Source organism: Enhydra lutris, unplaced genomic scaffold (assembly GCF_002288905.1).
Source record: "Enhydra lutris kenyoni isolate GAN:26980312 unplaced genomic scaffold, ASM228890v2 scaffoldscaffold47, whole genome shotgun sequence".
Lineage (NCBI taxonomy): Eukaryota > Metazoa > Chordata > Mammalia > Carnivora > Mustelidae > Enhydra > Enhydra lutris.
In genome coordinates this window covers 8,378,312-8,444,477 of record NW_019154131.1, presented here as the reverse complement: position 1 = coordinate 8,444,477, position 66,166 = coordinate 8,378,312, and the positions used below count along the sequence as shown (strand labels likewise).

At 37.3% G+C, this 66,166-nt stretch overlaps 1 protein-coding gene across 1 annotated transcript; it reads right to left on the bottom strand.

The window, feature by feature from the left end:
- Nucleotides 1–8,623: 8,623 nt before the first annotated feature.
- On the bottom strand, nucleotides 8,624–63,817 carry LOC111156626 (leucine rich adaptor protein 1 like). Its single transcript, XM_022517624.1, has 2 exons — nucleotides 62,707–63,817; nucleotides 8,624–9,369 (listed from the first exon to the last, which is right to left on the bottom strand). Exons 1-2 carry the CDS (start codon nucleotides 63,004–63,006, stop codon nucleotides 8,995–8,997), a joined length of 675 nt encoding a protein of 224 aa, XP_022373332.1. The 5' UTR covers nucleotides 63,007–63,817; the 3' UTR covers nucleotides 8,624–8,994.
- Between the last annotated feature and the right edge of the window lie 2,349 nt (nucleotides 63,818–66,166).

Below are 66,166 nucleotides of genomic sequence, written 5' to 3'. Positions count from 1 at the left end.
GGGGGGGGGGGGGGGGGGGGGAGTGGGCAGTGGGGATATGGACATTGGGGAGGGTATGTGCTATGATGGGTGCTGTGAAATGTGTAAACCTGGCGATTCACAGACCTGTACCCCTGGGGATAAAAATACATTATATGTTTATTAAAAAAATAAATAAATTTAATTAAAAAAATAAATAAATGACTAAAAATATTTAGAAAATTTTTGATATTTTGCCTGTGGTTCAGGTGGTATTTAAAATAGGGAGCATAGGCGCCCGGGTGGCTCAGTGGGTTAAAGCCTCTGCTTTCGGCTCAGGTCATCATCTCAGGGTCCTGGGATCGAGCCCCGCATTGGGCTCTCTGCTCAGTGGGGAGCCTGCTTCCCCCTCTCTCTCTGCCTACCTCTCTGTCTACTTGTGAGCTCTCTCTGTCAAATAAATAAATAAAATCTTTAAAAAAAATAAATAAAAAATAAAGAATTTAAAATAGGGAGCAAAGAAAGCAGTGTTACTGGTTACAAATGCCTTTTGTTGAAACTAACAACTAGAAGTCCTTTTTTTTTTAATTTTCATTTTTTTTCTTCTTATTTTAGAGAGAGAGAGAGAGAGAGTGCACCAGCTGGGGTGGGGGGAGATCATGACCTGAGCTGAAATCAAGAGTCATACTTTTTTTTTTTTTTTAGAATAAACGTTTTATTGAGTTCTTTTTATTTTTTATTTTTTAATATTTTATTTATCTGATAGAGAGAAACTAGGCAGAGAGGCAGGCAGAGAGAGAGGAGGAAGCAGGCTCCCTGTGGAGCAGAGAGCCCGATGCGGGGCTTGATCCCAGGACCCTGGGATCATGACCTGAGCCGAAGGCAGAGGCTTTAACCCACTGAGCCACCCAGGCACCCCAAGAGTCATACATTTAACTGACTGAAACACCCAGGTGCCCCTGTAAGTCCTCTGTAATATCCATTTTGACAATACAGAAAATGTGTATAAAGGTCAAAGACTCCTCAAACAAATGACTGCCAAATGGTAAACACTTCAAGATGATAGATAACTCTGAATGAGCCATAAGTATCATTGAAGAAATAAGCAAATGAAAATTATGATCTTATGGAAATTAAATACCTAGTTTTAAAAGATGGCTGATCTTCCACTTAACCAGTGTACTGGTGAAGAGGTTATTGAGCATACAAGTGATCAATCCATATAATATGTTTCAACTCATCCTTCTAAATGTGTACTTCCCAGGAAGACAGGATTTTCAGGGCTTCCTCCCAGAGTGGAGGCTGCTAGTGGTGTCACTTTAGTTGTTAGGAGCTCAGATAGAGCTATAACATTCATCATATTTATTAATGAGGTCAGAAGGCATAGGAGTTTTGTCCCACATGAATTATCTTAAGACATGATTTGTGAAAATTGTGAGCAAATCTTAACATACTAGCTTTCTTATAATTTAGCCCAGAACTCCTTCTTGCACAGGTATCTACTTTCTTCTTTGGTAAATAACAAAAACACATAATTAGAGCAAAGAAAGAGTTAGGTAGAAGTGGTGCATTAGTGAGGTAACATAAGGTAATATAGTCAGTCACAGGTTTTAAAGATCAGGAGGTATCTTTGATGAGGTTGACTATAGTTGGGGGGGCATTGCACTGCATATCACAGTTGACTCTCCCCCCCCATAATGTATATCCATTTTATATGCAAACTATATTCACCCCATCCAACATTCCCAAATGTCTCAACTCAATAGACATCAACTTTAAGTTCAAAATCTCATTTAAATATCATCACCTCCAAAGTCCCACATTTCTTCATCTAAACAAATCAGGTGAGGGTGAGGCTCTGGGTATAATCCATTCTGAGACACAGTTCCTCTCCATGTTGACATCTGTGAAACACAAGAAACAGGTAATCCGCTCCCAATATACAATGGTGGGATAGGCATAGCAAACAGGAATAGACATATCAGTTCAAAGAGAGAAAAGGGAAGGAAAAAGGGTCAGAGTCCCAAGAAATTTCAAAATGCAGTTGAGACACCAACATTAGTTTTCAAGGTGGGAATAGTCTATAATTTTCAGCTTAGCCTTCTGGGCTTATGACTCATTTCTTTGAAGTTGAATCTCTAACCTTGGAATAATCCTCCTCCCCTCCTTTTTCTTCTTGGGGATAGCATATATTTGCAGCTAAATAATTTTACCAGTCTGCCTTTTCCCTATGGAATTTTGGGGGCCCCACAGCCTTTTTTTCATTATGACCTCTTTATCCCTTTTAGTCTAAATTGGCAATGTTTTTGCTGGCGTAAAATCACTACAAACTTTATGAGTCTCCTATGTATGTCACAAGGATTCACACTGTTAGAAAAGAGGCTCCTTCACAGGCCTTCCTTAGATAAATTCATCTCTATTTTTGGCTTCCACTGAAATTGTTGAGGGGATCAATGAGTCACAGGCTTAATCTTTTCTTTCTTTCTTTCTTTCATTTTTTTTTTAAAGATTTCATTTATTTGTTTGACAGAGAGAGAGGTCACAAGCGGCAGAGATAGGAAGCAGGCTCCCTGCTGAGCAGAGAGCCCAATGCAGGCCTGGATCCCATGACCCTGAGATCACGGCCTGAGCTGAAGGCAGAGGTTTAACCCACTGAGCCACCCAGGCGCCCAGACTTAATCTTTTCAAAGAGACCTCTCTTTGTGACTGAATATGCTGAACTTTTTTCCCTTCTGAGGCATTAGAAGATGGTTGTCCAATCACACTCTTGGCTGTCTTTCCAGAACGCTCTTGACAGTGAATCCTGTGGTTTTAGATCATCTGCAATCTGGTTAGCTGAACATTTCCCATTTCATCAAGACCCAGTTCCTTTTTTATTAAGTTGTTCCCCCTTCTTATCTCTTTCCCCTTGCATTTTATTTTAAGAAGCAAGAAGAAACCAAGTCACATTTTCAACACTTGGAGAATTTCCTCAGAAAAATCCAAGTTCATCACTTACAAATTCTGTGTCCCATATAACTGCAGGACACAGTTTCACTTAACTTTCTGCCACTATATAACAAGAATTCTTTTTCTTCCAGTTTCCAATAATATGTTCCCCATTTCCTTTTGAGCCCTTACCAGCTATGCATTTACTATCCTTTCTACCATTAGTCAGCTTAATGATGATTTAAGTATTCTCTGAAACAATATATGTTTTCTCTACTGTGTTCCTTACTTCCTTCTGAGTCCTTATGAGCAGAGTCATTAAAATCCATCTTTTTCACTAACAGTCTGTTCAGAGAGGTCTAGACTTTTTCTATCATGCTCCTCAGAATGTTCCAGTATCTACGCTTTACTCAATTCCAAATCCACTTCCACTTTTTGGCATTTGTTATAGGAGCATTCCACCTCCAGTTACCAAGATTTGTTATTAATTTCCTATTGCTACCTTAACAAATTACTGCAAATGTGGTTGCTTAAAACACTGATTTATTATCTTACAATTCTGAAGAGCAGTCATTCAAAGTAGGTCTTACTTGGCTGAGATATCAATAGGCCTCTAGGGGATATTTATTCTTTTGCCTTTCTCAGCTTCTAGAAGTGCAAGGTTTCTTTTCTCATGGCTCTTCTACTCTCACAGCCAGAAGTATAACATATTCATACCTTTCCTTCTGAAATTTTTGCCTCACTCTTATAAGGACTCTTATAATTACAATGGGTCCACCCAGATAATCTGGTTCGTCTTTCCATCTTAAGATGCTTAATTTAATCACATCTGTAAAGACCCTTTTATCATGTGAGGCATTCATAGGTTCCAGGGATTAGGATACGGACATCTTTAGGAGGGTGAGGCATTAATTTTTCTACCAGAGAAAGATACTATAAAAATGAATTCCTTGAGAGAAGGATTGAGAGAAGAATTCCTTCTTTCTCCATCATCAGAACCTAGCAGTCATTGCCTGGCACCTAGAAGGCCCTGAGCAAGTGTTTAATAATTGAGGTTGATTGAGAAAAGACGTGTATTTGGTATCTGCTATGTGACAGACACTCTTCTAGGTGCTTAGAGAAAAGTTAGTGAAAAAAGCACAGTTCTAGTTTTTATAGACCTTACATTCTAGTGTGGCGAAGCAGAAAGTATACACCAAAAATACATATTAGGTGATGCTATGAAGAAAAAAAAAAAACAGGATAGAGATAGAATGTGCTAATTGCTATATAAGAAGTCCTCTCAGACAGGGTGCCATTTGACTAAAGACTAAAAAGAACTGGGGAACCAGGATTTATGAATATTTTGTAGAAGAATATTTTAGAATGATGAAATGATATGTGCAAAAATTCTGAATGGATTTTGAGATTGGATTTTGAGATTTTTAAGGAATAGTAAGGGGGCAAATGAGGCTTGCAATGAAAGAAGGAGAGAACAGTACAAGATGAAGTGAGACAGGTAGATGACAGAATGCATAAGATTTTGCAGTATATGGTGAGGATTTGGATTATACTCAGAGGGAGATGGGGGTACATTATAGGGTTGGAACAGAGGCTGGCAAATATCTGACTTATATCTTAAAAGACTAGTCTGGTTGTTATGTTGAATACATAACTGTGGGAAGGTTAATGGAGGAAGCAAGAAGATAAGACAAGTCTACTGGAATAGTCCCAGGGAGAAGTGATGGTGACCGGATTAGTTTGGTAGCAGTGGTAGGGATACAAATTGGAGTTCATTCTGGACACGTTTTTAAGATGGGGTCAAAGATACAGATGCAGTGAAAATAAGGGGCACATCGCATCCCAATGTTCATAGAAGCAATGTCCATAATAGCTAATCTGTGGAAGGAGCTGAGATGTCCTTCAACAGATGAATGGATAAAGAAGATGTGGTTCATATATACAATGGAATATTACTTATCCATCAAAAGGATGAATACCAACATTTGCATAGAAGTGGATGGAACTGGAGTGTATTATGCTAAGTGAAATAAGTCAAGCAGAGAAAGACAATTATCATACAGTTTCACTCATATGTGGAATGTAAGGAATAGCATGGAAGACCACAGGGGAAGGGAGAGAAAACTAAAGGGTGGGAAATCAGAGAGGGAGACAAACCATGAGAGACTCTGGACTCCTGTAAACAAACAGAGGGTTACAGAAGGGAGAGGGGTCGAGGATGGGGTAACTGGGTGATGGGTATTAAAGAAGGCAATTGAGGTGATGAACACTGGGTGTTATACCCAACTAATGAGTTGTTGAACACTACATCAAAAACTAATGATGTTATGTTGGCTAACTAAACATAATAAAAAAAAAGATGGGGCTTGTATGATTTGCATGATAGTTTGGCTATGGTGTGAGAGAAAGAAAGCAATTATCTTTCTTGAATGAGGCTGAGCATCTGATGAGTGAAGGCACCATTTCTGAACCGGAAATTACAAAAAAGGGACAAAATTTTAGTTTTGTATATGTTTAGATTGATGTTCATCAGACATTAAGGCAAAATGCTATGGAGGCAGATAGATACGGGGAGACTGGAGTTCAGGGAAGAAACTGGGGCAAGAGCTATGCTTTTGGGAATCAGTATGTGGATGCCATTTAAAGTTGTAGAACTGGATGAAATACCCAGGGGAATGATTTCAGTTTAAGAGTTTGTACCAGAATTGAGCAAAGGGGTATTCTTGTGTTTGGAGGTCAGGAATGTGAAGATACCAGCAACACAGCATGCTAAATAGCAGGCAAGTAGAGAATGATACGATCCAAGACAGAGTAATGTCCTGGAAGCCAAATGAAGAAAAATTTTTAAGAAAGGAGTAATCCAATGTGTCAGGTGTTGCTGAAGTGTCAGTAAAATAAGGGTCTCAAAAGAGCCATTTTTTAACATGATGAAAGTGATTGTGTTTTGATAGAGTTGGGGATACAAATGTCTGATTGAAGTTATTCATGGAGCTTCAGTGCCTTTATATTCATGCAACGGCAGAGAGTCCCTAATGTATTTCTAGATGTTGACAAATACTTAAAACTTTATGTTGTGTGATTTGGGGCTGACTTGTAGTACAATTACTGGAGTTTTTTGAAGTTTAAGATTTCTAAGTTGGTCAGGATGCCTGGCTGGCTCAGCTTGTAGAGCATGTGACTTTTGATCTTGGCGGTCATGAGTTTGATCCCCATGTTGGTTGTAGAGATTACTTAAAACATTTTTAAAAGGTTTCTAAGTTGATCATCTAGTGTATCTTTATTTGCAATACTCTTAAAATGTATTACCTTTAAACTTTCTAAATTCCTTAACTCCAAATTACCTCCTTTCCACTACAAGACCAATGAGTCCATAAAATGGAGAGATTTATATAACTAAGACAATTTCCTTTTTTTCTGGGAGAGGAACAACTGAGTGCAAGCAGAATAGTTTGAAAGGCACTTTTGCTTTAAATTTTTACCCCATTTCCTCATGGTGCTGACAGAGATCAAATATCAAATGCTCCAGATCAGAGATTAGTAACGGAGATTACTTAGTTGAAAGTGCATTCATTCTTTGGAGACCAATAAATATGTTAGTAATTAATGTTGTTCAACTGCACATTCTCCTCCTCTTAACATTATTGACTTATATATGATGCTAATATCTTAATCATAGACTTCATGTTTGGTATATTTTGCAAAAAAAGACAACTAGGGATATCTGTAAAGCACATAAAACACTGAAACTCATAAGGCCAAAAAAAACCTCAAGTATTCTGCCAATGTTCATTATAGGTTCCTTAAAATACAATGCATAAATGAAAACTTCCAGAGGAGGCTTCTCCCATATTATACTCTCGCTTTTTTTATTTCCTTTTTACAGGTGGGACAGTCATAGTTGGCAAGGGATTGGCAAGTAGCAGGGAAAGCTGATTAGGAAAGGGAGAATATGAAAGAAATTTGCCACATTGAATTTACAACCACAACTGTGATCTGAGGACAGAAATCATCATTCATGTACCTGGCTTGTTCTAGGAAAAAGTAGGGTTTTGATGGGGTGAGAATTTGTCATTGATACCTCTTATACACTTGCTGTCTGCCCACTTTCCTCTTACTTAGGATGTTTCCCCTTGCAGTGCTGTAGACATGTGGTTACATATTTCATTATTCTCTTCTTGAAATTCATCAGTCATGGTTCTAGAGGTGTTTTCTCTGGTTGGTCACAATGCACACTCTTAGATTTTAATGTGGTAAATGATCTGTGCTAAAAATTGCTTGGCTTAATTCTAGGTTAAAATGGAACAAAATAGCCAACCAACCAGCCTTTACTAACTTGAAAGTAAAAATAAGCAGAAAGGGGGGAATGTATTAGTAACAGTTCACAAGTGGCCAATTACCCAATTCATCTATAGGCACAAAACTAACTCTGGACATGTGAATTCAGGAAAGGGCTTGGACAGCTCAATATTGGGAAATGTGGATCCTCACTGATTGGGAGGAAAGTATTGTTGTTTTGTTTTGTTTTGTTTTGTTTTTGTAATGGACTTTCATTTGCTTTTTTTAATCTTTATTATTTGATTTCAATATGTACCAAAGGGAATATTCAGTGTTATTGTTATGAATAAGACAGACCCAAGTTCAAATCCTGGTTTTGAGCCTTACTGGGAGATTTGATACAGCTACCTACATTCCATGTGCCTCAGTCTCCTCAAACACAGAAGGGAGACAATCCTCACATTATGAAATTGTTGTAATGAGGATTATAACATCAATTGATGAAAAAAAAAACTAGTGTAAAATATAGACCCTGTAGATTTTAATTGGAAATTGAATAACATATGTTATGGAAACAAACAATACATTTGACAAGAGTAACAGGTATATCTTAACAAAGGAAATATTAGGGAAACCACTTTTTGAATGTGGACATTTTTCAGTTATAAACAGGAAGACTTTTTGATTCATATTTAAAGTGTTTAGTGCAGAAACATATATCATTTACAAAGAACAGATTGAAATCTCAATAGATTCACTCACTAAGCATCATCAAGGTAAAAGAAATTGTGGAGGATTAATAATACCACATCAAAATGAAATGTTTATTTGCTACATGAGTTATATAGTCAGACATCATTTCAGAATACTAGGAGATTATTTATCTACCCCAGGATGAAAGTATATCATATGAGACTTCATAAATCAATAGTGATTGTACTTTCCATTCCATCCATCTATCCATTCATCCATCCATCCATCAGTATATATGCATTTGTGTGTTTATATGTCATATCAGAATTGTAAACATCTATAAATAAATATTTGTAACAAATATTGTATGTACAAAATCTCAAAATACAATTTAGGAGACCTTAACCTCTAATCACCTATATATACCTAATCTTAATTATTCTTTGAAATTTGGGGAAACTGTATCTATTATTACACAACTAAGCCTCTATCATTTGAGTTAGAATCACTAATGACAACAGTACAATCTAAAGTATGATGTCAAAGTTGAAGTGAGCAGATCGCATACAGTTGTGGCTTCCAAAAAACTGTTGTGTAGAGGTGTGTGACTAACAGTACTGTTGACTTTATACCAGGAAGTTTTTGCCTAGAAATAATGCCTAAGTGTGTTGCAACTATTTTGTTCAACCTACTATTCAATAATGAACCTCAGTATCTTCTGGAAAATGAAACTTTTCATCATTTAAGAATACAAACAACAAAATTAGCTGTTATCAGACTTTGGTTTATTGTAAAATTTAGCAAAGACTTTTTTTTTTTTTTTTTGGTAATTCCTGACCCCTTGCCCTGAAAACAAAAGCAAAAACTTAATTATTGCTTATTCTTTTCCCCCCTACTTTATTTGTGCCACTGTAAAAGGGAGAAAAATCATTGTAATAAATAAAAATAGAGATGCAAGAGAGAAAGATAAATCAGTCCAGATGAGAAATATTAGGAGCAACAGAATTATCATCAAGCAGTTTCAAAATAAGCTTCTTTTAAAAAGGTTGTCATATAAAAAAAATCACACCAAAAATATAGCAGCGGAGAAGGATAAATACGAGTTAATTGCACACCAATCCCATGCAAAAAACTGGGTCATTAGCCAAAGCAGTAGTATTCAGAATCCAGTTTAGGGTGTTTGTGCAGGGCTTGTGAGTCCTCTATTATGGAGCTGTCACTGAATTGGTCCAAGTCTGATGGGGTCTGATGGCCAGGGACATCATCTGCCAAAGTGTCCAGAAAGCTCCCCACGGAGATGCCATCCAGCCCATCGCTGCCATCATGGAGGCTATTGTAGCTGCCACGTAAGGAGGTGCTCTGACTCTCCAATAAACTGCACAGGCTCCCACTCAGACTGCTGCCTCGGCTGGTAATGGTGGCTTTCTCTTCAATCATCCACTTGATGGACTCAATGCTCTCATTGATAACAAGCAACTGGCGCATGAGCCTGACGTCTGTTGCTCTGAGGTTAACCTGAGGGGAAGGCAGAGAGAGCAAAGACATGCCAGTTATTCTACATTTTTGAGAGACTCAAAATTCATCTTCTGCAGGCCATAACTTTACGTGCACAGAATCAAATATAAATTCACTCGATCTCAGGATCTTTTGAAAACTGCTGGCCAATGCCAAAAGTCATAATCAAAGAACTCACTCCCTGCCCGATACATCAGGCTCCAAAGGGGACAGTGAAACTAAAACTCCCACTGCATACCTGACCCTAACTCTGCTGCCTGGAAAAATCATGTTGAAGGTCAGGTTCTCTGTTAACAAGTGTATTCTCTCTCTGGCCAGATTAATAGTTTATCCATGTTAACTTGAGTATATGTATGTAGATGCTATGAGGTGGGGCAAAGAGAAATGTGTAGTAATTAAGGAATTATCGTCATCACCATCATTGTAGCAGCTCCTAGTTTCTGAGTGATGATGTATTGGAAATCATTATGCAAATTCCAACCTTCATTACACTGTAGCATCCTTAGACCAAGGGTATTATTTCTATCCCCATTATACAGGTGAAGAAATGGAAATCCACAGAAGAGTATGGAAGAGGTCTGCACTCTCTAAGACTATATAGAAATATATCTAGTTCTAAATAATGCTTTTATTTTTAATAACTACATTGCTTTAAAAAATTCCTTGAATCCAAAGGATGCTATCACACTACTCTGTTCTACTTTACAAGATGAAACGTTCAGATGTCTTCTTTAGATCTGATTATTTGCCTCAGATATGTCAGGGGAAGGCCCAATCAAATTTGGTATATTAACTCTGAGAAAGTTCTAGAACTCCCTCAGATAACTTCTAGGTGTATAGTCCTTCTGACAGTTCTAAACTACTTCAAAGAAATCTGTCCTCACAGCACAAAGCAGAATTTCTTTGTAGATCCTACCGTTAAACGGGAACGTTTGCTAACATCAAGACTGTGGTGGTTCTGTGGAAGGTGGAGAAAGGTAGGCTGCAAGAACTCTGATTGCCCATGCCCTTGTTGTGAGTGAAGAGATGTGGTTGCTATAAAGATTCTAGCACCTGGACTGGCCATCAGGGATATATTTGGCCACCAGAGGTCACATTCATTATGGTTTAAAATAGATTTCCTTTTTTTTTCTTTTTTTTTTTTTCAGTTGGGGTCTTTAACCTAAGAGGCTGGGCCTTGCTAATTATTTAAGATCCAAGGCTAATTCAGATGTGTGGGTTTCTAGAATTATTAAAGACATTCAGTCATAAGTGACTCAAGCCTTAAGGAAGAAAGGAGCCTATTGTCTTCAAATGTATGCATTCATATTATAAAAATATTTCCTGGTTAGGAGTTAATCCATAACCAAAGGTGAACTTTGGGTTGAGTGAATGTGATGAACAAACATTAGGAGAAGATGGAACTTCCACCAATGACTTCAGAGATGTAACATTACAGGTCATGTATGAATACGCATTAAAAAAGCATAAGGTATGATTTTAAAACTCTCAATTTTGCTAGACTATTACATAAAGGGACTTGAGTGACTTCCTTGTCTTCTCTGAAAAAAGCACCATAAACAAACTGTATACAAGGTAACTGTGAAAATCATTTGTCTCTGACATGTCTGTGGATGGAAAAACGTTAACTTATTACATTTTGAGATGTTTTTCTTTCTGTTACACAGTGCCTCGGTGACACTGTTCTATCAGTGACCTCGCAGTGATGTTGTATTGAGAAAGGAGGCTTTCTGGCAGTCTTTATATTCAAACTTACCCGCATACCCCATGAGCCATCAACATACTGTTCAGGTTACATGTAATACAACAAATATTTATATTCGTCTAGGTCCACTGAGGAGCCTAGAAAATCAATAGGAGCCAAAGTCTTACAAAATTCTTCTGTTAGGCATCTGCAGCTCATAAAACGTGCTGTGCCCATTGTCAGCATGGTGCAATATGAATGGGACCGTTTCCCGTCAGCTTCCCCAAATGAGCCACAGCTGCATTTGTCCACATCCCCGCCCTGTCGCATGGAAATATTCTGGTCCATGCCCAGATATGGGTGTGTTCCCTGTTAGTCTCCTCACTTGAAATACTTCCTCTCTTCCTCTTCCAATCCTCCCCATTCCTAAGGTCCTCTTCTTTCGTTAAGCACTACTTGCTGATTCCAGCCTCTTCTGCTGGTCCATGCAAAAAATGTCTTACAATTGTTACATATCTTAAGGCCTGACCCAAGCATCAATTTTTTTTTTTTTAAACTGGCATAAATTTAGATCTGTGAGAGTTCAGCTCTTAAGGCAGTTATAATGCACATTCCCAATGACTGTGTCACTCTGGGGTTAAAAGATACTCGGGACAAATTTTTTTCCAGCAATTTTCGCCTGAGTTACACAGTGGCTGCATCAAACACAATTTTTTCAATCTTACTGAGCAATGCAAATCAGAGGAACAGACTATGAAGTAACAAAAGCTGCCTTTGACCATGAAATGATTTATTTAGAAAAAATCTTTTTCTTCTGAAGGCAAACATTCACAGGCCATTGAACCGCTGCTGGGGGGTAAAATGACGAAAGTGAGTCAGTTAGAACACGCTGATCTGGCTGATAATGATTACAGACTTAACTTCTAACTCTGTCCTCCTGGCGAGAGAGTAAACATCAGCCCACTGTGGGAGCACCGGGCCAGCCAGTTCACACGGTTGTCTGTCCATTACCTGGCGCGGCCTCACACCACTCTCTCCTGGAACTAAGGTGTGGATATGCTGTTGCCAACGAACCTTGAAAGTCTGAGCAATCCACCACAGAAGGAAATCACAATGTTGCTTCTGTCTCTGGTAGCTGCCCCACCTTTCCTCACTGTTATTCATGTCATTGTTTATGAAGTGGGGCCGTCTGTTAAGGAAACAGTCACCTACCCCTTCAGCGGGAAACTGGTTCTTTCACTTAAGGTCTTGTAAGGTCCATTTCATGGTCCAAGTTTAAGGACATCTCCCTTCTTGGAGAACCCCTTCCTGATCGATATGGTATCCAGTCTCCATGCCTAGTTTAATACTACATTTCTGGGGTTTTGTTTGTTTGTTTCCTTCACAGTATCTATGGCTAGTCAAAATCCTGCTTATTGTTTGTGTATATTTTTGTGTTCCTCATGAGCATGTAAGCAACACAGAATGCAGGGGATTTGGTCTATTCTGTTCACTGCTCTGCATACAAGACCTGCAAGAGTCCTTGGCACATAGTAGGTGCTCAATTCGTAGTTCTTCAAGGGCTGAATGATTGTTTCAGATTGTACCATCTGTCAAGAATACCCCTCCCTTGGGTTTTGCTATGGGTCAGTGATATCTGGCTTGAGTGGAAGGAGAGAGGCGGTTCTGGAAAGAGCATTTCAGCACTGAAACGTTCCCAGCATGCAACTCCATTCTTACTCATTTACAGGATTCAAACATCCTATTGCTAGCTTAAATGTACAGATTATTGAGATAGTATCTCTGAAAGGAAATGGACTTCAAGGTGCGAATCATACTCCAAACATTATTTTGTTTGTTCCGAGGTGATACCTGGTGTCGGTCTTGGCAGAGACAGGGATCTGTAAACACTTGATGAAATGAGTTAAACAAAGGGAACAAACAGGACATTGACAAAAAAAGAAAGAGAAAGGAAAGAGCAGGGAAGGGAAGAAAAAAGAGAGGAAAATTAAAGAGAACAAAGGAGGAAAGAAGGAAAGAAGGAAGGAAAGGAAAGAAAGAAGAAAGAACGAACGAACAAACGAGCAAGAGAGGAAGGAAGGAAGGAAGGAAAGAAGAAAATGTTTGCACCATTGATCCAAGGAGATGTGAATGTTCTTTCTTTTCCTTCACCACCCCTGCCCCCACTCTGGCCCTTGCAGTATTGTGATGTGTTTCATCTTAATACTTAACTGAGGTCTCTCATGCTTTAGGATTAGTAACAGGTTTCCAGACTAGGTGAATGCTGAAATTTCCTATCATTTTTAGACAAGTAGTGGACTGGGTCTATGGTAGAAATTAAAACAAGGGATCCTGAAAGAACAAATATTCTTAATAATAAATTTTCCCAGATCTGTGTTTTCTTCCTGGCTATCATTTTAATGTTGAAAGAAGACAAAAATTACAAATTAGCATAATGGAATCCAAGAAGGAGAAAAGGTGGTCAAATTTTCAATTAATCAGGGAGTTGCTGAACAAGTCAACTTCTTTTGTGGCGCTGTCCCAGGAACACGGTATAGGGTTCTAGTCTGACACTATCACTCTCTGCCTGTGACGTCTGGGCAAAATGGCTTGGCACATGGGATCTCAGCCTCTGTATCCAAGAAGACAAATGACGAGGTTTTATTCTCAGCTCCAGTGAGCCAAAGGTCTCCACAGGCCTCCGTGGAGGCTCATTTCTGCCAGTATTGAAGAGTTAATATGACTGAGGAACCACCTACTCTTCTGTCTGCTTTTCATATCGAGGATTTATTTAAGATGTTACTTGATACAAAGAATCTGCAGATCAGATTGGCTCAGAATTTCCCTCCATTTTGACATATTCTCTGGTTCTTTTGTCATTCAATCCAAGCATTTGATTACTAAATTGTCTCTGCTTTGAAGAAACCATGAGGGCTGGGGCGCCTGGGTGGCTCAGTGGGTTAAAGCCGCTGCCTTCGGCTCAGGTAATGATCTCAGGATCCTGGGATCGAGCCCCGCATCGGGCTCTCTGCTCGGTGGGGAGCCTGCTTCCTCCTCTCTCTCTCTGCCTGCCTCTCTGCCTACTTGTGTTCTCTGTCGGATAAATAAATAAAATCTTTAAAAAGAAAAAAAAAAAAGAAACCATGAGGGCCATGGAGGAGACAGAACAATCAGTTTTGCTACTCAACAGGTCCAGCAAAATCTTTAGCTAGTAAAAACTCATGGCCAAAGCCAGCACCTTGAGCTCTTTGTGGATTTTAATCTCCTTATCAGAAATTGTGTGGTAATGGTAATATTTAATTTTGGCTCTTGCTATTTGAGTTAAAAAAAATCTTATTTGTGTTCTGCTCCAGGATAAACATACATACCATCTTTCATATGCCTACTTATTAACAGAAACATGTACGTGAGCTGTGGAACGTATCTTCCAAATAGGAGCAGTGTTCACTCTATGTTGGTATATAGGAAGTTTGGATAGCACCATGTACTCCTGTCTCTCATAAACCTCTCCTCCACCATTTTTATCCTTTTAAGAGAATCAACTAGTCAGATACAAGCAGGCCATCTCCTAGTTATTATGTACTTCTAATATAAAATCCACAATATCCATGACCTAAATTCCAAATGTCCAGCAAGCTGTAATATGAATTAGAAGGGAGAAAGACTACTTTACAAATCCATAATCATGTACATGAAGAAAAGACACCAGATTAGATTTGCCTTTTATTTATTCATTTTTTAAAGATTTTACTTGTCAGAAAGAGAGGGAGAGAGAACATGAGCAGAGGGAGAAGCAGGCTCCTTGCTGAGCAAGGAGCCCAATGTTGTACTCGATCCCACCATCCTGGGATCATGACCTAAGCCATGCTTAACTGACTGAGCCACCCAGGCACCCCTAGATTTGCCTTTTGATGTGAGACTCTAATCCTAGTTCCTAATTCAGAGCAACAAATTATTCAGATTTGTAATTGATGGAAGGCCTTTTTTCTAACCATATTTATCTCTAAATTTACAGATAAATTAACATCTTTTTATATCTTATTAAAAGGCTGCTATAATTGCGCTTGGAATATTATTTTTCTAGCTGTTTATCCCAGTTTCTTTGTGTGTTCCCTCTGCAAAACCGAATCGAGTCCAAATCTTCCTCTCCAAATTCACCACATTCTCAGTCTGATGATCACAGAAGGTTTTCTGCCTACCTATCCTTAAAATTTCCAGGAGTCTTATTAAGAGCTGTATTTATAAAGCATTTGTCTAACTTTATTCTTAGAGGATCTCTAAGGATATTATTGTCTCTTTGCAGCCCAAGAAGACATTGTACAACATGTCCACCCACTGCTCTTGGTTGCAAATGCTTCCGGAGAGCAGCCTGTGGCCCTTGACAAGGGCTGTTCTGCCAGAGCTTGTCTCTGTTTCCTCAGGCAGCTAAAAATTTACAACAAAATTTCTTTCTAACTGGGCAACAGAGGATCCCATTTTTCTATCAGTCAGCTCTGTCTCCCTCCATTTGTGTTGTTTATATGTGGAACTGAACAATAACTAAAACAGTTCTCTTTTCCCAAAACCTTACAGATAGAAGAATGATTTCCCCCAAGACCAAGCTCCATACGTAAAAACACTGTCATCAGCACAGCTAGCTGATATTTTGATAAATTAGAAAGCTGCATCTGGTTTATTTGAAAGGGGCACAGGTGACTCCCCTTAATCTTAAACATAAACTCCTGCCATCAGGCCTCCTCCTGAGTTCTGTGCAGTTTCTGCTGATCAGTCCTCTGATCGCCAAAATACGACCCGGGAGATTTTCAGTCCCATCCTATCAGGTGCTAGTCCAATCAGTACTCAGATGCCTGTGATGTCAATTTCTCATCTACACTCTAATATGGTGAAAGCTGTTTCCCTGAGTGCTCCCAACATGTATATGCAAAGTGTCACTGGATCATGAAAGACACTATAAATGACCTGAGCAGAAATTCATTTGGGAAGACTGAAAACAAACAAACAAACAAACATGGACTTCAGACGTTTGTAGCAGAGCCGCTTACAGGAACGAACAAAGACTCAACAAGAAGTATTTCCACTGGATTATAGTGAATGTTCTCTTTGCATGTGTGTTTTTCTAATTTAGAACTTAAGGTGGGATTTTTATATGGGAGATGAAGATATGATGTGCTCCTCCGTGATTGCAGTGGCTGGGCTTACACTGGGAAGGAAGGAAGATGCATGGTGGCATGCTGCTAAATGTTTAACAACCGGTTCCCTGGGAAAACTACACACGCATCCACACACATACATGCAGTAGGAATCGTGCTGCTAGAATAGATGGATAGCACACACTTACAAATCACACTAAAACATGTTACCTTTTATTATACATTTTAATAACTCATTGATTCTCAAGGAATGCCCTTTGTTCATTTTTGCTTAATTTTTTTTTAACATTTATTTATTTATTTGAGAGAGAGAGAGAGAAAGCACACCTGCACCGGGGGAAGGGACAGAGGAAGAGAGAGAGAAAGCTCAGGGGCTTGATCCCACCACCCTGAGATCACGACCTGAGCTGAAATCCAGAGTCAGACTGTTAACCAACTGAGCCAGCCAGGCGCCCCATGACACACTTTTAAATTTAATCTGCAATATCGACATTTTCTCCATCACTGTCTTAAGACAGTTAAACAGATAAAAATCAAGTTCTGATTTATGGTGTTTCCTAATTTCTGTGCTGTCAATACTCCTACCATGGCTAATCTCAAGCTGCCAATGTGATGCCACCAAATCTGAGTTTGAGGAGAAATGCTCAATTGCACATCATTATGTAATATCGTCAGCCTAGGGGTACAGCACATATTTTAAATAACCTCAAGAAAATTATTAATAGTAAAATATAGTAAAATAGTTAAAAAGTGATGAGTTTTGAGCATTTATAACCTTTTTTTTCATATAACTTCTTAATTTGTAGATTACTATGCATAATTTAAGGGTTTTTGAGATATGATTGACATACAACATTGTGTTCATTTTAGGCGTACAATATGATGACTGATATGTACATATTGTGAAATAACTACCACAATAAGTTATCATTCATCACCTTGCATAGTTACAAGTTTTTTTTTTTTTTTTCTTGTGATGAGAACTTTTTTTAAAGATTTTATTGTTAAATAATTTTTACACCTGACATGGGGCTTGAACTCACAAACCCGAGATCAAGAGTCATCTACCTTACTGACTGGGCCAGCCAGGTGCCCCATGATGAGAAGTTTTAAGATCTATTCTCTTAACCACTTTCAAATATACAATACAGTATTGTTAATTGTTGGCTTCAGCCACCATGCTGTGCATGACATCCCCAGAACGTATTTATCTTGTAAATGGAAGTTTGTATCTTTTGGCCACTTTCACCCATTGCACCTATCCCCCACCCTCCCCCTCTGGCAACCACAAAACTTCTCTGCATCTGAGATTTCTGGTTTTTTTAGATTCCACATACCAATGAGATCATACGGTGTTTGTCTATTTCACTTAGTGTAATGTCCTCAAGGATCATCCATGTTGTCCCAAATGGCAGAATTTCCCTCTTTTTATGGCTGAACATTATTCCATTGTGTATATATACACCACATCTTCCCTACCCATTCATCCAGGGATAGACAGTTAGATTGTTTCCATGCCTCGGCTCTTGTAAATAATGCTGCAGTGAACATAAAAAGTGCAGATATCTTTTAGACTTAGTGATTTTGTCTCCTTCAGATATATATCCAGAAGTGAGATTGCTGGATTGTATGGTAGTTTATTTTTAATTTTAATTTTTAAGGAAACTTCATATTGTTTTCCATAGTGGCGGCACCAGTTTGCATTCCCACCAAGAGTGCACAGGGTTCCCTTTTCTCTACATCCTTGCCAGCACTCATTTATTTTCTTTTTGATAATAGCCATCCTACAAGGTGTGAGGTAGTATTTCATTATGGTTTTCATTTGCAATTCTCTGATGATTAGTGATATTGAGCATGTTTTCATATACCTATTCATATACCTGTTGATATGAAAAGGTTACTCCTCTACTCATCTTTTAAAAATCAGATTTTTTTTTGCCACTGACTTGAAGGTACAGAAAGAGTAAGGGCTTTACCTAACCTGCTTCATTTTATGATAAGTAGATTAGAGAGTTTAATTTCTCCCCAAGGGCTTTTATTTTTCTATACAGGATTAAAAACTCAGTGTAATTTTGTCCTTTCCACTAAACATAACTTGAGGGAAATTTAACTATTTATACCAAAATTATAAAAAAGTGTTTCCCATGGCAAGATTTCAAATTGAATGTAGATTATTATTTTTTAAAGATCTATTTATTTGAGAGACCAAGAGAGAGCATGGCAAGGAGGGGTAGAAGGAGAAGGAGAGAGAAACTCAAGCAAATTCCATACAGAGTACAGACTTTCATGCAGGGCTTGATCTCGGGACCCTGAGATCACGACCTGAGCCAAAACCAAGACTCAGAGGCTTAACCAACTGTGCCAGACAGGCACCCAGAATATAGATTATTATTTAAGTATTACTGAGACATGAAATATACTTGGAAAGAGGATTGTGATGTATCTAAAACTCACTTAAGCATTTGCATTTTTATATTATAATTTTTAACGGATATATTTCTAACATATGCTGCATACTTCTCTATCTTGATAAAGAGAACCACATAGAACCATGCTGAATCAAGTAGTAAACAGCCACCATTATAAACAGCATTGTAAATGCAAAGTTATTCAGCAACGTGATTAAGGGATTTGGGGAAATAGGGCTGTAAACTTTTTTTTTTTTTTTAACTTAGTTTCAAACATCCACTCTCACCCAGATATTTAATCCTCTCTATCAGGGGTTTCTTGGTGCTGGTATTCAATCTGTTCCTCACAGTCCGTATACCCCATTTCTTCCTCAGGCTCCCTACTCTCTTTCCAATCTGTCTATAGTAGTATTTCAGAAACTTTCACTTTTTCCTCTTCCTGGGGAGGGGAGAACTGAGTTGTGAGGAAAACTGATCCCACCTTGGGAAGGAGCATCAGTGGGTAAGTAACTTTCAGCGAGGAAGCCACCGCTGTGGCAGAAGAAAGAGCATGGGCCTTGCTCCAGAGTGCAGGGCTTCTCCACCTTCAAGTGCACACCAGTCACCTCAGAGTCTCATTAAAATTCAGGTTCTGTCCACTTGTTCCAGGATTCTGCACTTCGAGCATGTCTCCAGAGGATGCCTGGGGAACCTGGAAGCCTTCCAGAAGCCCCCTCCTGGTGTCTACATCCCTGTGTAGTTCCCTGACTTTGAGCGTTCACTGGGCCTATTAACTTGTTTCTAAGGAACGGAATAGAACAAGCATGATGGCATGTCTCTTCTGAGAAAAGATTACAAAAAGGTCAGGTTTCCAACCTGGGTATATGCTCCCACTGGCTCTGAGGAGAACCACCTGCTGGGCTGTGAACTGTCCTATTGTGAGATCTCCATGATAAGGAACTCGTATCACTGGACAAAAGCTAGCAAGGCTGAGGCCTGCCAACTGCTTACTAGCTCTGTGAGTGAGGCTGGAAGCATATCATTCCTGAATTGAGCCTTGAGATGACCTCATCCCCTACAACAAGCTGGTTGCAGACTTGTGAGGAGAGCCTGAGCCAGAGACACTCAGTTAATCTGCGTCCAGGATTCTGACTCACAGAAGCTGTGTCGTAAAATGTCTGTTGTTTACATTGTTAAGTTTCGGGGTATTTGTTATTCAGCATGAACAACTAATACACCAGTGCTGGTATATGGACACTTGATGGAGAAAGGGCCTACAGATCCGTCTAATTGTGGATGATTTTGGGTGACGGATGCTGGACCACCGTCTCCATGGAATCTACTCTACTGACTCACTGTTTTACAGTTTGGGGGGAAAAAAAAAAGTAAAAAAACAGAGTAATTAAATATTTAGTGATAGAGACAGAAAATGCTCAAGGAAGTTAAGGTCTTCAAGAGAGGGCCATCTACATCCCCCACAGGACAACCTTTTTTCCCCCTTACTTAGAAAGAGAAACAACATTTCACACCTCTGGTATCTGACACATGATGCTTTCAGTGGAGGTCACATATAAACATATTCCCTATAACTTGAGGGTCATAAAAAGGAGGGTATACAATGATAAAATAATCAACTAAACTTAGGTAATAGCTTTCAGATATAATTTTAAGAGTTTAGAATACAGTAAGAGATTAATGAAGCTGACATCACTGAATTTTCAATTCTGAGAATTCTACCAAATTGTAATCTTGCTTTTCATAATTCTCCATTTAAATTGAAGAATTCCCTTTAATTTGGCCTCCCCAGGGGAGAGCAGGGAGGAAATTAGGGTAGGGATTAAAATTGCTTTTATTCAGAGTCTCCTATAGCCAGTTAACCCATTTTCTTTAGAAAGAATCTTCTGGGGGCACATGGATGGCTCAATTGGTTAAATGTCTGCCTTCAGTTCAGGTCATGATCTCAGGGTCCTGGGGCGGAGTCTGCATCAGGCTCCCTACTCAGCAGAGACTCTGCTTTTCCCTCTCCTTCTGCCCTTCTCCCCAACTGATGCTTAAGCTCTTTCTTTTTCTCTCTCTCTCTCTCAAATAAATAAAGATCTTAAAAAAGTGATTAAAAAAAAAAATAGTCCTCTGTAGAAAGGTCCTTTTGTGTAGGAAACATAAGTGAGGCACTGGCATTTTGATGCAATCATTCATTTTTACCTAATGTTGATAATTTGGTAATGTTGGAAATATTTCACTTCGTGATGCTGAAGATCATTCTGTTTTGTATATGATGCCCAAACACCGACTATTTTCATCTGGGAAAGTTTGGGTGGGGCTTTCCAGATGACACTAGTTAGAGTAGTGATCTCACATCCTGAAGAGTGGCCAGTGAGAAACACCTGCTACATTTCAACACTTGCTGATAATACATGGACTGTCTTGTCCAGTGATTTATTTTGTCTCATTTATTTTGTTTCATTAGTTTTAAGAATTAGACACATCTGCCATTTATTGAATGCCTTGTAGGTGCCATGGCCTTACACATTAACTTGTCTAATAAATTTAATGGCATTGTTACAACAAATATGTGATGAGGCTGATTATTCTCATTATGGTTCCAGTCTGACCTGTAAAGTGCTTGGAAATTACCACTCCTATCTTCACAATAAGAAAAAAAAAGCTGAACCCACTGAAAACCAACAACTCTTCTTAGATTCCTCAGACAACTGAGGTCATGGGGCAAACTGCTGCCACTGGGAGATTAACAGGTAGATGCAGAGACTTACGGCTTACTGAGATCATAAGTCCGGAATCAGAGGGCCCCAGGTGGAGCTGATACCAGCTGATAACAGTTTAAACTCTAACTGATGAATTGCTGGAGGTTCAGTGTAGAGTAGATTGAGAGTTAAAAACTCCAAGTGGTCCAGTTTCAGGGAGACCCCTACACGTTTAGGAGTATCAGCTTCAGGAACCCCACCAGGTTCTCACTGTCCTCAAGGCTCCTGGCAGGGAGAGGGGACAAGATACCATTCTGAAATATGCCCATAGCCCTCTGTTCTTCTTAACAAGGCCTGTCCTCAAGGCAAACTATTTTACCAGAGCCTAATGTACTACAAGCAGAGCCCAAGCTTGTGGGGGAAGGGAAACACCCAACTCAAGCTCATTAATTGAGACCTAATCATGAACCACAGAAGGCTTCTCCTTCCCCACAACTTACCACCATGTCAACAGGGCTCCTGGGTTCTAACAGAGGAATTCAGCTAAAAGTATCACAGACTTCAGACTCTCCTTTGGGAGTCTCTAGGAAAACCCAAAGATAACAGAATGGACACAAACAAAGACCTAGAGGAAATTTTAGTCTCTGACACATACTGCTACAGCAAACAATAAACAGTCTAATTCCTAGTCAGATAAATGTAACACCTTGCACTGAAAACCTACCTATTCTGGTTCCTTTACATCATAGTCACCTTTCAACAAAGAATTACAAGGCATGCTACAAAGCAAAAACAAAGTCTGAAGAGACAAAGAGAGTATCAGAACCAGACTCAGATATGATACAGGTTTTGGAATTATTAGATTGGGAATTTAAAATAACTACGATTAATATACTAAGAGGTCTACAGAAAAAAACTGGACATCATGCAAGAACAGGTGGGTTTAAGCAGAGAAATGAAAACTTGAAGAATCAAAGGGAAATGCTTGAAATCAAAAACACTGCAATGTAAGTCAAGAAAGTCTTTGATATATTTATCAGTAGACTGTACATAGCCAAAGAGTCAGTAAACTTGAAGATATATAAACAGTTTGAATGGGTCTTCAAAGATATGCTGAATCATAGCCAAAACATTATTTAATTATCTGTGGGGATATACCTTGTGCGACCTGCAATTTACTACTACTTTGGCTCAGACTCATGAAGTTATTAGCTGACTTGTAGATTTGTATCTGGAAGACATGAAAATAACTTCTCTCCAGTTGAAAAAAATTCAAAGGTTATGGTTTTATTGTCCTACTGGACATTAAACAATTTGTCTCTAACTCAACAAAATGATTTCATATGTCTTTTCTGAGAAAATAGATGAAACATTCCCATAATTCTTCTGAGCCAGTTGATATCATCTTGCTGGTTCTTTCATTAAATGAGCTAACTAAATCTCCAACATGTGCTCCCTCTATGTTTATATGAGAACCATGTTTAAAAAATTCCTTGAAAATTATACTTTGATAGATTTGGAGGCTGAGTGGCTTACCTGTTAGAACTAGTTAAATGAAGTTGCCTAATTGACTCCAGACTCTCTTTTCTTCTGATTTTGTACTTTCTATTCTGGTTTGTTTGCTTTGTTGTTGCTGTTGTTTCAGATTCTTAGCCAATAGTTAAGTGTTTTCTTTAACTTACTGTTTAAGTCATATCCATTTCCACAAGGGGATACTGAATCCTCATGTATAAAATGTGTGCCAACAGCCAATTCCAGGGACTGGTGGATATTGAGCCACCTAGGTCAGTCAAAGGCACATAATCTGTAAATTATTCCCCATTTGGGACAGTACTAATGGGCAATTTGATTTCATGATGGGATCATTAGGTGATCTCTATTAGGATGATGTGAATCTATTCTCTGTTGGATGAGAGACAACATGGAATACGGTTAGTTGGTCTATATTTTTTGTCTATTGGTGTGCTCAAATCTATGTAGAAGATATTCCATTTCCACTGAATAGAAAGATAACCCTTTGAGAATGTGTGTTCTGTGTTTTCTAAAATGTGCTCTGTGCCTGAGGTGGTAGAACTGAAGCTTCAAATTCTGTGGAAGGCTGTGCATTTAACAGAAAAAACATTTTATTGTTCATTGATAAGAAAAGAATATATTTTCCCATTTCTAGAGTATATTGATAATTTTAAAGTCCATTAAGAAAACAGAGATTTTTCTAAATATAGAGGCTAATAAATACTTGCAAAAATTTAATATTCCAAGAATTTCAGGGAAATAAAGAAACAACTCTGATACACTGAATGTACTGACCTTTTTAAGGGAAACAAACAAACAAAAACATTTCTCATAGATAATGCTAACTCAGAAGCATGTTTACAGCAGAACCCAAGTGAATCTTTAGACAGTAACTGCTTTGGTAATTTTAGTTTATAAATAGCTAAATTTCTTTTCCTTGCTTTGTCAGTATGGAGAACAAACATATATAGTTGACTCCTGAACAATGTGGGGACTTGGGGGTGCTGACTCCTGCACAGTCAAAAATTCATGTATACATTTTGATTCCCCAAAAACTTAACTATGCATTGCCTACTACTGAGCAGAAACCTTATTGATAACACAACACACATTTTATATATGTATTATATACTGTATTCTTACAATAATGTCAACTAGAAAAAAGAAAATGTTATTAGGAAAATTGTAAGGAAGACAAAATATATTTCTGTATGGTACTATAAAAAATCTGCATATTAAATGGGCCTCCACAGTCCCAACTTGTGTTGTTCAAGGGTCAACTATAATTTAATTTTATTTTTTGAGATTTGTATTATTTTCTAGTGAAAGAGACTAGGTTAATATTAACTTTCTAAATCTGTTGTACTAGTTTATTGATGAGATAAGCTAATGTTTCTTCCATACATTGTTTAAGATTAAGAAAATATTGTGTATTTTCTATGTGGAATTAGAATTCTTAAATTTTTTTTTTTTTTTTTTTTTGAGAGAGAGAGAGGGAATGGATGCAACAAGGGAGGGAAGGTGCAGAGGAAAAGGGAGAAGGAGAATCTCAAGTAGGCTCCAGGCCCACCATGGAGCCTGATGTGCGGCTCAACCTCACAACCCTTGATCATCAAGGGTCAGACATTTAACTGACAAGTCACCCAGGCACCCCTAGAATTCTTAATATTTTTAATTCAACTGTAATTTTGTTCCTTCCATGTCAGCTTGAACATAATTTGCAAGATATTTACTAATTTTAGAACTTAGACTAGTATTAAGTTAATCAAAATCTTAATATCTGTATAATTTATAAGGAAGACAGAAAATGAAAGCTGGGTCACCAATTCTTATGAGTATCTGCTTTTTATTTTAACAATAATAAAGTGGCTATATTTCTGGGTCATTTTAACTAACATTAATTTCACGATCCTACAAAGGTGTGAAAGGTTATGTTTTTTGCTGTGGAGATTTTATAATATAGTTGTGTAAGCTTTGCTGGTCTGCTAAAATGCTTTTATATGGCAGGGAGTGATCACTCCCTAGTTTTTCTCTGAAGGATTAGTAAATTTGATGGAAAATTATGGCTTATATGGTTGGTTGAGACTAGGAATAATCATGGCAAAAGACTATAACTAAAATGTGTTTTTATCAAAGAGGGGAATATTTTTGTTGTCAAAATTGTTTGTTCCAGAATGTGAGAGGAGATAGTGAAGAATAGAACTTACCTTGATATAGAAAACTGATGTAAAATACTAAATAAATAAATAACCTCTTTATTTGTCCTGAATTATATCTTCTACAAAGAATAATTGTGAAAAGCAGTAAAAAGTGTAAAAATGTTGGTAAACTTTGCTGAGTTTTGAATGGATTTATTAGAAGATAAATTTTTGAAAGAGCTTGTGAATAAACTACTCCTAAACATATTAATGCAAAGCTAAAACTAATTTTGAGTTTTTTCCCCTCTGTTGGAATGAAAAATTAATATGAAAGAATTTATTTTGCTCTTACCAAGAAATAGTAAGATATTATTCTTCTATGAAATCTGCTCAGATAGTAGAGATTCCTTATCTAACCTGAAAAATTTCTGTGCTTTGTATTGACTTTGGCACATCCTTGATCTGAAAAACAAGGGAATAATTTAGAATTGTTCTGTATTCTTATTCCAAACTATAACCATTTATTGTTTCTAGGCACATGTGATAGTGTTCAATCAAATAACTTAACTTAATCTGTTCTAATAAAACTTAAACCCTTTTAATTTTGCCTTCCCAAAAGAGGAATCTAAATTCAAAGGGAAAAATTTGAGATGTCTTTTATATTCAAGCTATTCTTGGGGGTCTTTCTAGGGGCCCCTGGGCAATTGCTTTAGTTGAAGCCTGCTGGACAACAGCCATAGTAAGTGAGTAGGTGTGCCTGGGTTCCAGTCAAAGTTTCATAAAAACAGATAAGCTAAATTCAGGCAGTAGGTTGTCAAGCTTCCAGTATTACAGGTATTAAAAAACATGAAGACCATTCCTGGTGAATTTAACTCAGCATATCTTTCCTAATGGACTATTTGCCTTCTGCTCCTCTGTTTCTTTCTTTATCTACCTTTTCCATCTTGATGGTTCTCATTAAGAGTTAAATAAATTTTAGCCATATGCTTGTTTTATATTTGTGTGAGTTATGTCTTATTTTTTTTACTGAAAAATGTACTTAGAAAGAATCAAATAACAAAGCCACAGAGAGAAATCTTGTTAGAACTGGCATAAATGGGCCCAAAATAGTATAGATAATGCAGATAAATGTGAAGGAACTTAAAAAGTTCCTTTTTAAGGAGGAAGGTTTCTAATCAACTTCCATCCCTAGGTTTTCAACTCCTTTTTACTTTTATTAAATCACTTATATCCTATTTATTAGGGAAAAAGTTACCCTTATTGCATAAGAGAACACTCATACCCTGAAGTTGATACTTCAAATTAGACTAAATAATCTGTTTTTTCAGTGTCAACCAAGGTGAATTTTATGAAGAAGGAATGGATTTGGTCTTTATTTCCTATGGATTTATCTCTCTGATTACCTTTGATTCAGTATGCACCAAATATTGTGATGATCTAGTGCTCATAATCTTACTGAGCTATTTACATTTTATTTTCTATAATTAGTTTAATGATATCTCAGGTACAACAGATTACTAGTAATTAAATTTATATATTTCTAACTTCAGTATTTCAGAAATTTCAGGACTGAAGCTGTCCCTTTGCATGATACCACTTTGAAAAATTGTTTATTTTAAATGAGATTAGTTACAGTCATGGATATAATGTTGTCTAAAATGTCATTTTCATTTTTCCAATATAGTTTTCTCCTAGAATTTTACTCTAATGTGGATGATTTCATCTAGATATATAAGACATTGTTCTCCTTTGAATGTGATGTAAATTGTCCTATTTATATATACACTGAACCATTTTCAGCAAAAATAATATACAAAAAAAATTTAAAAGAGAGATGATGGCTGATTTGTTTTTTATTCACAACTATGATGCCCTCTGACTCAACTACCCATTGATGGCATGTGTTAGTAAGAATGGCAAGGATGACTAAAACTTCTGTTTAAGTCTTTGTTCCTTAAGAATCTGTGATTTGTAACAAGTCAACTAACCTTCCCATGTCTCCATTTTCCCATTAGATGAGAATATTGGAGATATTTTAAAATTCCTTCCAACCCCAGAATGTCCTGATTCTCCAATATAGCACTTTTTTTTTTTTTCTTTTTAAAGTGGGCTCCATGACCATCATGGAGCCCAACATGGGGCTTGAACTCAACACCTGAGCTGAAATCAAGTCAGACACTTAACAGACTGAGCCACCTATGTGCCCCTCCAATACAGTGTATGATAAGTGTACAGTTTTCATGGAAAGGTGAAGTCTCCTCCATTTGCCCAACAGCATTCTATTAGAATGATCTCAGAGTTTGAGTCTGGGAAGTAGCTGCATTGGTAGAAAGAATTTACATATCAACAAGTGGATTTTTCAAGATAGAGAATTTTTCAAGATATGGGAGAAATAAACACATCTGTGGTGATGGAATACAAAGATAGGCAACAAAGACATGGTAAGCATGAACTCCAGTGCAGAGGGTCTGTCCTGCCCATTAATTCTAATTTCTAACTGGTTTTCAGTACATGGCAAATCGACAAACATGTTTAATGAGAAAACTTATGAAAGGGAAAATAACAGGGACATATAATAATGCATATAATAATGTAGCAGAGAATAAGCATGGATTAATTTGTTTTGGGGATGACATGCCAGTTAGGTAATAATAAAAAAAAAAAAAGATAGTTTGGATATAGAGAGATGGGTATGGGTGGGCTATACCAAGATGGATGTTATAGTCTGAACTTGTGAGGGGAAAAAATAAGGAAAGATCTAGAGATGTAAAAATTCATTTTATGCTCAGGAAGTGGCAAACTTATGAGAAGGACTGAGGGTCTAGAATGTGGTGGGAAGTGAAGGTGGAGAGGTAATTGGGAGGCACATCCTGGCTAGTATGGTGAGCCAGGATAAGTCTGGGAAATGCTGTCTTAGTCCGTTCCATAGTCTTGAACAGAAGTTCTTGATGAGACTGACACCTCACTGCTGAGATGTGGGTACTGACACTGAGCCACCCTCCAAAGAGCTTAAAGCAGGATTTCCTTTTTAAATTATATCTTTGTAGCAGTTTAAAGAAGTTAATGCAGTAAAAGTTTCATAAAATTATAGATGATTTGAGACTCTCATGCTTCCTTTTAGGAAAAAAGAATTGACTCCTGCTCCATTCTAAGGAACAAGAATACAGATGTCTAAGAAATACTTCCAATAACTCCTAATTCACTACACCAGGAGCAAGTTTCTTTAACAGCTTTAGCCATCATTAATATACATAACCACCTTTAAAATAATATCCTGATGCTACTTCAGAGAGATGTAGTTAAACTCAATTAGTTATAGACTGTGGAGAGATTAGATGTTCTTGGATCAAAGATATTCTTGGATGAAATATGCTATGTGGTACTACTGTGTGATTATTATAATTAGGATATCACATCTCAGTTTATGCAACTCCTGGGAAGAATATATGTATATATATATATATATATATATATATATATTTTTTACCAAGAATAAGAATGTGATTCTTATTATGTAAAAGCCCTAAATATTTTCATTTCCTTTCACACCTTAAGTTTCCCAATTAATTTTATGCCTAAATAAAAATTAGTGGTACCTGTTTGTTTTAGCTTGTAAAGAGACACTTTTTCCATTGTAAAATTTACAAAGAATCAGCCATTCAGATGATTTTTTTAAATCATTATTTTAATTTATTTTCAGCATAATAGTATTCATTGTTTTTGTACCACACCCAGTGCTCCATGCATTCGTGCCCTAATACCCACCACCTGGTTCCCAGCCATTCAGATGATTTTAACAGATTGTTGCTCACATATTGTTTATACTACTTAATAGAAAGATTTCACCTACATGCTTTCTCTAAAATCAACTAAAGAACAGTAGATTTTGTTTTATTTTATATACTTTTCCCCCCTTTGGGCATGTTTGAGAATTTCTTTGCTATATCCTTATGAAGTTCCAAATGACACACTGTAGGAAAATTGCGTCCTAGACATATCGATACCCTATAAAGAACATGGGTTTGATCTTTAAAGACAAGGGATAAAATATAATTCTTCCCTTAATTAGCTCCTGTATTCTGATCAGTTGGGCATATAACTTAATATTCCTCTACATCAATTTTTGAATCCACAAAATAATGTTTATTATACACTTAATTAGGAGGGTAATATGGTTGGAAGAACTATATGAGATACACATGTAGCATAAAGCCTAGCTCAATGGTGATCAATAAAGTTCGGTCTACCCCTGAATTTGATAGCAATAAAAACACCTACATCAGAAAAGGAAAAAGTTCTCAAATCAACAACCTAATTTTATACCTCAAGGAACTAGAAAAAGAAAGATAAATCAATGTTACAGAAAGAGGGCATTTGAAAAAAGATTAGAAGAGAAATATATGAAATAGAAAATAGAAAATAAAATCAATGAACTAACAGTTGGTTTCCTGAAAAGATAAAAAAAAAAAAAGTGACAAACTCTTGGCTAGACTAAGGAAAAAAAAGAAAAAAACCCCTTAAATATAAAAAATCAGAAATTAAAGAAGAGACATTATAACTGATGCCACAGAAATAAAAAAGGATTATAAAAGACTACTGTGAATAATTATATGCCAACAAATTGGATAATCTACATGGAAAGGGTAAATTTCTAGAAACATAAAACCCACCAAGACTGGATCATAAAGAAATAAAAAAATGTAAATAGACCTATGATGGCATTTAGGATAGGCTGCCCCCCAACACGGCGCCTTGATATATTGAAAATTTTAAGCTGAAGAAGTTAGTTTGAGAAAACAGCAGAAGCAGGAAGGTCACTCTGCTCACTTTCCTTCATTCTTCTCCTTTAACAGGTCATAAACTTTCATGTGAGAGGTGCCCTCCCTGTCTCCAGGAAAGCATTCTTACCTTCAAAGACAAGGGAATGCTGAGAAGAATCTGAACAAACAGGACTTGCTAAGTTTCCCCAGCTTATTACACTTAGGTCATACCCTTTGACCTGTCATATTTCTCCATGACTGTCCACTCTTCATCAAACCTAACATAAAAAGACTCCGGTTTAGCCATTTCTTCAGCTCTTCCCATTTCTTTATGTAGGCTCCCATGTCATGAAAAGCTTATGCTAAATAAATTTGTATGCTTTATTCCTGTTAATATGTTTTGTTCATATAATTTTCAGATACAGCTGGGGATCCTAAGAGTGTTGATGAGAACTTTTTCTTCCCCTATAACTAGGACTAGTTAGTAGAAAAATTGAACCAGCGATCAGAAACCTCCCTAAAACAAGACAGTCCAGGATGAAATGGCTTCACTGAAGAATTATCCCAAACATTTAAAGAAAGATTAAAACAATCCTTTTCAACTCTTCCAAAAAATAGAAGAGGAGGGGATACTTCCAAAGTCATTTTATGAGGCATCATTACCCTGACACTGAAATTAAAGATGCTACAGGGAAATAAAATTATAAACTACAAATTCTGATTACTGATGCAAAAATCCTCAACTAAATACTATCAAACAGATTCAAAAACACATTTAAAAGGACCAAGTAGGAATTATTCCCAGAATGCAAGGATAGTTCCACATAGGAAAACCAATTAAATATACCACATTACAGACTGAAGGTCAAAAACACATGATCATCTCAATTGATGCAGAAAAGGCATTGGACAAAATTCAGCACTCTTTCATGATAAAAACATTCAACAAACTTGGAATAGATGAAAATTACCTCAATGTAATAAAGGCTATAAATGAAAAGCCCACCTCATAACAGTAAAAAGCTGAAAGTTTTCCCTTTGTGATTAAGAACAATGGGAGGATGCGTTCTGTATCACCATTTCAGTGCAGTTCTGAAGGTTCTAACCAGAGAAAATAAAAGCCAACTAAATTGGAAAAGAAGAAGTAAAATATCTCTACTCACAGATGATATAATCTTACATGTAGAAAATCTTAAAAATTCTACAAAAACAAAATCCTGTAAGAACTAATCAATAAATTCAGCAAAGTCAAAAGATATAAAATCAACATGCAAAAATCAGTTGCATTTTTATACAGTAACAATGAACAATCTTAAAGGAAATTAGAAAACAACTCCATTTATAGTGGCATCAAATAGAATAAAATACTTAAGAATAAACTTAACCAGAGAGGTAAAAGACTTGTACACTGAAAACTATAAAATGTTGGAAGAAATTGAAGAAAAAACATACAAATGAAAAGCCAGTCTGTGCTTATGAATTGCAAGACTTAGTAATGTTAAAATATACATTATTTTATATACAGAAAATCCTAAGGCCTCAACTAAAAAACTATTAGATATAATCAATGACTTCAGAAAGTTGGGGGATACAAAATTAACATACAATATCAGTAGCAATTCAATATACTACTGACAAAATTCTGAAAAAGAAATAAAGAAATAAATCCCATTTACAACAGTATTAAAAACAGTACTTAGGAATAAACTTAACTAAGGAGATAAATGATCACTGTACTGGAAACTATAAGACATTGGTGAAAGAAATCAAAGAAAACAAGTAAATGGAAAGACACGCTGTGTTTATGGAACAAAAGAATTAATATTGTTAAAATACCAATATCACCAAAAGCCATCTATAGATTTAATGCAATCTTTTTTAAATTTAATGCAATCTTTATCAAGATTTCAATGGCAGTTTTTACAGAAATATAAAAAACATTCCTAAAATTTATATAGAACCACAAAAGACCCCCAAAAGCCAAAGAAATCCTGAGAAAGGAGAGCAAAGCAGAAAGTATCTCACTTCCTGATTTTTAAGCTATATTATAAAACTGTAGTAACCAAACAGTATAGTACCGGCATAAAAACAGACAAATAGATCAATGGAACAGAACTGAGGGCCCAGAAATAAACCCAAGCATGTAGAGTCAATTAATATTTGACAAGGGAGCCAAGAATACTCATGGAGAAAAGACAATCTTCTCAATAAATGGGGTTGTTATATTGGATATTCACATATAAAAAGAATGAAATTGGATCTGCCCCTATCTTATACCACTATAGAAATTAACTTGAAATGGATTAAAGTCTTAAACATAAGACCTGAAAACATGAGACTCCTAGAAGAAAAAGAAAGAAGAAAAACAAAGAAAAAAATCTCCTTGACAGAGGTCTTGTTAATGAGTTATTGGCTCTGACACTTCAGGCACAAGCAACAAAATAAAAAACAGAAAGTGAGACTAAATGAAACTAAAAAACTTCTGCACAGCAGAAGACATCAACAAAGACAATCTATGGAATGGGAAAAAATATTTGCAAACCATATTACCTGATAAGGGGTTAATACCAAACATATAAAGAACTCATATAACTCATTAGCAAATAAAGTAAAATGACCCAATTTAAAAAAAAAATGGACAAAAGATCTGAAGAGACATTCCCCCCCCCAAAAAAAGTGAAACAAGCTCATGAGTAGGTGATAAACATCACCAGTCATTATGAAAAGCAAATTAAAACTACAGTGAGCTATCACTTCACATCTGGCTATCTGGAATAGGCATTATCAAAAAGGTAAGAGAAAACAAATGCTGGTGTGGATGGAGAGAAAAGGAAACCCTTGTTCCCTATTCGAGAATGCAAATCAGTAGAGCCACTATGGAAAATAGTACGGAGGATCCTTGAAAAATTGAAAATAGAACTACCATATGATCCAGCAATTCCTCTCTTGGAAATATATCCAAAATAATTAATACACTAACTCAAAAGATATTTGACCCCCATGTTCTCAGCTGTATTACTTAAAATCGCCAAGACTTGGAAACAACCTAAGTGTCCACTAATGGATGAGTGGATATATATATACAGTGGAATATCATTCAGCCATAAACAAACAAACAAAACACCAGGGAAATCCTGCCATTTGTAACAATGTGGATGGACCTTAAGGGCATTATGCTAAGTGAAATAAATCAGAAAGAGAAAAGAAAAATAAATACGGTTGTCTTATTTCTTTGTGGAATCTTTTTTTTTTTAAGATTTTATTTATTTATTTGACAGACAGAGATCACAAGTAGGCAGGGATGCAGACAGAGAGAGAGAGGAGGAAGCAGGCTCCCCGCTGAACAGAGAGCCCGATGCAGGGGTCCATCCCAGGACCCTGGGATCATGACCTGAGCCGAAGGCAGAGGCTCCAACCCACTGAGCCACTCAGGCACCCCTTCTTTGTGGAATCTTAAACAAACAAACAAAAATCTCCAAACTCACAGAAAAAGAGATCAGAGTTATGGTTACCAGAGCTGGAGGGTGGTGGGAGGGGGAACTGGAGGAAGGTGGCCCAAAGGTGGTACAAACCTCTAGTCATAAGATAAATAAATACTAGAGATATAATGTATAAGCTGATGACTACAGTGAACACTGCTGTATAATATATAGAAAGTTGTTAGAAAAAATCCTAAGAGTTCTTATCACAAGAAGAAAATGTTTTTCCTTTTTTCCTTCCTCCTTCCTTTTCTCTATTTTTGTATCTGTATGAGAAGATGGTTATTAGCTGAACCTACTGTGCTAAATCATTTCATATTATGTGAATTAAACAATTGTGCTGTATGCCTTATACAGTGACATATGTCAATTATTTCTCAACAACACAACAAAAAAATACAAGGTAAAAATAAATAAATAACCTAAATTTAAAAAAAAATGCCCACCACATTAGAGGATTCTGAAACTCACTGTGATTAAGCAGGACAATGAAACTGACTGAACTGGTTTCTAGTTAGGTTGTTCCTTGTTCAAAAAGATTATTTATATGTCGGATTCTGCTTAGAAAACCTGCACAATACACATTAGTTAAGTCATTTTTATTTTCTCTTTTCTCCTTTCTTTCTTTTTCTTTTTCTTTCTTTCTTTCTTTCTTTCTTTCTTTCTTTCATCTTTTCTTCCTTCCTTTCTTCCTTTCTTTTTATTCTGAGAGAGTGAGCATGAGTGGTGAGTGTTGGGGAGGTGCTAGGGAGGGACAGAGGGAAAAGGAGAGAGAGAATAGGAAGCAGGCTCCATCCTGGATGTGGCTCAATCTCATGACCCTGAGATGGTGACCTGAAGAGCCGAAATCAAGAGTTGGATGGTTAACTGAGCCACCAGCTGACCCATTTATTTTCATCTCTTAATGATAATGCTATTTTAATCTAAATATCTGCTATCATTGATATCCTATCTATTGCATTCAGAATTAAATGTATATATGACAAACTAAACTGATGAATTCATATATGATTAATGCCATTCAGTTAAAAAAAAAAAAAATATATATATATATATGCCCTAAAGACAGGCATAAGAATCTCAGGTTGTTAGTGCTAAAAGATACTATAGTTAATAATTCTATGAGACAGACATGCAAACTAAAGATTGATGACTTGTCCCAAATTTATCACTATTTAGTGGAAAAAAGAGAACTGACACCTTGATTGTTTGGTTCCAATTCACTAATATTTCCACAAATCCAGAGTTGAGAAATATTATATTATAATCTGATCAGTGATTTTATATTGCATCAGCCTTTAAAATTACATAACCACTTTCTGATGATAGTTTAGGACTAACTAAAAATAAATCATCTTTAAGAAAGAAAGAAAAGAAAGAATTCAACAACTTGGTTTAAATAGGCACTGACTTGAATAAGCATCCATGAACAATTCTAACCTGTTATATTTGATGTCGTATTTTCTTGAATGTAAATTCAATACATATTTTAAAATCAAGGATCGCTCCTCACATTTTTATTAAAGAAATGGAGCTCTAGATGTATTACAATTACCTAAAAGTTAGACACCTATTCAAAAACGGTAGCTCGGAATAAATATACGTTGCTGATTCCTATTTTTATCTTCTTGTATTCACTTACATCTGAAAATCACTGCTGCCAGATTAAATGGTTTGCAAATAAACCATTCTCTTGTAGTAAAAATTAGCATAAATTCAAAGTTAATTCATCACTTCTAGCACTGAAGGACCACAAATGAGGGTGATAAAAGCAGATGCCTGGCATATGGCAACAGATGGGTCACAACATTTAAAAAGAGCTACTGGGAATAGGATGGTTCACTGTTCTCAATCCTTATCCCAGAAGGTAAGAAGGATGGGGAAGGAAATAATCAAAACAATTTGGACTTCATTAGGTCCTAATTTTCCTGTGGTTTTTAAGTGTCCCATTATAAAATACAGGACTTGCAATTTGCTAATAAGTTTATGCCATAGTACTGTCTATAATAACCATGTAGAAAAATCCATAATAGAAAGAGTCAAGCAAATATAGAAGGAACCTGGCAAAATACGGCTGGTAGTGGCAAGAATTATTGGAGCAGATGGTACATGATGAATTCATCAGGATATGTCCCAACACTCAGTTTCATAATCATACCAGGTTTTTTTTTTTTTTTTACTATTTTTGCTCACATGACACTTTATCCTAACATTACACCAAAAATTTCATGTGTGAATAATTTACAATTTTATAAGCATGCATGCTTTTCATTACAAGTCAGAAATAAGAATGATGCTTAGGATAAGACTTTGATATTCCTTTATCCTTTTGGAGTTGGTTTCATAAATACAATTCATGAACTCCAATGATAAAAAGGAAAAAAAAGTATATTCATTCAGGTTATCAAAGTAGTAGATGGATTTTAATGGATATGGTTGTTTGCCATATAAGTAGCAAAGATGATGCCACGTCATATTTTCCTTTGAGTGTGAATTTTCTAAATAAGGCTACGTTTGGATTAGATTTGAAATCTATTAAAGAAAATATATAATTCTCATTCAAACAAAATCCCTAAGGAATTTTCTTAAATTAATATAACACTCAAAACCTCATCCTAAATTGTCATACAGAGAAAAAGATGTTATCACAATAAAAGCTTAAACTTTCACTCAAACCATCATTAGAATTTGAGATTATTTTCTACTAATTAAAATCCTCATGGATGCAGCTTAAAGATATAATTTATGTTGTATCTAGGCTCCTCTAAAAGTCGTGAAAAAAAAAAAAAAAGAGCTGTTTTCTTTCCCCACTGTCTATCTCCTCATTCAGAAACGTAATTTTTGCAATCAGCTGAAACTTGGCATGGGTGCCTCCTAACACTCTGTATGTGCTGCTTTTATAAATTAATCAGAGTGTGATTCCCATTGCCACTCTTCAGTAGTAGCAATAGCATCTTTTCAGGCTAGTTTTGCCATTACCAGAATTCATTGCTCAGGAAGTAGGATAAAGAGCAGGTATGGGTAGTATTTTGAATTCTGGGAAATAAGCATAGTACCCTTAAGTAAACCCTCTGGTTGGCGGCATAAATAGGAAAAGTCCCAGGAGCAATGTATTTCAAGGTAGTGTAGGTTTTTATTGTTGATAATGCATTTGTTATTTTGAATATTTTCTTATTATTTTTGTAATCCCAAATAGAAATTTAAACCCATTAGTTTGTTAACTTCCATAGTGACAGCAAAGAATACCAACAATAATAACATAAATGATAAGAACCAGCCTTAAATAAAGCACTAGTTTCAGATACTACAATAAGTATTTTATATGTATTTTTCCAGTTAGTCTTCATAAAAACTCTAAATGGCAAATATTATTATCAAATTGCAACCCAGAGAGGATCTATAATTTCCCAGTGTCACACAATCAGAAAATGATGGAGCTAGGATTCAGATTTAAATGTCTCTAGCTCTGAAGCCCACATGTTTACCTGCTTCCTTTTCCATATCAAGAGCTCAAAAACCCAGCATTCTTTCACCTCTTAAAAAAAAAAAAAACAAACTACTCAAATATTCAGTGTGACAAACGAAAAAGAGATCAGGAGTTGGAAAATCATGTCGCAAAAGGAAAGACACTTATTCCCCCAACCTAAGAATTATTAAAGAAATAACCTTACATACTATAACATCATAACAAAAATATAAGAAACAAGGTATCCAATATTAAGGAAATGCACATAAAAGAGAATATTTTTATGCAGTGCAAATTAGGTTTAGGAAAATCATATAGGAAAAGATTTATGACACAAGGTCAAGCAAAATTATACTACAAAAAGATATAAAGTATATGTTATAACTTCAATAATGTAAAGAAAAAATTACAGAAGAAAAATACTTGAATAAAATAAGATTAAATAAGTTATAATAATAGCCTCAGAGTGATAGAATCATGGTTTTTGCCCCCCCTCCTTATATTTTGTGTACTTTCTAAAATACCACTTAGGAGCGTATATTACATTTTAATCAGAAAAACCAGGGGTGCCTGGGTGGCTCAGTGGGTTGGTCACGATCTCAGGGTTCTGGGATCGAGCCCTGCATTGGGCTCTCTGCTCAGCCAGGAGGCTGCTTCCCCCCGCCGTTCTCTGCCTACCTCTCTACTTATTTGTGATCTCTCTCTCTGTCAAATAAATAAATAAAATCTTTTTAAAAAATAAAAGAAAAACCATTAATTACAAAATAATTCAAATAGTCGTAAACAAAATTTATATAAATAACCAATCATGGATAAATGTCATTTGGATGATTAAAATGTTTAATTGTGGGGGAGGAGTCAAGATGGCGGAGAAGTAGCAGGCTGAGACTACTTCAGGTAGCGGGAGATCAGCTAGATAGCTTATCTAAAGATTGCAAACACCTACAAATCCAACGGGAGATCGAAGAGAAGAAGAACAGCAATTCTAGAAACAGAAAATCAACCACTTTCTGAAAGGTAGGACGGGCAGAGAAGTGAATCCAAAGCGACGGGAAGATAGACCGCGGGGGGAGGGGCCGGCTCCCGGCAAGTGGCGGAGCAACAGAGCACAAAATCGGGACTTTTAAAAGTCTGTTCCGCTGAGGGACATCGCTCCAGAGGCTTAACCGGGGTGAAGCCCACGCAGGGTCAGCGTGGCCTCAGGTCCCACAGGGTCACAGAAGGATCGGGGGTATCTGAGTGTCGCAGAGCTTACAGGTATTAGAACAGGGAAGCCGGCTACAGAGACAGAGCCGAGGAGTAAGCTCTAAGCTCGGGGTAACCTTGAACCGGTCGCAGGCTCGGTCAGCTCGGAGCGCGGCCGGAGACAGGGTGACGGGAGTAAATCGGCGCTGTTCTCTGAGGGCGCACTGAGGAGTGGGGCCCCGGGCTCTCGGCTCCTCCAGGCCGGAGACCGGGAGGCCGCCATCTTCATTCCCGCCCTCCGGAACTCTACGGAAAGCGCTCAGGGAACAAAAGCTCCCAAAAGTGAACCCGAGCGGATTACTCAGCCAGGCCCCTGGCAAGGGCGGTGCAACTCCGCCTGGGGCAAAGACACTTGAGAATCACTACAACAGGCCCCTCCCCCAGATGATCAACAAGAAGCCCAGCCAGGACCAAGTTCACCTACCAAGGAGTGCAGTTTCAATACCAAGGAGAGCAGCGTAATTCCAAAGGAGGAGAAAGCAAAGCACGGAACTCATGGCTTTCTCCCCATGATTCTTTAGCCTTATAGTTAATTTTTTTTTCTTTTTCAATTTATTTTTCATCTTCTGCTAAATTTTTTTAACTTTTACCCTCTTCTTTTTTAACGTTTTTTAACTAGTTTATCTAATATATATATATATATTTTCTTTTCTATATTTTTTCTTTATTGGTTTTCTTTTTTTAATTGTTTCTTTCTCTTTTTTTTTTTCTTCTTCTTTCTGAACCTCTTTTTATCCCCTGTCTCCCCCCTCACGATTTGGGTTCTCTTCTGATTTGGCTAAAGCATATTTTCCTGGGGTTGTTGCCACCTTTTAGTATTTTACTTGCTCCTTCATCTACTCTTATCTGGACAAAATGACAAGGCGGAAAAATTCACCACAAAAAAAAGAACAAGAGGCAGTACCAAAGGCTAGGGACCTAATCAATACAGACATTGGTAAATGTCAGATCTAGAGTTCAGAATGACGATTCTCAAGGTTCTAGCCGGGCTCGAAAAAGGCATGGAAGATATTAGAGAAACGCTCTCGGGAGATATAAAAGCCCTTTCTGGAGAATAAGAGAACTAAAATCTAACCAAGTTGAAATCAAAAAAGCTATTAATGAGGTCCAATCAAAAATGGAGGCTCTCACTGCTAGGATAAATGAGGCAGAAGAAAGGATTAGCGATATAGAAGACCAAATGACAGAGAATAAAGAAGCTGAGCAAAAGAGGGACAAACAGCTACTGGTCCATGAGGGGAGAATTCGAGAGATAAGTGACACCATAAGATGAAACAACATTAAAATAATTGGGATTCTAGAAGAAGAGGAAACAGAGAGGGGAGCAGAAGGTATACTGGAGAGAATTATTGGGGAGAATTTCCCCAATATGGCAAAGGGAACAAGCATCAAAATCCAGGAGGTTCAGAGAACCCCCCTCAAAATCAATAAGAATAGGTCCACACCCCGTCACCTAATAGTAAAATTTACAAGTCTTAGTGACAAAGAGAAGGTCCTGAAAGCAGCCCGGGAAAAGAAGTCTGTAACGTACAAGGGTAAAAATATTAGATTGGCAGCAGACTTATCCACAGAGGCCTGGCAGGCCAGAAAGAGCTGGCATGATATATTCAGAGTACTAAACGAGAAAAACATGCAGCCAAGAATACTATATCCAGCTAGGCTATCATTGAAAATAGAAGGAGAGATTAAAAGCTTCCAGGACAAACAAAAACTGAAAGAATTTGCAAATACCAAACCAGCTCTACAGGAAATATTGAAAGGGGTCCTCTAAGCAAAGAGAGACCCTAAAAGTAGTAGATCAGAAAGAAACAGACAATATACAATAACAGTCACCTTACAGGCAATACAATGGCACTAAATTCATATCTCTCAATACTTACCCTGAATGTTAATGGGCTAAATGCCCCAATCAAAAGACACAGGGTATCAGAATGGATAAAAAAACAAAACCCATCTATATGTTGCCTACAAGAAACTCATCTTAAACCTGAAGACACCTCCAGATTTAAAGTGAGGGGGTGGAAAAGAATTTACCATGCTAATGGATATCAGAAAAAAGCAGGAGTGGCAATCCTTAGATCAATTAGATTTTAAGCCAAAGACTATAATAAGAGATGAGGAAGGACACTATATCATACTCAAAGGAACTGTCCAGCAAGAAGATCTAACAATTTTAAATATCTATGCCCCTAACATGGGAGCAGCCAACTATATAAACCAATTAATAACAAAATCAAAGAAACACATCAACAATAATACAATAATAGTAGGGGACTTTAACACTCCCCTCACTGAAATGGACAGATCATCCAAGCAAAAGATCAACAAGGAAATCAAGGCCGTAAATGACACACTGGACCAGATGGACATCACAGATATATTCAGAACATTTCATCCCAAAGCCACAGAATACACATTCTTCTCTAGTGCACATGGAACATTCTCCAGAATAGATCACATTCTTGGTCCTAAATCAGGTCTCAACCGTTATCAAAAGATTGGAATTATTCCCTGCATATTTTCAGACCACAATGCTCTGAAGCTAGAACTCAATCACAAGAGGAAATTTGGAAAGAACCCAAATACATGGAGACTAAACAGCATCCTTCTAAAGAATGAATGGGTCAACCAGGAAATTAAAGAAGAGTTGACAAAATTCATGGAAACAAATGATAATGAAAACACAAAGGTTCAAAATCTGTGGGACACAACAAAGGCAGTCCTGAGAGGAAAATATATAGCGGTACAAGCCTTTCTCAAGAAACAAGAAAGGTCTCAGGTACACAACCTAACCCTACACCTAAAAGAACTAGAGAAAGAACAAGAAAGAAACCCTAAACCCAGCAGGAGAAGAGAAATCATAAAGATCAGAGCAGAAATCAATGAAATAGAAACCCAAAAAAACAATAGAACAAATCAACGAAACTAGGAGCTGGTTCTTTGAAAGAATTAATAAGATCGATAAACGCCTGGCCAGACTTATCAAAAAGAAAAGAGAAAGGACCCAAATAAATAAAATCATGATTGAAAGAGGAGCGATCACAATCAACACCAAAGAAATACAGACAATTATAAGAACATACTATGAGCAACTCTACGCCAACAAATTTGACAATCTGGAAGAAATGGATGCATTCCTAGAGACCTATAAACTACCACAACTGAATCAGGAAGAAATAGAAAGCCTGAACAGACCCATAACCAGTAAGGAGATTGAAACAGTCATCAAAAATCTCCAAACAAACAAAAGCCCAGGGCCAGATGGCTTCCCGGGGGAATTCTACCAAACATTTAAAGAAGAACTAATTCCTATTCTCCTGAAACTGTTCCAAAAAATAGAAATGGAAGGAAAACTTCCAAACTCATTTTATGAGGCCAGCATCACCTTGATCCCAAAACCAGACAAGGATCCCATCAAAAAAGAGAACTACAGACCAATATCCTTGATGAACACAGATGCGAAAATTCTCGCCAAAATACTAGCCAATAGGATTCAACAGTACATTAAAAGGATTATTCACCACGACCAAGTGGGATTTATTCCAGGGCTGCAAGGTTGGTTCAACATCCGCAAATCAATCAATGTGATACAACACATTAATAAAAGAAAGAACAAGAACCATACGATACTCTCAATAGATGCTGAAAAAGCATTTGACAAAGTACAGCATCCCTTCCTGATCAAAACTCTTCAAAGTGTAGGGATAGAGGGCACATACCTCAATATTATCAAAGCCATCTATGAAAAACCCACCGCAAATATCATTCTCAATGGAGAAAAACTGAAAGCTTTTCCGCTAAGGTCAGGAACACGGCAGGGATGTCCATTATCACCACTGCTATTCAACATAGTACTAGAAGTCCTAGCCTCAGCAATCAGACAACAAAAGGAAATTAAAGGCATCCAAATTGGCAAAGAAGAAGTCAAACTATCACTCTTCGCAGATGATATGATTCTATATGTGGAAAACCCAAAAGACTCCACTCCAAAACTGCTAGAACTTGTACAGGAATTCAGTAAAGTGTCAGGATATAAAATCAATGCCCAGAAATCAGTTGCATTTCTCTACACCAACAACAAGACAGAAGAAAGAGAAATTAAGGAGTCCATCCCATTTAAAATTGCACCCAAAAGTATAAGATACCTAGGAATAAATCTAACCAAAGAGACTAAGAATCTATACACAGAAAACTATAAAGTACTGATGAAAGAAATTGAGGAAGACACAAAGAAATGGAAAAATGTTCCATGCTCCTGGATTGGAAGAATAAATATTGTGAAAATGTCTATGCTACCTAAAGCAATCTACACATTTAATGCAATTCCTATCAAAGTACCATCCATTTTTTTCAAAGAAATGGAGCAAATAATCCTAAAATTTATATGGAACCAGAAAAGACCTCGAATAGCCAAAGGAATATTGAAAAAGAAAGCCAAAGTTGGTGGCATCACAATTCCGGACTTCAAGCTCTATTACAAAGCTGTCATCATCAAGACAGCATGGTACTGGCACAAAAACAGACACATAGATCAATGGAACAGAATAGAGAGCCCAGAAATAGACCCTCAACTCTATGGTCAACTAATCTTCGACAAAGCAGGAAAGAATGTCCAATGGAAAAAAAGACAGCCTCTTCAATAAATGGTGTTGGGAATACTGGACAGCCACATGCAGAAAAATTAAATTGGATCATTTCCTTACACCACACAAGAAAATAGACACAAAATGGATGAAGGATCTCAATGTGAGAAAGGAATCCATCAAAATCCTTGAGGAGAACACAGGCAGCAACCTCTTCGACCTCAGCCGCAGCAACAGCTTCCTAGGAACATCGCCAAAGGCAAGGGAAGCAAGGGCAAAAATGAACTATTGGGATTTCATCAAGATCAAAAGCTTTTGCACAGCAAAGGAAACAGTTAACAAAACCAAAAGACAACTGACAGAATGGGAGAAGATATTTGCAAATGACATATCGGATAAAGGGCTAGTGTCCAAAATCTATAAAGAACTTAGCAAACTCAACACCCAAAGAACAAATAATCCAATCAAGAAATGGGCAGAGGACATGAACAGACATTTCTGCAAAGAAGACATCCAGATGGCCAACAGACACATGAAAAAGTGCTCCATATCACTCGGCATCAGGGAAATACAAATCAAAACCACAATGAGATACCACCTCACACCAGTCAGAATGGCTAAAATTAACAAGTCAGGAAATGACAGATGCTGGTGAGGATGCGGAGAAAGGGGAACCCTCCTACACTGTTGGTGGGAATGCAAGCTGGTGCAACCACTCTGGAAAACAGCATGGAGGTCCCTCAAAATGTTGAAAATAGAACTACCCCATGACCCAGCAATTGCACTGCTGGGTATTTACCCTAAAGATACAAACGTAGTGATCTGAAGGGGCACGTGCACCCGAATGTTTATAGCAGCAATGTCTACAATAGCCAAACTATGGAAAGAACCTTGATGTCCATCAACAGACGAATGGATAAAGAAGATGTGGTATATATATACACAATGGAATACTATGCAGCCATCAAAAGAAATGAAATCTTGCCATTTGCGATGACGTGGATGGAACTAGAGGGTATCATGCTTAGCGAAATAAGTCAATTGGAGAAAGACAACTATCATATGATCTCCCTGATATGAGGGAGAGGAGATGCAACATGGGGGGTTAAGGGGGTAGGAGAAGAGTAAATGAAACAAGATGGGATTGGGAGGGAGACAAACCATAAGTGACTCTTAATCTCACAAAACAAACTGAGGGTTAATGGGGGGAGGGGGGGTTGGGAGAGGGGGGGTGGGATTATGGACATTGGGGAGGGTAAGTGCTATGGTGAGTGCTGTGAAGTGTGTAAACCTGGCGATTCACAGACCTGTACCCCTGGGGATAAAAATATATTATATGTTTATAAAAAATAAAATTAAAAAAAAAAAGTTTAATTTTTTTTATTTAGAAAATGTCACCATACTAATAAAGGCAACTTAAATTATTGAGGGCATATTTTATAATCAACAATATCTATGGAATTATGGAATTATATCTGATAGGAAGAAAACATTGTTGAAATATTAATATCTTGCATAAGTGTAATCTCTTGTTTCTTGTTCCAAAAATACTTTTATAAACTTTATTCTATTGCAAACTTTCATTCTTCGGTAATCAGTGAGCTTTCAGTGTGCTTTCCTGTTTATACGTGTCTCAAAAATACAACATACTTTAAGGATCCCATAATATAAAACACATGGCAACTGTTTAGTTCTCAAGAAAAAACTGTAAGAAAAATGTTAAGCGTACAAAAATATAACAGCTTTCATTACATAACTTCCCTAAAATAATAACTACAATTGGTCCTTACTGCTTATCAAACCATATTCAAATTTCTCAGCTTAGTATTCTCATTAATTGGGATTATTTTACCTCTTCAGTCTTATTTTCATTAACTACAATATAACCCTCTAACTACTTCAATCATTCTCATTATGGTTTCCTAGGCAATAAATGCTTACAGTACCCCCAAAATTGCTGAAGCCATTAACTCTACCTACTGTTTCCCCCTCTCTAATCACTTCTCTGAAGGTCATTTCCTAGATAGTTTTATTAATTTATTCCTCCAATACTGAGCTCTTACACTCTGCTAAATTCTAGAGAGGATATATGTTGACATGATTCTACTTAGGAGAGATCAAACAGTCTAGTGAGGGATATAAAAGAGTAAACAATAAAAAATGAAAACAAAATACTATATTATCAATGGGTGGCTTGAAGGATATCAAGGTAGAGCTAACTGGATGAGATGTGAGGCATAAAGGTGGGAAAGGAAGAAAGATATAGGCAAAAGGAACAGCATGAATAAATGTTGAGAGTCAGTCATACAAGACACATCTGAAATGGGACTGGGTTTGTACATCAAGATGTAGAAGAATAGTTCCTAGGCACAGCATGAAATGGTTATGATATAATTTGTTTCTTATAAAAATTACCTTTTATTAAGGTTATGGACTTCAGGATTAAACTACAATTTTCAATACCATGGGGTTAAATGTTACTGTTTTAGTAGTAACCTCATGCCTTACTTACCTGATGGGTTTGTCAATAACCTGAAATCCACGTCTTCAGCTTCATATGTATTTCTTTGGGAGTTTATATAAGAATGGGATATAGATGATTCTTAAAATTATGTTTTGCATTGACTTGATTCCTTTGAAAGAAATATCTCTTTCTTTCACAGGAAAAATGAAGGACGGTGCCTCAGGGGAGCACTGTCCAGGGTGAACATGTACAGTCAAATAGTGTGCGGCTGAGAGTTTCCATCTGTCTCTAAAAGTGAGGATTTTATATTTATTCATCATCAGTATTTAATTCAGGCAAACAAATTTTTGACAGGGGAAAATCTAATTTCATGTGTAAGGTCAAGAGATGACAAATAGATCCTTATTAGACTCATTTTCAAGTGTGTGAATCAATGTGACACTCTTAGTGGACACTTAACTTATTTATTCTCAAAAGAGAACATTTGAGGAGCACTGAATTTTGCTAACATTGGGTTATTTCCATATAGAGGATACGTTTTTCAAGTTATTTGATCCTGTTGCACAAAATCAACTCAGTGATGTTAAAAAAAAAAGTAAGTATTTTTCTCCTTAAAGAATTTTGGGTGAAATCCAAATAGAATCATATTGTCTCAAGACTGAAAGCAAACAAAAATAACCTAACACTTAATGTTATGAAATTGCTGAGCATTCTCAGTAATGATGCCTGGACTTTTAAAGTTTGGAATTAAAGTTGAACTGGAAATGCATTTCCCCTTTTAATAGTGGCCGCTCCATGGTACTCTGGACAACCAGTTTGGAAAGTGGGAAATCAGGCCTTGTCTTGATCTACTGTAAATCACTCAGTCTCTGTATCTCCATTTCCAACTCAGCACTGTAAGCACTTGACAGTGCTCCTAGGAGATCTAATTAATGGTTAGGGTTTTGAATAAAACAATATACAGACTCCAACAATAATCATTTCAACCCACTTGCTTACTAATGCCAATAAGGGGGGCACCTGGGTGGCTCAGTGGGTTAAGCCTCTGCCTTCCGCCAGGGTTATGATCTCAGGGTCCTGGGATCGAGCCCCACATCAGGCTCTCTGCTCAGCAAGAAGCCTGCTTCCCCCTCTCTCTCTGCCTGCCTCTCTGCCTACTTGTGATCTCTGTCTGTCAAATAAATAAATAAAATATTAAAAAAAAAAAACTAATGCCAATAAAGTAAGATGGTTATGCTATGATTATTTTCAAGGCTCCAACATAGAAAATAGTATCCACCTATGAGTACAGCCTTGTTATTTATTTACTGATGACTAATAGCCATATTCTGAACCCATTTTATTTTTTAGTTAAGTCAGAAATGTTTGGGCAGCTCCTTATGCTGTTACAGCCCTTCAAAGCATGCTGATTTTCCATGTTTGGTGCCTAGTAAAGATAACGGTTCACTAAAAAGATTGCTTTGTATCATGACTGGAAGGAACACTGTTTGAGGACGCTTTTTCAAAACTGTGTCTTTAGGTGAACCATGAGAGACTATGGACTCTGAAAAACAATCTGAAGGGTTTGAAGAGGCGGGGGAGTGGGAGGTTGGGGGAACCAGGTGGTGGGTATTAGAGAGGGCACGGATTGCATGGAGCACTGGGTGTGGTGCATAAACAATGAATACTGTTATGCTGAAAATAAATTAAAAAAAAAAGATTTAAAAAAATTAAAAAAAAACTGTGTCTTTTATTTTTTTATTTTTTGGACAAAACTGTTGTCTTTTATAGTCTATATCAGTAGAACACATGACAATCATTAAGATCTTCTCAAAATTCCTGATCCTATCATATGTGAATCCATTTAAGATTTCAATTTCAACAGAGTAGAAGTAGTCAGTTGCTTCTATAAAATTAATCTCTAAATCCCACTTATGTTAATTATGACGTGGTTGGAAAAGGAGGGCAATTAAAAAGTACTGCCATTGAGTAACCAAACAAGTTCAAACACTGTCTAGTCTTGAGTCTGTATGTCTAGCAGGACATATAGGATGTTCATCAGTCTAAATCTCCTCCAAAGTATGGATCAAGATCATAGGCAGCAAATACTCATGCTGATAAAAATCAAATTGATTAACAATCCAAAGAAATGATACCAAGATGGACATCTAAGAAAATAGTTTTATATTGTATTAGGCATACTGTGTAGAGAATCCAGATTTTATTTCCCCATGGTACTAGACTAACCTTCTACCAGGATGCTTGTTGGTACACATAGTGGTAACTTACACAATTTCCTAGGCTACTGGTGGATGGTGATAAGAGGAAGGGGAACCAGACAGAGTGGGGGGAATTTCAAGGTCCATTTCTAAGTCCTTAACTTTGTTCCTTAATAACATGTAATCTGGATTCATCATCATGAGTCCAATGTATATCAAAATAATCCTTGTCACATACTAGTTCATTTTCCGCCCCTGACAAAAACACACTTACAGAGAAGACGATAAATCTCTTACTTATCCTGACTTTTTTCTCCCATATTTACTCTGGCATTCCCAAACTAATTTTCAAATTTCCAAATAAGGAATAATTGAAACAAGTATTACATTACAAAGAAAATACAAAAATGAATTTTAAAAATGAAGTAAATAAACTTAAAGTGAAGAAGTAGAATAGGAAGTTAAAATTCTATTTCGTTTCATCAGGGTTTTCTGGGACATAGTTCCTGGCAAATTCTCAACACAGCCACACTGTTGATTCAACATATGGATTTTACTACTAAATATAATCCCCAAAAGGAGTTTTTCTGAGTTTTTTAAACTAAATTTACATAATAATTGTATAGCTTGATTCATTACTTCTTTGACGGAGTAACTATAGTAGATCAGGCAGGAGCCTATTATTAATAGTCACATTTATTGGGCAAGTCCTATATTCCAGAAATATTACTATAAGCACTATTGAAACATATATAGCAAATGCTTATTCATGTGTTATTACTGTACCCTCATAACCCCAGGACTGAGGATAGCATATATGCAAATGCTTTGTAAACAATGGTGTACAGTACGAGATAATGACTCACAGGAGAAATATCTCCTTAGACAAAAATGCCCAAATATTATTATTTTCTCCTTTGTCCTTATCTTTTTCTTTACTTAACAACAACAACAACAACAAAACAAAGAAACAAAATTGGCTCTCAAATCTTTACTTGCAGTTTAAATAGAAGGCAATAGTATTGAAACTGTCTCCGACATTTAAAACATATTTACTGAATGCCACCTATGGTCCCAAATCTTCTACTTATTATTTCATATTTTCATATGGTTCCAGAGCTCTGGCTGAAAGACGATTTTGTGAGAAGAGGATTTCTAGCATTAAGCCAATGGGGAAGTGAGAAATTGAGGGCATGCTCTTCTAATTGCTCCCACTATGCTTCAGGTAAAGCCACTCCTATTATCTAACTGAGTGCTAGCCTCAGGCAGGTTTCCGACTGATATGGAGTGGCCACTTACAGCACTGTTGAAAAATATTCTTAGGACATGTCTGAACTCAGCAGTGATGTAAGTTATTATGACTGCACTGTATGTAGGAGGGAGGAAGGATTCCACTTACGTCTCACAACTGTTCTTGATTTTGAGAAATGGTCACTGAAGTATTTAGAAGTAAAGTAATATCATTTCTGCAACTTTTAAATTAAGAATGCTTAAGAATATGTGTGTGGGGAGATAGCAAGGAAGGGAGGGGAAGAAAGAGGGGAGGAAGAGAGTGAATGAAAAGACATTTAAAATATTAACGTGTGGGAGAATCTGGGTGAGGGGTATATAGTGATTTTTGTAGCTTTTATGCGAAGTCTACAATATTTTAAAATAAAAAGTTTTTAAAAACCGCTTGCCACATATTTGGAGCTCCTCCTGCGGATGATATAAATAAGAAAGACCAAGCTTAAAAGCAACAAAAGTCCATGTGGTGTAGCTTCTTGGAAGGTGGTAAAACGAATACCCTTGGGGAGAGTTTTTTTTTTTTTTTAATTTTGAAATGTTTTATTTATTTAAGATAGAAAGTGAGTGAGAGCACAAGCAGGGGTGGAAAGGAGAGGCAAAGGAAAAGGGAGCAGACACCCCACTGAGCAGGGAGCCAGCCACCACCAGGCTCCATCCTAGAACCTAAGATCATGACCTGAGGGGAAGGCAGATGCTTAACCAACTGAGCCACTTAGATGCCCCAAGGGGAGAGTATTTTAAAAGTTCTTGTATAGGGGCACCTGGGTGGCTCAGTGGGTTAAGGCCTCTGCCTTCAGCTCAGGTCATGATCTCAGGGTCCTGGGATCGAGCCCTGCATCAGGCTCTCTGCTCAACGGGGAGCCTGCTTCCTCCTCTCTCTCTCTCTCTCTGCCTGCCTCTTTGCCTACTTGTGATCTGTCTGTCAAATAAATAAATAAAATCTTAAAAAAAAAAAAGTTCTTGTATGAACACAACAATCCAGAAGGAAACCCATCCAGCTGCTTATTTAGTAGCAATGCCAGAATATTTGGCGGCCATTTTTTTAAAAGATTTTATTTATTTATTTGACACAAAGACAGAGATCACAAGTAGGCAGAGAGAAAGGCAGAGAAAGGGGAGAGGCAGGCTCTCCGCTGAGCAGAAAGCCCAATGTGGGGCTCGATTCCAGGACCCTGGGATCATGACCTGAGCTGAAGGCAGAGGCCTTAACCCACTGAGCCACCCAGGCACCCCAATTCTAGTTCCAAATTAAAAACAGAAAAATGGGTTGGTTCCTTGAAATTCCTTACAATTCTAGAATCTTATAAGGATACTTAAGAAACCTAGTCTTCCTCATCCTGTTCATCCATATTATCCATCTGGACAGTACCAATTGGGATAACTATCTTAAACACCTCAGATACCAGTCACATTGTACTCATAAGTTTTCAAGTCTATATGAAGGGCTGTGCCAAAATAGAGAGTTAATGCCCTAGTGATTAATGCTATCCATGTACTAAATTAGGCTGCCAAATTCAATGATTATTATTTTCAATTATAAATAAATTATTATTTTCAATATGGCATAGAACTATATATCAATACAGTATGCATACAATACGATACTACAATGTTACAATATATATATTTTTTTCTTTTAAGTTCTTCCTTTCCACTCTAAGACTTCAAAATCTCATTCCAGAGCAGGAAAAGAGGATGACAAAACCTAAAATATGTATGTTCTTTGTTAACTTATGAGAGAAGAAAAACAACTCTTTTTCTCTTTTTATTTTTATGTTCTGCTGGCACTCCTGGGAACAATGTTTCCTGAGACTGATACCTAAAGACAGAATGGGTCCTGCAACCAAGAAATTTTGCTGTCCCACCTCTAAGCAGACAGAAAGTCTTTTTTTTTTTTTTTTTTTATTTTTTTTTTTTTTAATTTTTGTTTTTTTTTTTTTTTTTTTAACCAAGAACCTACATTCCATGTGACTGGGTTTGATGGGTGGGATGCAGAGGAGGGACTGAGGTTCTATGTTCCAGTCCAAAAATGAAATGTTGCTAGCGCATTCCAAACACAAAAATTAGAAGCAGGCCTAAAGTGTACTTTAATTCACACATTTAACAAATGGAGTTTCTAAATAATTGGCTGGGCATTAGGGAAATACAAGCATTGATTAGTCAGAGCCTCTGTTCACATGGTGATTATTGTGGGGGCGGGGGCAGAAATGACAGTGAACAATAGTACTAACCAAGTTATACTTGGTTATGTAGACTAAAGTTAGGAAAGTGACAAAGTCATATATATAGAATTTTGTCAAGACTTTCACCCTTGGAAATCTTTAGTCCCAGAGACTTACAAGTATTTTTTATAGCTTTATTTTAAATAATAGTGCTTTTTCTTACAGAAAAATTTTTGTCAATGCACAATATTTAGTCTACCATTAAATCATTAAGTTTTATAGTGTACCTAAAATCACTGATCTAAGTGATTAATTATGTTCTACTTGGTAGCTCCCTGTGTATTATTCCCTTACAATTTTATCATCAGATTTGTAAATGGTAGAAGACTAGAGTATGCTTCCAGGTTCTTGCTTGTGGTTCCTGTGAAATCTTAAAAGAGTCTTTGTCTGTAATCAATTTTTCCTCAGCCTTTTCTGCATTCTGGGCAAGGACTAATTTGCTCTTTCAAAACCTATGTGAACATCTATCTGAGTGCTAATATATTCTACCCACCTGTTTCTGGCAAAAAGCATAAAATTCCTGTAAGCTCATATGAAGAGACTGCAGAATTCTTTGCAAATATATCTGAAAGGAGCTGTCAATTCCATTACCTTCTTTTTTTTAATTCAATTTTTTATTTTTTTAATTTCTTTTCAGTGTACAGAATCCATTACCTTCTTAACACGGAGTTGCCCATAATTAACATCAGCCACTATGACCCAAATCCTGAGGAGTCAGCTGGTTACTAATTCACCTTACTCTGCAGAGAGGATGTTCCAGAATTTGAAGTGGCCAGTTCTTACATGGGCACTGATCATTCTGGGTATTATTTCTGTGCAGAGATGACTAATGCCAAACTTAGCAACTCAGATATGCAAGATAAGGTATTTTACTATTGCCATGTCCCTTCTTCTATGAAATAGAAAAAAAGGAAGAAAAAAAAATGAGTAGCAGGAAAAATTCTAGTCTCATTGTTTCCTAAAAGCATCAAAGAACTAAGTCATTAATCAAATGGAAGGACACAAAAAATCAATGTTTAATAAGTCCCTACTATTTAGCAGGCAGAATCCCAACTAGTTTACATATATTAAATTCATTATGTGCTTAAAGACACATAGCTCATAAAAGGAAGATCTGTGATTCCTTGAATTTAGCTTTACCTTATTCCAAAGCCCATACTCTTTGACTTTTAGTTTTTAAAAAGTTCTATCTACCTATAATTTTTCTTATCAACATACAATATATACTTTGTGCAGAGAAACTGGATAAAATCAAAGATCTTGACAGAGAAAGAGAAAAAGCCAACCATACCTTACCATTATATGATACCACTGTTAACACTGTAGGGCCTTTTATTTCAGCCTTTTGTTCTGTATGTGAATATATCCATAAACATTTTCTCTCTTTCATAAATATTTTTGCAATATAATTTTAAAGCTACATAAAGTTCTATCATTTGCATATAAATAACCTGCCATTATTTGTCATTCAGATTATTCCAGTTTTTTCAGTCATACATAATGCCAAATATATAAACTTAAATTATATTTTTATGCAAATTCATTATTGTTTCCTTGGGGTAGATGTCTATATTTAACCTAAGTATTACTGGCAACAGAACTGCTATGCCAAGAAGAATCTTTTTTCTTCGTCTTCTTTTAAGATGCCATCAAGTTTACCTCTCTAAAGTTTCCTTCAACATCCCTTTCTCTCCAACCTCACCAATGCTCTGCATTGCTGTTCTTTTTTCATTTTGCAAGGAAGGCAAGAAAGTCATTTATTTTAGCCACATACATACAAACCTATGAGAAATCCACTGGCCTTCTGTTGTACTTCATACCTGATGGAGCGTTCACCTTTTAAATAATAAATCCATGGCTTGTAGGCACACATGCTGGAGCATCTCTCCCCATGGTGAATGATTATAGAGTATGTCTTTTGATGAACAACTAGAATTGCCAATTAACAAATATAAATGAATAGATGTGCCTGAAAACAGAATGGTCTGTCTTGGGATCCAGTGAAGGATGCACCACTGAGGAAATTTAAGCAAAGAATGCATGATCAACTAGCTAGGAAGACATTTGGTATTGGTCTAGATGATCTCTGAAGTTTCTTTCCATCCTAGGATTCTGTGATGCTCTTTTCTATTTCTAGAGATTATTGACTTTGTCTCTACCTCACCAACAGCTATCTTTTTATACAAGTAGAGTGACTCTGACTTCTGTCTTTGCCAGCAATCTGTCCAAAGTAACAGCACTGTAAATTGTGCTTTGAAGCAGTGTACATATCATATATATTGTATATATACATCATATATAATACATATATATATACATATATGTATATATGCATGTTTATATATCAAGGCTATATGTAGAAAACTAGCAGCAACATGAGCTCCTAAGTCTCAATTTTAAAATTATACATATATATACCTTTCCAAATTTATGTCTATAATTATAGCTAAAGGTATAAAAGAAACTATAGGTATGCTCACATATGTTCAGAAATTTTTTGGGATATATAAAATATTATTCACAGTAGTTATCTTTAGGAAGTGAAAATTGGCAAAAGAGAGGTAGATCTCTGAATTTAGCAGCTTGAAAGTTGTACTTCATCACCACAAGGAGAGAAATTTCCTTCTCAACTTTGATATCAAGCTTTGTTTAGTTGACACTAAAACAACAATGGTGTAGACAAGTTTTGCAACAGAAAAAAATCATGTTCAAATAACAGCCTGTGCCAGAAATCAGTGTTGTAACAGACATAGCTCACTATTGGGATGTTGGCATTAAAACATTTTTATGAATTTACTAGTGATGGGTATTAATACAACAATAATTTTATTCTGTTCATTCTGCTCATCAAATACATGGGAAGTCAAAGACCTAATTCTAGTCCACTTCAGGTGCCCTAATTTAAGATACAAAGGGAAAAAAAGGACATCCATAATTTTAATTACAAGTAGATAATGCTAATAATTTTTTAGTTCACACATGACAAGCCATATTATCTAGGAAAAAGATTTTAATTAAAATTTTTTCTACGAAAGCAATGCTATGCTGTTAGTGGAGGGGTCAGGACATGCCTGGGAATGTGCTGTGTCACCTAGAACTCCAAAATGAAGGAAATGATTATCCTCTGAAAATCTGAAATCAATCATAAGACATCAGAGATCAGGTTGAGAATTCACCCCTAAAAACAGTCCAATATAACTATCTCCTGATTGAAAGGATTAACATTTTGAATAATAAAATGTATCAGAATAGGTTGACCCAACCAAAGCAGTTAAAAGAGGGCGCCGTCCCAAAGTGCTGGGTCCAGCAGAGCCAGGACACGCTCAAATTCTCATCTCAGTCCTGCCCTGATTCCTTGTTTCCCCAATCTTCTAGCTTCCTACTGCATGGACTCCCTGAGAGAGGATTTATTACTCAGAGATATATTACAGTCTTAGTTTTATACATTACTTCTTGTAAGAGTTGACTTGAAAGATATTGAATATTTCTTTAATTGAAAGCTCACATGTTCTGATTATGTCTAATCTTGAGGAACAGAAGCTGTTTTGTTGTCACGAGCATTCCAAAATCTGAAAAAGAAAATCTATGATGTTTGTGAGCCATGAAGACTGAAGGCACACTAAATCTGTGAGATGATATTCTGCCTTCCCCCTGTGGCATGGGTCACCTTGTACCATGTTAGCCTTTTGGTCTAACTTTTAGAATTTTTATTTATATTATTACCAGGAAAAAACCCTTCAATTAGAAGATTATGTTAAAGTGGCATGTGACTGAGGAGGAGCGTATTCCAATTTGAAGAATCGGTAATTTCTTGAATTGAAGAATGGTCTGATTAAGTCCAATTTCTACGAACAGAATTTACTTTCTAAAAGAACCGTTTAAAGTTGGACAGTCTCTTATTACGAAAAGTGAAATAATCACCTTTTCTTTTTAATTAGTAACCAATTAGACTGCATATAGTAGATGTGACAGAATAAGATAAAAATTGACGAGGTAAACATTTCTCAAGGTATATCAGGAGCCTGTTTACATGACCCAACATCTTGTAGTGCCTACGTCATGAGTTGGTGAAGAGGGAAAAAGAAATAATACATGAAAACTGTTCAGAATACTAACTGGCATACTGTAGACATTCAACAATTGTCAGGTAACAAATAAAATACTATTATGTAAAATAAGGAAATTGAAATCCAAACGTGCCAAATTTACATAAATGTGTATATGCCATATATAGGCCAGCAGAGATGCTGCAAAGATACAGCAAAAGACCATGATAGGATTCACACCAAACTGTCAGCAAATGATTCCTTTGAGGTATGGAGTAATAAGGAGCAGGTGAGATGTCAGGGGTAGGTGAAGGGGGACTTCTGTTTTTCTTTGTATAATAGGTCTACATTTCTGGAAGTTTTATAGTAAGAAATCATATATTTAACTTCCAAAAAGAAAATAATGTTTTTAAAGGAATACCAAAAGATCCATTGGTAGGTGTGATGAAATTACTGTAAAAATGTTCATTCATAATAACTGGTCATGCTCTGTGGTATGTCCATATAGGATAGTTTGGGGGTGAATTGGATCCAACTATATAGCCAGGCTCAGGGAATTTGTTTGAATGAATGTTTGGGAAACCACTTATAGCAACTTAGTCAAATTATCTAACTCCTATAAGCCATAGTTTTCTTATCTGTAAAATGAAGATAATAATAACTATGTATAAAAATCTAGCTTGATGTTTAATTGCTTTAAAAATGAGTTATTCAGATTTTATTTTTAATGCTCAGACTGAGATATTTGAAACATATGTTTGAAAATTTAACCTTTTTTGTGAATTCTATAAATACAATTTATATTGGGCTCAATTTGGATCAATGTGTTTCAACCACATCATCAGGGAAGTCCCAGCCTAGTGCTGTACAACTGATATCACTACTGAAAAACAGAATAATAGAGCTCCTGTTAGAAGAACAGCAACTTGAAGGTGTTGTTCAAATGGATACAAGATGGTGTCAGATTCCCAGTGTCCTAGTTCTATGAGTTATCTAAAATCCAAGCTTATCCAGAAGAGCATTTCTCAGGGAACAAAATGCTACCAGTTGCAAGCCTGTAAAACTTGGGATCATGAACACTATTGAGCTTCACTACTGTGTTCTCAGCCTTGAGCTGGTCTGGGCAGAGAATCCTTCACCAGCAGCTTTTGTGAAGTGGGAAGAAATATTTATGAAGATCTTGAAGACAGTGGCAAAAAACAAAGGGTACAGTTGCTGGGGACCAAGTGACTTTTGGATATGTTCATCCACATCTTTTTTTTTTTTTTTAAGATTTTATTTATTTATTTGACAGAGATCACAAGTAGGCAGAGAGGTAGGCAGAGAGAGGGGGGAAGCAGGCTTCCTGCTGAGCAGAAAGCCCGATGTGGGGCTCAATCCCAGGAGCCTGGGATCATGACCTGAGCCGAAGGCAGAGGCTTTAACCCACTGAACCACTCAGGTTCCCCTGTTCCTCCACATCTTAAGTGTTCCTAAGACAGAGACTGTCTTTAGATCCTTTTCCTCCCCAAAATAGTAAATGAACATACAATTTAACATGTTTAACATTTTGAAAATCTGGAAGAGCAGATACATACATTTAATCTTGGGTGTCAATATGTGCATCAAGATATTCTAAAGCTTGAGAAGTAATCGTACAATCATGATCTAGAGCTCAGATCTGACTTCAACCTTGCTCATTCCCCTTACTGTGTAGATAGTTTGAGCATTAATGATAGTCTGCAATGCTTTATCTATAAAGGAAATATTACAATTATATTTAGTTAAAGTATTATAAGGTTTTAGTGGGGCAATGCATATAAGTGTTTAACTAACATAGCGTTTTTCCCATAGAAAGCTTTCATTGTAAGAAGCTAAATACTAGTCTCAGTTTGCAGACTTTTTAGGCTCAACCAAAAATTTGGTTCCACAGATCTTTAATCTAGGCTCCTATACACAGCAGAATGCTCAGCCCATAGTATCTGCTTCATAAATGCGAAATCTAAAATCAAAATCAAGATTTCCAGTTATAATGAAGCTAGGCAAAGCCCATGATTTTTTTTTTTTTTTTTTTTACCTTTGTACAGAAACATGGTTTCGGTGGAACAGGTAATGACATGGGAGGTGCCATGATAGCCAAGTAGAGGAAATGCTTAAATTTGAATCAGTCACAAAACCACACTGCCCATCTGTGGCTAATTGTGTAGGAGCCACAGAACAGCCATATCATTGACATAATACCTCTTATTGCCATTGTCCTTACTATTTCTGAATGCCCACGTAATAGTTGATTTTCTTATATAATTTCACTGAACTTCTACAATGCCTTAATAGAGTTGCTTTTTTCCCTATATTGACAAGAAAGCTAAGTCCTACAGTGGTTATATAATGTCCTCAATGCCAGACAGTGGGGAGTGAAGAAAGAGGGACACTGAAAGCCAGGCAGGTCTCCTGTCAGGGAAGGTGGGCTAAGAGTCTCCATAGGGAGGGGTTACAGGGACTTAGCAACCTGCTGGGCCCTGATGGATTGTATCTTGACTTGCTCTAGATTTGACTGGGACCTCTCTGTGTAGCTTCAAACCCATGAAGGCTCCACCAGACCAGAAGTCTGCCCCTTGAGTAGTGACAAATAACCTTTAAAGAAGAACAAAAGGAATATCCTTCCAAGAAAAACAACAACAAAAAAGTAACACGTTTTCAGGGACCCCAGAGACTCTAGCCATAAATCCCAGTTTCAGAATTAGTATTAAAAAACAAACAAACAAAACCCCCTAAAGTCTTAACACGTGACAAATCCGTTTAAATGTAAAGTTATTAACTACAAAATAGAAGGTTAAACATACGGTTTTTTGTGCTGTCATGGAAATGAACATAATCAGTCTTTAAAAATCTCTTAAGATTCGTGGTCTCTCAAGGTCAGGCAGCATGGTTGTGCAACTTGACTGGAATGGGAGGGAATTCTTTTTGGTGAGGAAGTGTTCTTCAAGTATGTACCAATAATTCAACATACATTCCTAGGTACAGGGCGGGAGTCCATCAGGCTTTGGAAATGTCACTGATTTCGAGTTACGTGTAAATTCTCTGAACTGTGTCTCTGTTCCTAGCAAAATGACATTACTTCCTTTGTGGGCACTGCTGCCAATTCTTGAGCCACGGTGTAAGGAAACCTGTTTCAACAAGATTTTTGTCAGATTTAATAAGCATAAGTGTGTGTAATAACAAAAGAAACCATCATTAGGAGTCAGTTTCCTCATCTCCTGATGTCTTTATCCCTAATATTAAGCCCATCATTATCAGCACTTTTAAGGCCTTGTCTAGGGCGCTGTCAAAAATTTCCTCAACTATACCTGTTTGTCTCACCACTGGGATATCTGATCTCTGCTATGGTATTGTGGACCTGCTGACATGTTAGTTTGTAATCTTTCTTTGGCCAAATTATATTCCCATTTTCTCTTTTTCACTATCTCGTGAACTTATCAAGGAAGGTACTTTCTACTTTACGGCTTCTCAATTATATACCTAAGGGTTTTTCTTAGATTTTTGTCTAACTTTAAAAAAATCGTTAAATGATAAAACAGTAAAAATATTATTGAAACTATCTAGTTATGAAAAAAACGACTGAATTATAGAACAAGTGATAGAAATCTCCTAGCCTATTCTAAAATATATGCAAAGCAATTGTGAAGTTAATTTAATGAAATTATTTTTTGAGGGAACTTAAAATAACTTTTATTTTTATTACAAAGTCAGCGAGCCATTTCATACAGGGGCAAAATATAGAAAAGATCAGTAAAAGAAACAACCAAAAACCAAGTATAAATCTACCACTCATAAAAAACTGTGACATTCTGCTAGTATTATATACATATTCATCTGAGGGAATGTGTGTTTATGTCTTGTCCTGGGAATTGGCTAGAAAACTTTTTTAAAGCGAGAGTTGAGGAACTGGGTGGAGTATTTGAATGTTTTAATTAAGTAAGTGAGTAAGAAAGGATGAGTAATTAGCTTGAGATTGTTTATTCTATTAGATATATTACACAGCTGCTGTGCAAACAATTGCCAAAACATGAAAGTCAGAACATAGTATTCCATAGTAGTTTTCATAATGGCACTGTATTACCTAAAGATTAGTAATCTGACATTATACAGAACTGACTGGAACCAGAATGTGGCATCAACAGGTAGTGTATACTTCCTGTGAAACTACTCTTTGACATTTTCAACAGTGATTATCCGGGGAGGCAAACTAGAGAGGGTGCATTAGACCCTTCAATTCCAGATTTTGATTCTTTAGTGACTGCCTCTGTCTTAGGCAAATTTGAAATTTCTTTCAAAGAAAAATTGATGAAAAGAATTTTCACAGATGTATTGATATAACAGTAAAACTTTTTGAATATTTTGTAAAAGTGCAATGTAAAATTATTACTAAACAGTAAAACCCAGGTTTTGACAGAGATTATTTACATTTATTAGAAAAAAACATTTTGGATATCATGAGATATTTAGAAAACTTAGAGTAGGATTTCACAAGCAATGCTGAAAGTCCTATTCTTAAGAACATTTGTAAAAGGAGACTTTGCATGGATGAAAACTATTGGGAACATGGAATAAAAAGACTGACTTTTTAAAGTAGTCATTTTGTAGTATATTACCAAGGTCTGGAGATAGATCTGGCACATAGCAGGCATGCAATAAATCACTAATTATTGAATGAACCTCTATCTAAAACAAACCCCTCGGATGCATCCTGAGGACTTCTTTTCTTCGTCCATTAGTACTCTAGGGGGTTCTGAGCTATCACAGATCTATATGCAGACTGGAATGAGGGGGAAAGTACAGTACATGGAGTCAGATAAGAGTTCAAGTTGTGATTCTGTTCACTAATTAGCTGTGTGACCTTGGCCTTCTATGCCACAATGATCTCATTTGCAAAACATGGATGAAAATACTTCCTCTTTCCCAGTATGACTTTAGACTCGAATGATGACGATTATTAAAACACTCTGAACAGAAAAGTAGTGAACACATATTGGACAGACTTTGCACAAGAGGCCTGACATAGCTTTCCAATTTCATTATAAATTTCCTATGTATATCTCTGTGTTTGTTTATCATATCATCAAATTTCCTCATCTCTAAATTCAAAACAAAAATGCTTACATACTGGGAAAATCTGCCTCCTCCCCCAGACATTCTGATCATTACCTTAAATTAACCTCCTGTACCAAATGCATGCCTGCAAATTTTCCTAATATTTTGTCTCCCACAAACTTTACTGTCTATGGTGCTATTTATGCTGTTAATAAGGGGGTCTGGCAACAGAAACTGTTTCTCCCCCCTCTTCAATCTCTTTCAACTTGCCTTTTTTACAACTGCATCTCTCAGACCTCTAAGAGCAGCAATTGTAACATCACAAATAAGAATGAAGGGAATTCTTCATGAACATATAAATGGAAATGAGAGACGATGATGAAATCATGTGTATGTAAAGAAGTCAGTGTTAAGACTGTCTCCCAGCAGGTCTATGCAATGTTGTGTCAATGATATACACATCCATCTCACAGGAAAGGAAGGGAGGCTTAATTCCTGCAAGTCTCTAGAAAGGTCTGTGCCTGGCTCAGGTGTTTCTTGGGAAGAAGTTCCGAGGGCAGGCCCAAAGCTAGGGAATTCCAGACAATCTAGAAGAATAATCTGTGAACAACTAAGAGTAATAAACATGAAATGTGGGGTCATGCATAATACAGAGGAGGTTAACTCAGTGCCCACAGTACAGGGCAGAAAAGAACACAAAAATCACAATGAAGTCATATTCCACTCTGGTTCTCTAACTTCTCTACATGGGGATCTGAGAAGGAGACAGGAAGAACTGCAGAACTGCCTCTGTTCAGTGTTTATAAGAAAACTGCCAAGTCTACATAAAAACAAATCTGTTGCTTCCCAGTTACGCTGAAGCTAGGGGTTTTAACACCCAAAAGAGTTGGGTAAAATTGGGTAAATGGGTCTCACTGACAGGGGAATATACCTGTCTCAATCTCTTCTCTAAAGTCCCATGGCTAATGTTCTTACTTTCTTCCTGGAGACCTTTAGTGAAGCACAAAGTTGTAACACAAAACATCTGTCCTGGCATAAATTCTCCTGTAGCTACTGATGCTTCACGTAGAAGATAGAACAAACAGTCAATTTAGCAGTTTGCTGCTGCTGTTGTTGGGGTTTCTGTTTGCTGTTTAAAAATGTATTTATTAATATACCTTAATCACACACCTTAATATACCTTTATTAATATACCTTAATCATACATAGCAAGACCTGACTGAGGGAAACAGTCTATGATATTTTCATTAAGAAAAACAGATAAGTCTGGAAAGTGTCCTTAGTTGAAAATAACCAGATTCTTCCCCCCGCCCATGGAGTTCTTCAACACACTTGGCTTGATGTACTACAAATAATAAAAGGCAAATGAGTGCAAGAGATTTGAGAGCCTTAAACAGACAAACTCCTTGCCTTTTTAATTCTGTATTTTCAGCACCCATAGTAAATGCTTAATAAGTACATTTTTGAATAATATAACCTGTGTGCATTTAGACAGTGAAACATGAATACAATAATAAAATAATTTGCATTATACATGATGCATGAATACACACACAAATGCACATGTGCGTACACATATACAGACCTACACGTATAGAGATGTGTGTGTGTGTGTGTGTGTAATTTGCTTCCAACGTCTGAACATTCCAAGAACATTTCTTCCTTCCAAGTAGGAAGAAATAGATCCTTGAGATAGAAAACCAAAGTCCTTAGGTAGACCAACTTTAAAGATCTTGAGATATGTTTCTTAGAGTGATATCCTGGGACCTTTATGTAGATAATACTAAAAATTCTGAACACAGGACGTGATCTCTGAAGACTGGCTTTTTACACTTATATATGCCAAGATTACTTTATGCTGTGGAATTTACTACCTCCTGAGTGTTCCAAATGCAGAGGAACTAGGGAAACACCTCTGGTTATTTCTTTTTAGTGCAAAGCCCTAGTAGACAGAATCTTTGATGTAGAAAAACCTTGCCGTCCTCTGGGTTGACTGAGACCACTGTTGTAACTTTCCTCCACTCCAGGCCAGTGGAAAATGCTGTTGCTTTGTGGTTAGTTTCTTCAAAGGATTTAGGAAGGAATTATTTCCTCCCACCAGTTCATTGTACAAATAAACTGAGGTTCACAGAGGCCAAGTGACTTGCCCCAGAACTCATGGCCAGTAAATAAGTTTTTCCGTTTAAGTACATCCGGAATAAGAAGGAGTCTCAGTCCCTGTATTAGTCTCATTGTCCCACTCTTAAGGTAATGTTTACCAGCGACACAGAAAACAATTGCAGATTGAGGACTGAGGGGGGTAAGGGTAGGAAGTGGTCATTAGCAAATCCCTGGGCCCGGGGATCACCTGCTCGCTGGGACCAAAAGAGTGAAACAAGCTATTCCTAAGGACGAGTGGGCCATTGTTTTCAGAACCAGCTGTGGAGAATCAGCTTAACAGTGGCCTTGGAACAGCTGCGGCTGCGGCACCAAGGGGCGGGGGCGGTAGTGGTGGAAGAATGAGCTAGGAAGGATCCTTGGCAGAGACCCGGCCTCGCCACCCCTTGGCAAACCAGGAAGTATTTCTGCTTAAGTGCAAAGGACCGAGCCACCTTTTGAACCGAAAGTGTGAACGGCACACAGCAGGCCCCAGACGGGCTTGGCGACTGCAAACCCTCGGTGGGCAGGCTGCCCGGAAGGCTGCGGACTGGCAGCTAAATGGTCAGAGTCTGAAGCACCGAGTCGGCGCTATCGAAAGTACACAGAGCAAAACAGGTTCTGCTATCTTGGCAAACCCTGACCGAGCAAAGTCCCGGGTAAACAAGCCTCCAGACGCGCGCCCCCTGCGCGCTTCCCTACGCCGCATTTCCCACGCGCCCTGCACTCAGCTCCGCAGCCTCAGCCGCCCTCTCTCTGCTGGCCCATCTGCCCATCGCCCCACCTTTCGGCCGGGCCCTCTTTCCCACAGCTGGCGCACCACACTCACCATCTCTTGCCTGAGGAAGTGCATCTTGGTTTCCAGCCTCTCCAGGGCGCTGCAGTGGCTACGACGGGGGGAGCCAGAGGTTGGAGAGGACGAAGAGGAGGACGACAAGGAGGGAGGGAAGCTGCAGCTGCTGTTGCTACTACTGCAGCCGCCGCCGCCGCCGCTCCCCCCGCAGGGGTCCCCGTCCCTTTCCAGGGGAACCGGCTCCTCCCCACGGAGCGAGCGCACTAGGCTCTCGGGTACTTTGCGCCCCAGCTTCAGCTCTATGTCTCTGAGGTCTGGCAGCGGGCTGTCTTCCATGACTTTTCAAGAACGAGGATAATGGTAACGAAACGCAGCGGATGAGAGGCAGCAGCGGCCTCCAAGGCTGCGGCGAAATGAACGGACCCCTCCCGGCGCCTGGGTCTCTATCCTCGGCGGATGGAGTGCACCGTCCGCTCCATAACCGCTTTGCGCTGTTCTCAACCCTGAAATCCGCGCAGGACGAAGCGGGTCGCAGCCGCAGTTTCCTGGGGGCAATGGCTCCTCCGACACTTGCTAAGATTTTAGAGATCGCTTCATCCTCTTCTTTTTTGGCTACCCCTCCGCCAAACTGAGTTAATTGATATTGCAGAGAGGAGAAAATCCAAGTGTTATAAACCAAAAGAAAAGAGGGGGAAATGAAGTCTGTTTTGGCCTTATGGGGGGGAAAATTCACATTATAAAACTGTCCGTTCACATCTCTGCATCATTCACTGATTGCCCATCTGGTACCACGCGACACAAAGTAATGATGTGGCCACACTCCCAGGGTCGTTTCATTTTCCAGCCATATGTCTCCAAGCTTTCGAAATATCCTGGATTGTCAGAAATAATCCCTGGTCAGTGATAGAGGAGGTCGGTCGTGTGCATGGACGCATAAAAGAGATGGTTAGCTTAGCAGGAGTTTAACGGCTTCCTTGTTGTAGCAGAAATGCCCTTCTTTTCATTTAGGCAGTTCGATCCAAGTCATTGTGTTCCTCCGAGCCCTGGAAACTTTAAACTCCGCTGGCAGGTGGACCAAACCAGGGCCAACCCTTGTACCGTATTTCACAGGAAATAAGAGCAGCAGCAATTTTCCCACCCTGTTGCCAGCAGCTGTTTCAGGAACTGCTTTAGTTGGAGGTACCTAATACTGGTGTTAGGAGTTTCAGTTTTCCTGGCGAAATTGCCCGATGATAGCCACAACCTTTAAAACAATTAACAAAAGTTGGAAGAAGAAGATTGACTTTAAAGGTAGTCTTATTCCCCACCGCCTATCTTCCTATACAGCAGAAGTCTAGCCTTAGAAGCCTTTCCTACTTTTACACTAGTGAAAAATGAAACTATTTCACCAAAAGTCCAGTAGGAATGTACAGAATGAATTCTTACCAAATGTTGCAGTAGTTCACTGCAAGGAGTGAAGAATTATATGGCCAGAATAATTTATATGACTGAGTGGATTTTAGAAGATTTTATTTATTTATTTATGAGAGAGAGAGAGAGAGAGCATGAGCACAGGCAGACAGAGTGGTAGGCAGAGGCAGAGGGAGAAGCAGGCGCCCCGCTGAGCAAGAAGCCCGATGTGGGACTCGATCCCAGGACGCTGGGATCATGACCTGAGCCGAAGGCAGCCGCTTAACCAACTGAGCCACCCAGGTGTCCCGACTGAGTGGATTTTAAAGGGGGGAAATTGCTGAGCTACTTTCAATAATGGGAAAAAAAATATTGAACGGAACTAGCTAGTAAAAAAGTTGTCTTTGATAATTTATCAATATATTTTTAACTATTTAGAAGATAGTTAAGGCATAAAATCTATTTCTGAGATACTTCTACCAAGAAAGTTACTAGGTGCTACATGGATTATAGATTTAACTCAACATTGAGTTTGTGTTAATAATCTTCAAATAGAGGATATTGTTTTCAATTCAGTAAACTCTAATTTTGGGGTTCCATTGGGATGTTTGAAAATATGGGCTCCTCTATTTTAGGGACAAATAAATATTTGTGTTCTTGATCTTCGCGGGCTCCTTTTCCATACATCACTCAGTTTTTATACTCAGCACATAGACAGATACATTCAGAGTCTATTCTTAGTATAGCCTCATCTAGGAATTACAAGAATAGGGAACATAGGCCTTCAGAATGAAATAGTTCATGTCCGGGAGAAAATTGTTAAAGTTCCATTATCAACATGCCAGAAATTTGTGTGTTATTTCTCATTCTTAGAACTCAATGAAGAAAACAGTTGTAAATGAAGTGGGCCATTTTAAAGTTGAAAGAACCATTTATAGAATCAAAGGAAAATAATGTTAAATCTCCACTCACTGATAAAACATGCTTTGTCTTAAATTTGGAAAACCACAAACTCATTGGATAAGAATTGCACTGTGGCATAAAATCATGAAAGTCTTGCGTTTCAGTCAAGAGCAGGTTTTGTGTGTGTGTGTGTGTGTATGTGTGTTAAACCCTTATAAAGTTCAGCACAGGGCTGGCTGAGAAGGTGAGCTCACAAACACAAGAGTGTATTGTCAAATTAGTAGTATCAATGTCCAAAAAGGGAATATCTAAATTGCTGTGAGTCACAGACAGTAAAATTAGTACTTGCTACAGAAGATGATGAATCAAAAATATAAGTTTTTTTGTTGTTTTTTGTTTGTCTGTGTTTTGTTTTGTTTTGTTTTTCATTTTGGATATCTACAGAGAAAACTCCTCGTAAAATAAAAATACAGCCCAAATGCGTTAGAGTCAGCTTACAGGGCTTCGTTAGATTCAAGATAACCTAGGATGCCCTTAAGGATCTGGGTGGTCAGCTTTTTGTTCTCGGTAGCTCTAAGACAGGAGAGTGAGAGGAAAATTGAAAACATTAATTTGGAAAGTTAGAGCCAGATACTGGAGAAACTAGAAGAACTGAAACTTTGGAAAGGACTGACAAACTATGACGGTCAGCAAGATCCAGTTCACAGATAGATAAAAACCCTCAAAGATGAAGAACAGGGCCAGAATCTGATAACTCACAAAGGTAAGCTAGAGTTTTCTCCTGGTTTATGAAACATAGTTTAAGAAACATGACATTTCTTTCCATAGTTTCCCTGTTTTTTTATTCTTGCTTACAAAATAAATCTGGCCTCAATAAGAAAAAGACCTGTATGTAAAGGTAACACTTTGTGCTAGTGCAATATAAAACAAATGCAAAAATTTTAAGAAAAGCTGTTATGCTGAGCCTTTCAAAATTTCTCAATGGCTTATGTCATTTTAAAGTAGAGACATTTGGGGACACCTGTGTGGCTCTGTTGGTTAAGCTTCTGCCTTCGACTCAGGTCAGGATCTCAGGGTCTTGGTATTGAGCCTGCCCACCTCCCCACCCCCCTGCCTTCTCTCTCTCCCTCAAATAAATAAATTAATTAAATATTTTTAACAAGTAGAGACATTTTGAATGCCAAAATGTTAAATTTCTTATAGA

Bases quoted from the DNA above. Each gene is read 5' to 3' on its own strand.
- LOC111156626 (XM_022517624.1), bottom strand. From the start codon at position 63,006: ATGGAAGACAGCCCGCTGCCAGACCTCAGAGACATAGAGCTGAAGCTG. The intron at 9,370-62,706 runs GTGAGTGTGGTG...CCTTCCCCTCAG, and splicing joins ACTTCCTCAGGCAAGAGATG to GTTAACCTCAGAGCAACAGA.